Source organism: Capricornis sumatraensis, chromosome 3 (assembly GCF_032405125.1).
Source record: "Capricornis sumatraensis isolate serow.1 chromosome 3, serow.2, whole genome shotgun sequence".
Lineage (NCBI taxonomy): Eukaryota > Metazoa > Chordata > Mammalia > Artiodactyla > Bovidae > Capricornis > Capricornis sumatraensis.
In genome coordinates, this window is record NC_091071.1 from 150,062,324 (window position 1) to 150,134,412 (window position 72,089).

Consider the following 72,089-nt stretch of genomic DNA (forward strand, 5'->3'; position numbering starts at 1 on the left):
TTTCAATCCATACAGGGCTACTGGGGAAATCATAACTTTGACCAGATGGACCTTTGTCAACAAAGTGACATCTCTGCCTTTTAATGTGCTATCTAGGTTTGTCATAGCTTTCCTCCCAAGGAGCAAACATCTTTTGATTTCATGGCTGCAGTGAATTTTGGAGCCCATCCACAGCAATTTTGGAGCCCAAGAAAACAAGGTCTGTCACTGCTTCCACTTTTTCACCATCTATTCTCCATGCAGTGTTTGGATCGGATGCCGTGATCTTATTTTTTTGAACGTTGAATTTTAAGCCAGATTTTTCACTCTTCTGTTTCACCCTCATCAAGAATTTCTTTAGTTCTTCTTCACTTTATGCCATTAAAATGGTATCATCTGCATATCTGCAGTTGTTGATATTTTTCCCGGCAATCTTGATTCCAGCTTCAGATTCACCCAGCTGAGCATTTCGCCTGATGTACTCTGAATAGAAGTTAAATAAACAGGGTGACAATATACAGCCCTGACATACTCCTTTCTCCATTTTGAAACAGTCCATTGTTCCATGTCCAGTTCTAATTGCTGCTTGTTGACTCACATACAGATTTCTCAGGAGGCAGGTAAGGGGACCTGGTGTTGCCATCTGTTTAATAATTTTCCACAGTTTGTTGTGATCCACAAGTCAAAAGCTTCAGTGTAGTCAATGAAGCAGAAATAGATATTCTGGAATTCCCTTGCTTTCTCTATGATCCAGCAAATGTTGGCAATTTGGTCTCTGGTTCCTCTACCCTGTCTAAACCCAGTTTGTATATCTGGAAGTTCTCAGTTCACGTATTGCTGATGTCTCACTTGAAGGATCTTGAACATAACCTTACTAGCACATGAAATGAGCACAATTGTACAGTAGTATGAATATTATTTGGCATTGCCCTTCTTGGGGATTGGAATGAAAACTGACCTTTTCCAATCCTGTGGCCACTGCTGAGTTTTCCAAATTTGCAGACATATTGAGAGCAGCACTTTCACAGCATCATCTTTTAGGATTTCAAATAGCTTATCTGGAATTCCATCACCTCCACTAGCTTTGTTCCTAGCAATGCTCCTAAGAGCAACTTGACTTCACATTCCAGGATGTCTGGCTCTAAGTGAGTGAACACACCATTGTGGTTATCTGGGTCTTTAAGACCTTTTTTTGGATAGCTCTTCTGTGTCTTCTTGCCACTTCTTAATCTCTTCTGTTTTTGCTGGGTCCTTACTATTTCTGTCCTTTATCATGCCCATCCTTATATGAAATGTTCCCTTGATATCTCCAGTTTTTTTGAAGAAATCTTGTCCTTCCCGTTCTTTTGTTTTCCTCTATTTCTTTGCATTATTCATTTAAGAAGGTATGTTATTCTCTGGAACTCTCCATTCAGTTGGGTATATCTTTCCCTTTCTCACTTACCTTTCACTTCTCTTCTCTCCTCAGCTCTTTGTAAAGCCTCCTCGGACAATTACTTTGCTTTTTGCCTTTCTTTTTCCTTGAGGGTAGTTTTGATCTCTGACTCCTGTACAATGTAATGAACCTCCATCCACAGTTTTTCAGGCACCCTGTCTGCCAAATCTAATCCCTTGAATCTATTCATCACCTTCACTGTATAATTTTTAGGTCAGCTTTTAGTATTTAGTATTTCTACAGTTTCACTACAACAAATAGATGTGATTTCATTTCTACTTGTTCTGTTTGAACTTTATGTGAACTTTCAACCTGAGGATTCATGAGTTTATTTCTCAAAATTTATATCATTCTCTGTTCTCCCCCTGCCTTGGAACTTCTAATAAAACATATATTGTATGCTCTCAGTCCATTTCCTATGCCTCTTAACTGTCCATCATATGTTTATATATGTATACATAATTTCTTATTCTATCTGTATTTTGTTTATATCTCTGAGTTTTATTTTTCTACTGTATTAGTCAGTTTTCCAGAGAAACAAAATCAATAGTAAGTAGGTAGGTAGATAAATAGATAGATAGATAGATGGAGAGAGAGATTATAAGAAGTTGGTTCACACAATTATGGACACGGGTAAGTCCAAATCCGCAGTGTGGGCCAGCAGACTTGAGTCTCAGAATAGCCAGTGGTGCAGATAAAGTCCAAGGGACAGTCTGCTGGAGAATTCCTTCTTACTTGGGAGAAGGTTGAAATTTTTTTCTGTGCAAGCTTTCAACTAACTAGATAAGGCCCACCCTCAATATGGAGGAAATTTGTCTTCCTCTACTGATTAAAACATTAATTTAATTTAAATCACTCTCATGGAAACATACAAAGTAAGTACTTTTGACTGATTATGTGGACATCCCATGGCCCAGTCAAGTTAACACATAAAATTAATCATCATACCCATGATACTAAGAATGCAGCATTTATAATATTGAAAAAATTACTCAACAAATGGAAAAAACTGTAAGCTACATACTGTCAAGAAGAGAGCAATAATATAAAATGCCACATTTTTAGTATCATAGTTTACTATTGTTTAAATGTTCTCTTACATGCATCTATTTTTTGCTTCCTTTGTTTCATTATCCTTTTAGTATTTTTCTTATTGTTGCTATTATTCCTTTATCTCTTTGAAAATCCTAAACAGACTTACTTTTAAATTATTTCAGACTGCCCTATTATTTTAACTTAATTTTCATTCATTTTCATATTTTCTATTTTGTTAGATACCTATCTTATTAATATTATTCATGTATTTCAGAATTTTGGTTTACCAGTTCACTTTGTATGAGTCCATTTTAAAACCAGGTTGTGTATGGAAAGCTCGGAATTTCCATCTTTGTGTGAATTTAGGGTTATTACAGACTTAATCTTAAAGCCAGAAGGCATCTTGACCCAGGTCTTAGCTCAGTCCTGTCTTCTGCTTCCCTAGGCATATAGCTTTATATAAGCTACAGACTCAGGTTGTGCAATTTTCTCCAACCTCTTTATGACTTGATAACCAAGGCAGGGATAAGGTTCTCTGTTCTCATTATTACCATGAGAGGATTGACTCTGCAGCCGCCCCTGCCTGTTTTATGATCTGTGGCTTCACAGGGCTGGAGATTCAACCATATCTACATGTCTGGTATTTTATTGATTACTGTGATGTGTCGGAGCAGAGCAAATGCCTCAAATGTGAACCAACAATACCATTTTGACTAAAATTCCCCCATTTTTATTGCTTTTCAAGCTCTACTGTTTCAGTCTTTCTAATATACTTGCTCCATGTTCTTATCATTCTCTAGAGTCTTATAATGAAAATAAAGCCTTGAGTCACCTCCCCACCTTTTCCAGTTAGGTCCCCAACAAGAAACAGATGGAATACTAAAATAGGATAATTCAATAGAGTTTAACAAGGGTGTTGTCAAAGTTAAGAGAAATCAGACAGGGTTGGTGAAGCTCCCAAGAATAGCAACAGCAGGAACCCAATTCCACCTAGGCTTAAAGAAGCAGAGAGAAAAAAAATCTACTAACAGAACTAGTAGAAAGTTAGAGCTGTGGCTACAGGAGAGAGCTGCCCAGAGTGAGTTGTGAACTTTGATAGAGAATAATGGTCTATTGTCAACCCTTAGCCAGGCGAAGACAGGGGCAAGGAAGCAGTTACCCTTCCCTCCTTCACCTGTCTCTAATCTCCTTTTGGTGCTTCCCATTGGCCAGACCCAACTGGAAGCTGGATTACAAGAGGCCCCTTAACGTCACAAAAGTCAGCTGCTCACAGCAGAATGAAAAAAGGTAAAAAGGGGATCTGGATGTTGTAAATAGAGAATATCCAAAATACCACCTATCCCAAGACTACACATTTCTCAAGTCATATCCAGGTCCATCTGTGACATACAAAAAGAAGTCTTCCTTTTTCACATATCCCTATTTAGCTTCTGCCTTTTTGCCCTTTTTCTTTCCCAAATCATTTCTTGAAAGAGTTGTCTAAATGCAGTTGGTAATTTATTCTCATTCACTCTCCACCTTCTATAGTCCAGTGAATGACTTTTAAACCCTGAAATTTCTCCCAGAGAAAGTACTGATTTTCTGCTGAATTGTCAACTCAATCCAAACTTCTTAACGACTTCACTGAGGCACTTCTGAAGGCCCCTCCCTTCTTGGTTTCTGTGTGACCACTTTCTCCCAGTCCTTCTCTTATGGGACTGAAGTGGCAGCATGTAGGAGGAGCAGGTACCGGGGCTGAAGAAGCAGCACCTTTGTAGACCTGAAGGCTTCAAGACAGAGAGGACCGCCATGGCCAGAGGTGTGGCAAAGGGGTGAGGGTGGAGAGCACATCCCAGAAGGAGCAGCAGCGTGTGTAATGGCCATATGTCCTTGTTTGCCATCAGTGAGCGCTAAGTCGCTTCGGTCGTGTCCAACTCTTTGCCACCACCAGGCTCCTCTGTCCATGGGCTTCTCAAGGCAGAAATACTGGAGTGGGTTGCCATGACTTCCTCCAGGAGATCTTCCTAAGCCAGGAGATTGAACTGGTGTCTCTTGTATCCATCAGTGACCACAAAACTTTGCAGAGTCCTTCTTCAGGATGAGAAAAGCTGAACTGATCTGGAAGGAATGGAATTTTCTATAGCAAAGACATATAGTATCTGAGAGGTATTTGTTTTCAAACGTATGTAAACCCTAGCTTTCCATCAGCACTCTGTCTATCTGATAGGACTTCTTCACCCAGAATATCCCCTCTTCCTTTCAGTGCCTCTGAAGCAGTATGAGCTGACAGCACCCCGCCCTGCAGGGCATCAGGACTGCAGGGCCCTAAGCAAAGACAGGGCAGCCAGAAAGTCCTATCTCTAGTTGCCCCTCCATTCTTCTGACATATGAGAGAAGTGAGAAAAGTAGGGCACAAGAAAAAGAGCTGCTAAAGACTGAGCAGGCAGGTGGAATTCAAAGTGCTTTTACCCCCAAAAAATTAAAGAGACATTTTCTCTGCCAGGGCTTCTGGACCTTGGTACAGCAAGAAGTCAAAGAGAAGCATTCATCTCCTTGCAAATGGGACCCACCTCTCCACCTTGGAGCATGGACCAAATACAGCTGAGAGCTCCAATGGGAAAACCTGAGTATGGTTCTGCAGACACATACAGGCCTTTGCCTCTAGATCCCCTTGAGTTCACTCCCCAGGAGCATTCGACAAATATGCACAGCTACGAGGCTGTCCAAGGAATGCAGCCGTCTCAGTCATTCATTACCAAGGCTCAAAACCACTGGGCAGGAAGAGCAGACAGAGAGATCTGGGCAGGATCTGTCTCTGATGAGGTTTGGAAACGGGAGATGCCCCTGACTAGGCAGGCTGAATTGATGTGGTCTGGCCTAGGGGCAAGGGAATGGACAGAATGACCTTCATAGCTCTCGGCCCAGCCCGGTGGGTCTATGAAAAGAGACGTTTGATTCATTCTCAGGCTCTACCCAAGTGACTCTGAAATATTCCTAGACAGTTGCCAGGAGAGTCAATGGTGGGTGAAACAAAGATTCAGGAGCCAAGATTCCCAGTTTCCAGCCATTCCCTTCAGTCCTCTCCTGTGTTTTCCTTTATGTCTGTCTGCTGGCTTCCCTTCTCTGATAAACTGTAAGACCCCTGAGGGCAGAGGCTCTTTCTCTTTCTTCCCTCTCCTGCCAAGCTGTGCTGGGTTGCCTTAAGAAGACTTACTGTTTAACTCAAGGTCATTTCTCTGAGTGGCAACTTGTCAGCCACAGGACTATGGAGAGGATGAGCTGATCAGCAGTGGTGAGAATGACGAGGAGGAAGAGGCTGGAATCATGACGATTACTCATTTACAGTCTTCCTATTTATTTCCACTCTGATGTCCACTAAAGAGAAAAGGAATTAGTTTAAAAAAAAATGCAGACAAGTTACCATTCCAGACTCAGAAAATCAAACCTCTTACCCCGAAGAAAACTTCATCAAATGAGAAGGTTAAGTGGGGACCCAAAATCTGATCCTCTTCCACATCTGGCACATTTGTACCCTGTTGAGATAGCTCTGTGCAGCCAGATAGATAGGTTGCAGATATCACTGAGTTAGTCAAGGCAGGGAAAATCAAAGAGCAGGAATCAGGAAAGCACTCCCACAGGATGAATTTTTGAGTATGGATTTGTAGACAACAAGGAAGACATAAGGAGAGGCCAAGATGAAGCTCTAATACTTTGGTCACCTGATCCAAAGAGCCAACTCATTGGAAAAGACCCTGATGCTGGGAAAGATTGAGGGCAGGAGAAGAGGGCAACAGAGGATGAGACAGCTGGATGGCATCATCAACTCAATGAACATGAGTTTGAGCAAACTCTGGGAAATGGTGATGGATAGGGAAGTCTGGCGTGCTGCAATGCATGGGGTCACAAAGAGTCAGGCATGACTTAGTGACTGAACAACAGCAAGACAGTTCTCTGCAGGTCCTTGTGTTGGGCAGGGAATGGAATGCATGGGACTGAGGCATGCAGGCAAGGACCAGGAAGAGTTTTAGGAGAGCTGCAAATTGTGGGAGATGGGGACATGGTGAAACTGGGCTGGGGAAATGAGGGAGACGAACCTCTTAGAGCTCAAATTGAAGAGATCAGATTTAATAACAAGGGGACTTATGCAGCCAAATTGGAAATCCACCCAAACATCTGTGGAGGCATGCAAGAAGTTACAGTTTCTTAAGGAGAATCATGAGGAGTCTGCTGGTGCCTGAGGGTTTCCAATGCAGGCAGATCAAGGGGAGAGAAGTGCTTTCTCAAAAGAGCTCAATCAGGCAGAGGTGGGATTAGCAGCCAGCAAGTGAGAGCATGTACCTCTAATCAAGCTTTTGAAAGAGATCTTTCCTATCCTAGAAATGGAGCCAAAAAAAGAAAACAATCAGTCTTTGGGTGGGAATGGATATAAAAGGGCTTGCTTTAATATCTGTGAGTTACATCTGATATCTCAAGTATGCAGGAAAGAACACTGGGAAGGAGGCAGGTAGAGGGAATTCACTGCATAAGGTCCTTTACTTACTGACACCTAAGACTAAAAGTTAGTATGAGAATTAGCCATTTGCCGTCTGATGACCACCCTACACCCACAGCACAAACAACCCATAGTATGGAACAGACTCATTTCAAAAGTTTATTTTCTCCAGTTCTCTTTAGTTCTACAAGCAACTTATGGATGTCTATGTCAAAACAGACACAGTTTTGGGCACTGAAAAGCATCAAGATGGTACCCTAGAAGAGATCCTTGCATTCTAACAAGAGAAATGGCAACTAAGCTAGAAAACATATGAATAAGATGATTTCCACTGCTGCCAATTACTATGAAGGAAAGAAATTGTCTAGACTAATCAAGGAAAGAAGGGGGCCTTGCTAAAGAGTGGTAGGCAACATGCAGGTTGGGATGATGGGCAAAACCATGCCCACAGAGTTAGTGTTTATGCAGAGACTGGAATAGCACAAACTGAACAGCCAAAGGACCTAAGGACAGCCTTCCTGGAAGAAAGAGCAGGATCCTCAAAGCCTTAACCTGAGGCTGGGATTTATAAAAAGAAAATTAATAAGGCGGTAGTTATTGCTAAGTGTTCAATGTCCAGAGAGACGGCTGTGTCTAAGATATCACACATACAGATGGAAACAGAAGAGAGAAAAGTAAGACATTGAATGCTTCTATGGGACTTAACAGAAATCAAGATTAAGAGAGAGATAAAGAGAACTGGACAGCCGGCGAGCAGCATGTTTCCTGTGTGTGCTACTGTCCCAATTAATTAGCCTAAGCTCATGGAGCCTGTAAGAGGACCGTCACACAGCTCGCGCTTGAATGCCGCACTGGGGGACTGAATTCTAAGACTCAGCACCAGCTGAATCTGTCTCCAGGAAAGCAGTTTAGAGGAGCAGAGAAAAAAGCACAGTGAGCAAATGCCTGGGGCCTCCTCCTCTCCAGGGCGGTGATCATTGCCCATGCTTTTAAGGTCTATCTTTCCACAAGATGGTCAGAGCTTCGGGGCACATGGCTACACTCAGCGTATATCCACAATGTAGCCATTGTGGCCACAAGGAGGAGAGCAGGGATTCTCTTCACACCCTCAACATTTGTAATTATTTCAAATAAAGGAGATAGGAAGATGGCTGGCACTGACACTGAACTCATTTCTAAGATTTCTGGGCTCCTGGCTGGTCTGTCCCACCAACTCTCCATATTTCTTTCCCTCTGTGCATTTTGATTTACCATATATAAAGCTAGGAGTCTGTGTGTTAATTTCTAAGGGCTCTTCCAGCTCTGACAGTCTCATAAAATATGGAAGTTTTAAAATTAGAAGAGATATCTGGGAGCACATAGCAGCTACAATATAGCAACATCAAAAACCAAAAGGAGAAAGGAGATCAGATACATTGGTTAGGAAAGATTTGGCTGCAAGTAACAGATAATGTAACAATAGCTTAAGTTAAAGGGGGTTTATTTTTCTCTTATAACAATAAGCTAAATTGTTCTAACACAGGGTCTAGGCTTAGTAGGAAAAAAGTAAATTTGGACCAGAGGGGACTGGTGATTTACTAGCGTATTTGAGGGAGCAAAGAAAGGTAATGCCATCCAAGACTTTGCTCAAAGAGCAAGAGCAAAGGAAAACAAGTTGTAGTCAGAGAGGGGAGTGAGTGGTTTTAATGTCAGAAGAAGAGCTCTGGGAGACAAGAACACTCAGAATGTGGTCTTGAGAAAAGGTTGCTAAAGTGCAGCGAAAAGAGACAAGGCACTGATGATTGCTTTTCTGGGCCTTGATCCTTTCTCAGCACCCCCTAGAGATTCCATCTCCTGGCTGGCGGCAGCACACCCTCTTTGTGCCTTACCCAACAAATCACATCTACAACAATAAGAGAGAAGAGGTGGGAAGTGATGAGAACAAAGGAGAAAGACCATGGGTAACAGCTGGCCCGCAATGTAGGATAACCAAACAGCAGATGCCGAGCTGAGAAGGAAAGTAAGCTGGCAGAATTAAATGTTGATATCTCTCAGGAGGTAAGGGGTGGTAGGGAAATTGCAAATAGTCTAGAAGCAAGAGTGAGGAGCAGGGATAATCCTACCTTCTTCAAGAAAACAAATAAGCAAATCTAGATGCTTCCTGCCTGCAAAGGGCTTCACTGTGCTCCAAGGGCCACTTTCCTCCTGGCTTCAGCAAGCTCTTTGGTGCCTTGCTGTCATGACTTGTCATGTCATGATGGCTTCAGAGGTCATTCCTCCTGGTTTTCCCCCTTTGGAGATCTTAACTGCCACTGCCTCTGTCCCTGCAACTATTGAATGCCACAAGTATCTCAATTGTTTAGAGAGCTCCAAATGGGGAGTGCTTACTGTCAGCATTAGAGCACCCCTCAAATATGAGCACATAAAATATACACTCTGTGAATCTTCATGAAGCATTAGCCCACTGGAACGAAAGCATCATAAGGGGTCAGATTTTGTCATTTGCTCACTTGTGGATTCTCAAGGATAAGATCATGAGATCAAGTCCTGGCACATAGTAGGTATCTAGTTAATATTCTTTGAGTGCTGAATATGAGCAGCTGTGTCAGAGTACATTTGTGTGTCTGTCTAGTGTTACACCCCATAAAAACCCTGTCAGTGATCAATCATCCTGCCAAAGACCAGGTACCTTGACCCTTTTCTGCTTTAGATGGATTTTCTGTCCATTCAGACTGAGGGGAGCTCTCTTGCTTTTCATGGCCTGACACACAGGAACCTTACCATTTAAAGGACTTGTCCTGATTTTCCCCAGAACTACACAGTTCTCAGGGGTCCGTCATCCAGCATTCAAGTGCAGCACTTCCCTCTGGGTCCTGGGGGCAGGCACACTTGCCACCGGAGGTCAGAGCATCTTCAAAGCCTCCCAGAAGCCAGCACCTGGGTTTTCTCCAGCACTCTCCCCTCTGCCACTCACTTGTGCTTTGCACAGACACTTTGGCCACGTCTCATTTTGTGAGGCAGAAGGGGTCAAGGGAGGAGGGAGCCAAGGGTCCTAGGTCCACAGTGACTGGGCAACTCAGGAGGAAGCGAAGTCCAGGCAGAAAACCATCATCTCCTCCAGCACTCACACTCCCCCTCTTCCTCATGGAAACGAAGCAGATATGAGGTGAAACATCTGTTTTGCTTTCAGTAGACTTCATTTGTCTTTTCTCTCTCTCCTCAGCTTTAACCCTCCCTCTGCCTGGTGGCTCAGAGGTTAAAGTGTCTGCCTGGAATGCAGGAGACACGGGTTCGATCCCTGGGTTGGGAAGATCCCCTGGAGAAGAAATGACCACCCACTCCAGTACTCTTGCTTGGAGAATTCCTTGGAGGGAGGAGTCTGGTGGGCTACAGTCCATAGGGTTACAAAGAGTCAGACACGTCTGAGCGACTTCACTCACTCACTCACTCACTCACTGCCGTCGGGAAGCCTGTCTTGTCCTCCACACATAATCCACTTCCCACAAGGGCAACCAAGGTAGTCTCTTTGAAGAGTGTTGCCTTGTTTACAGACTACCTGAGATCAGTTTTCATTCCAATTCCAAAGAAAGGCAATGCCAAAGAATGCTCAAACTATCGCACAATTGTACTCATCTCACATGCTAGCAAAGTAATGCTCAAAATTCTCCAAGCCAGGCTTCAGCAATACGTGAACCGTGAACTTCCAGATGTTCAAGCTGGTTTGGGAAAAGGCAGAGGAACCAGAGATCAAATTGCCAACATCCGCTGGATCATGGAAAAAGCAAGAGAGTTCCAGAAAAACATCTATTTCTGCTTTATTGACTATGCCAAAGGCTTGGACTGTGCAGATCACAATAAACTGTTGAAAATTCTGAAAGAGATGGGAATCCCAGACCACCTGACCTGCCTCTTGAGAAATCTGTATGCAGGTCAGGAAGCAACAGTTAGAACTGGAGATGGAACAACAGACTGGTTCCAAATAGGAAAAGGAGTACATCAAGGCTGCATATTGTCACCCTGCTTATTTAACTTATATGCAGAGTACATCATGATAAATGCTGGGCTGGAAGAAGCACAAGCCAGAATCAAGATTGCTGGGAGAAATCTCAATAACCTCAGATATGCAGATGATACCACCCTTATGGCAGAAAGTGAAGAGGAACTCAAAAGCCTCTTGATGAAAGTGAAAGAGGAAAGTGAAAAAGTTGGCTTAAAGCTCAACACTCAGAAAACGAAGATCATGGCATCTGGTCTCATCACTTCATGGGAAATAGATGGGGAAACAGTGGAAACAGTGTCAGACTTTATTTTTTGGGGCTCCAAAATCACTGCAGATGGTGACTGCAGCCATGAAATTAAAAGATGCTTACTCCTTGGAAGAAAAGTTATGACCAACCTAGATAGTATATTCAAAAGCAGAGACATTACTTTGCCAACTAAGGTCTGTCTAGTCAAGGCCATGGTTTTTCCAGTAGTCATGTATAGATGTGAGAGTTGGACTGTGAAGAATGCTGAGCACCAAAGAATTGATGCTTTTGAACTGTGGTGTTGGAGAAGACTCTTGAGAGTCCCTTGGACTGCAAAGAGATCCAACCAGTCCATTCTGAAGGTGATCAGCCCTGGGATTTCTTTGGAAGGAATGATGCTAAAGCTGAAACTCCAGTACTTTGGCCACCTCATGCGAAGTGTTGACTCATTGGAAAAGACTCTGTTGCTGGGAGGGATTGGGGGCAGGAGGAGAAGGGGATGACTGAGGATGAGATGGCTGGATGGCATCATGGACTCGATGGACGTGAGTCTGAGTGAACTTTGGGAGTTGGTGATGGACAGGGAGGCCTGGTGTGCTGTGATTCATGGGGTCGCAAAGAGTCGGACACAACTGAGCAACTGAACTGAACTGAACTGAGACAATTTGTCTCTCTTCCTCTCTTTGGCTACTATGTGTCTGAACTGAGTTTAGAGAATTAAACAATGTCTGCCCACTTCATTCATTAAACAATTGTCAAAAGCTATACTTCCATAAAAACCAGAAAAAAAAATCAGCAAAGATTAGAGAATTTCCATTGGTCCTCAAAGACCCAAGAGATACATACAAGATGTCTTTGCACACTGAAATAAACCTGATATGCTCTGTACTATTTCAACAACCTAGAAAATAATAGATGTATGAGAAGTATATTTTGATGACATAAACAAATTATATATTTTACAGAGGGAAGAAAAAGAAAAACAATTGTCTACTGGGAGCAAAGTTCCTGCCCAGCATTATGCTAGCCACAGACCATGGTGACAAGCAGGACAGACATGGGGACAGGGAAGGGAGTCAGTCTGTAAATAAATGTCCATCCAACCTGTGATAAGTACTTAATTAGGCAATAACTGAAGTGCTGTGAAAGGAAATAATGGGGTCAGAGTCATGGGAGGTCAAAGAGGTCATGGGAGGTCAAAGAGGTCATGGGAGGTCAAAGAAGTCATGGAAGTCCAAGAAGGTCACATCAGGCTTTTTTGTAGAGAAGACATTTACACATATTGAGGATGACATGGAGATAGGGAAAAAAAATAGAAAGAAAGAAGTGAAGAGACTTGGAGAAGAAAACAGAGAAACAGCTCTGAAAGACAGAAAAGAGCTTGCAGTTTTCTAAGAATTGTAGAAAAGACAAAAATTATTTTGACATAAAACAGAGCCTCCAGTCCTTGCAGAATGAGGCAGAAGACAGTGATACAATGAGATGAGAAAGCAGGCAGCCTGGAAAGCTTAGATTTTATTCTAGGTGCACTGGGGAATCACTGAGCAAGGTTGTGTGTACCTTGAGAGAAATTCCTGTGTTGTTCTAGGGTGACTCTGAGACCCAATCCAGCACCAGCCCCCAAACACCATCCTCAATTCCCACTCCCATGCCCAGTTCCAGTGGCCAGAGGGAGCTGTGATCATGTTAAATTGTTTCACAGATTCTTTACTCCTCTGATAGAGGCAATAAAGAGATACGGTTCAAATCAGTCCATTTGGTGACCTCTGAGAAACTGGAAAGTTTGGTCAATGATCAACACTCAGCAAAAATGAGATTTTTGAATTATTGTTAGAAGCTTCAGTGATTCAGCCTCTCCCTGTCCCCCATGACTGTGAATAATCCCAACTCTGTTATAGGACAGTACAGGCCTACTTAGGCCAGAGGATGTTTGCCAGATATTTCTGCTCTGGGTGGTTACAGAAAACAACATCTAACAACAACTCAGACCTCTTGTGGTCAGAGACTCACACTACGCCCAGATGTGCTGAGCAAGGGTAGCTTTATGTCTCTGTAACTGATATGATCCTCCCCAGAGGCCCACGTGTGCTGAGAAAAGAAAAAAGTAAATGTAATCCAGTTGGGTCATTTCAGTCAAATACAATAAGCAATAATAATGCTTTTAGGTAAAATGCTCAGGTTCTCAGACTTTGACCTTTTCTTATTCAAATGTGGTTGATTTACCAACCTTATGGAAGAAAGGGAAGAAGAACTAAAGAGGCTCTTGATGAAAGTGAAAGAGGAGAGTGAAAAAGTTGGCTTAAAACTCAACATTCAGAAAATGAAGATCATGGCATCGGTCCCATCACTTCATGACAGATAGAGACAGAAACAATGGAAACAGTGTCAGACTTTATTTTCTTGGGCTCCAAAATCACTGCAGATGGTGACTGCAGCCATGAAATTAAAAGACGCTTGCTCCTTGGAAGAAAATTTATGACCAACCTAGATAGTATATTAAAAAGCAAAGACATTACTTTGCCAACAAAGGTCCATCTAGTCAAAGCTATCATTTTTCCAGTAGTCATGTATGGATGTGAGAGTTAGACTATAAAGAAGGCTGAACACTGAAGAATTGATGTTTTTGAAGTGTGGTGTTGGAGAAGACTCTTGAGAGTCTCTTGGACTGCAAGGAGATCCAACCAGTCCATCCTAAAGGAAATCGGTCCTGAATATTCATTGGAAGGACTGATGCTGAGGCTGAAACTCCAATACTTTGGTCACCTGATGGGAAGAAATGATTCATTGGAAAAGACCTTGATGCTGGGAAAGATTGAAGGTGGGAGGAGAAGGGGACAACAAAAGATGAGATAGTTAGAATGGCATCACAGACTCCATGGACATGAGTTTGAGTAAGCTCTGGGAGTTGGTGATGGACAGGGGAGGCCTGGTGTGCTACAGTCCATGGGGTAGCAAAGAGTCAGACAACTGAGTGACTGAAGTGAACTGAACTGAGTTGATTTACAATACTGTGTTAGTTTCAGGTATACAGCACAGTGATTTGGTTATAAATATATGTGTGTGTGGGCTTCCCTAGTGGCTTGGTGGTAAAGAATCCATGTGCAATGCAGGACACACCAGTTCAATCTCTGGGTCAGGAAAATCCCCTGGAGAAGGAAATGGCAACCCACTCCAGTATTCTTGGCTGGGAAATCCCACAGACAGAGGAGTCTGGTGGGCTACAGTGCATGGGGTCCCAAAAGAGTTGGACACAACTTAGCAACAAAACAACAATGATTTATTCTGCTTTTCCATTGTAGCTTATTACAAGATATTAAATATAGTTCACTGTGAAAGTGAAAGTGAAGTCGCTCAGTCGTGTCCGACTCTTTGCGACCCAATGGACTGTGTAGCCTATCAAACTCCTCCGTCCATGGGATTTTCCAGGCAAGAGTGCTGGAGTGGATTGCCATTTCCTTCTCCAGGAGATCTTCCCGACCCAGGGATCGAACCCGGGTCTCCCGCATTGCAGGCAGACGCTTTACCGACTGAGCCACCAGGAAGATCTAGCTCACTGGGCTATACAGTAAATCCTTGTTGTTTAATCTGTTTTATACATGGTAGTGGGCGTTTGTTAGTCCCATATTCCCAGTTTATCCCTCCACTCCCCTTCCTTTTTGGTAACATTTTTTTTCCTGTGTCTCTGGGTCTGTTTCTGTTTTATAAATAAGTTCATTTGTACTACATTTTTAGATTTCCCTGACTCGATGGACATGAGTCTGAGCAAGCTCCGGAAGTTGGTGATGGACAGGGAAGCCTGGCATGCTCCCGTCCATGGGGTTGCAACAAGTCGGACATGAGTGAGCAACTGAACTGAACTTAAATTCCACATAAAAGTGATATCTTACAAAAGTCGCCTTTCTCTGTCACACTCATTTCATTTAACATGCTAACCTCCAGGTCCATCTCAGACTTTGACTTTGTCTCCTGCCGTTTCCTTGCCCAATAAGGCTTATGAAGATGAATTGTTATGCCCCCAAATCAGTGAAGAGAGAACACTTTCTAGAATCCACATAGTGTTCCCTGAATCCATATTGACCTAAGAGGTAGAGAAGGACCTTTTAGGAAGGTTGTTCTATTGTGGGCAAACTGCTGGAATTGGCTATTCAGAGCATTAGCTGGTAGACCTCATGGTTTAGCCTCTTTCAGCCCAGAATCCCTGGCCTGGTCCTACTTGAGCTCCTAACTGTCTCTAATGATGTTGTTGAGGTCTAGCTGGAAACTCCTCTGATTTTTGAACCAGAATATGTTTTCAGATAATCTGTTCCAAGAGGTTCCCAAGTGGCTCTAGTGGTAAAGAACCTGCCTGGCAATGCAGCAGACGTAAGAGATGCAGGCTCAATCCCTGGGTCAGGAAGATCTCCTGGAGAAGGAAATGGCAACCCACTCCCATATTCTTGTCTGGAGAATCCCATGGACAGAGGAGCCTGGAGGGCTACAGTCTATGGGGTCATGGACATGGCTGAGGCAACTTAACATGCACGCACAGCAACCTATTCCACAGCTACAAGGCTCTTTAGCCCTGTTCCAGAAATCCACTCTCATGCCCTCAGTAAGCTCCTTTCCAGCTTCTCAGCCAACTTCTCATTCCCAATTACAAGCCCAGAATGTTCACCTCCTGTTCAAGTTACACAGGAATCCAGAGCATGTTGAGAGAACAAAATTCAGGCCTTCTCACTGTCAGGCATCATCAGTTTGATTTTACTGTGGCCACCTCCCGGTTGGTGCTTCTCAGGTGAGCCCCTCAGAAAGACAGGGAACAGATTTCCCTACCTTCAGCCTTTATTATGGTGCATGTGTGCTCAGTGGTATCTGACTCAATGAGACGTCATGGACTATAGCCCCACAGGGTCCTCTGTCCATGGGATTTCCCAAGCAAGAACACTGGAGTGGAGAACCATTTCCTCCTCCAGGAGATCTTCCTGACCCAGGGATCAAACCTGTGTCTCCTGCGTCTTCTGCACTGCAGGTGGATTTTTAGCACTGAGCCACTGGGGCAGCCCTTATATCTACATATTTGGGATGCCTAAGGCCTGCTCCGCCTACCACCCCATCTGCTCAGCATCTCGCTTCTCTTCTCTCTCTGCCCTCCCTTCTTTTGCCACAGTCCCTTGATGAGCAAACACTGTTGATCACTTTCCACTCTCTATTCCTTTGACCTCAGTTATCTATCTTAGAATCTTCCAGGATTCTTTGCTTGTTGTTCCTCCCTTTGTATCACAATGCGTGGCATAAATCTGCATAAGAGTAAGTCTAGAAACAGTATCTATTGTGTCTTGAGCCTTGAAGCATTTTCTTTTCAGTGACAGCAGACATCTTCTGCTCTTTCTCTGTAGGTCCAAATACACTACCAGTTCTGGAGGAAATAGTATTTTGCCGATCGGTTTATGGATTTTAATATTCCTATAAACATTGAAAAAAGTGTTTTTAAGTCTTATAGTTACAAAACAGCATGCAAATGCCACAAACCTACAAATCTTAAAAGGATGGTGTACTTGACAAATGCCCTGGAAAGATCCACAGACACACACACACACACACACACACACACACACACACACACACACACACACACACACACACACACATAACCCTTTGTATCCTTTTTTAAATCACAGAATGAATTTATTCTTCCCATTATTTATTTTCAGTTCAGTCGCTGAGTCGTGTCCAACTCTTTGTGACCCCATTGACTGCAGCACGCCAGGCCTCCCTGTCCATCACCAAAACCCAAAGTTTACTCAAAGTCATGTCCATTGAGTCGATGATGCCATCCAGCCATCTCATCCTCTGTCGTTCCCTTCTCCTCCTGCCTTCAATCTTTCCCATTTATCCTTTATTTATTATTCCTTTTAACATTGAGATAGCTTTAAAATGACCCACGGGTAACAGGCATGGAGAGAATGAGGGGGTGCTGGAAGAATTTGAGGACTTCAGACACCTTTAGAGGTTGAAAGGTCAGAAAAGGCCCCACAGAGGAGGCTAGTTTTATCTGGATTTGGCAAAAGTGTCCCTGATAAGAACATGACATTCAGCTGCTTGCTAAGGAAAGTCTCTAGTCTCAGGCTCAAAATCTGGCATTTGAGGGTTAGTAAATTCAGACCAATCTTCGCCTTCAGCAACAGTACTGTGAGGGGGAGACCCCAGATTCAAAACAGGACTGGAAGTGCCCAGTCAGCAGGCTTGACCTTCTGCCTGAGCAACCAAGGTATGAGGGAAAGGGTGTGGTTAGCAGCACATGCTCCGAACTAAACTCTTTATGAGGCAGTGTAATCAAATCCTACAGTTTTCAGAACTACCACTGCTGGTTTGGACTTTTATGAGTTCCAATCCTTTTCATTATTTTTCCAGCCTCTTTTTCATTCTTCTTTTGCTTTTGGTTTCACAACATACTTTGGCCTTCCCCCCATCTCTCTGAGCCAGTTCATTGTTTCTCAAGAGAAACTAAGAAGTGATTGCTCTCTGGACATGAATACTTCTCATGGAGTTTCCTTACTTGATTACAAGTTCTCTCCTGCTTCTTTACGAAGGGAGAAACCCTGCTCGGGTCCCCATTTTGAATGGGACCAGGAAGAGGTGCAGAACTCTGGAGCATTTCAGAGATCTACCCTGTCTCTGCATAGAGGCACATCATCCAACTCACAGGTCATTCCCAGAAGCAGTGGAGCATTAAACTTCCACACTCAGACAGGGAATATTTTGATTCACTTATCTCAAGGTACATGTAAAGGAGAGGGAAACCAGTGACTAAGCCAACTCCCAAATATCTAGAAGTAGTTAGATCAAGACTAAAGCCCTACATCGAGTACAGAACAGCCATCCCCCACGCCTACTGCAGAGTGTAAACCATGCTCCTGTTCCACTGGAGAAAAGCCCTGTAGGCAGCTGATACATGGCCAGTGAGTCATACAAAGAGAGGTAACATGATGTTTTGCCATCATCAGTCACTGGCAGGCTCACCCTTGATGGCAGATCCCATGCCATGGGAAAGGAGACACAAACTAAACTGGAAGAAGCCTTAGAGGTTATGTAGCTCAACCTCCTCATTTTACATTTGAAGAAACTGATTCCCAAGTCTACCATTGTCATTGCGAAGTTAATTACTGGTGGGAACCTGTAAATTGGCTTCCACATCAGGATGTGTTCCACAACATCAGTTCACGGAAGCCAGCCAGTTTAGGACTAGAACACTCAGGAATGAGGGTCTTATGACAGAGTCAGGAATTTCAGAAAAGATGAAGGTACTTTATCTGTTGGGAAGGATGAGGTAAAGGGATAGGTGTTTCAGTTACTGATGTATAAGACACCACTCCAAAACTTAGTGGCTTATAATAACACTTACTTTGCTCCAGGTCTAAAATATGGACAGATCTCTGTGATGACAGCTCATCTCTGCTCCATCACACTTCAAGTGGTGCAGCTGAAAGGTTGAGGCCATCTGAAGATTTGTTCATTCACTTGACTGTTGATGCTCACCATCAGCTGAGACATTGGATGGGGCTGTGGCCAGGACCCTAAATGTATCCGTTTCACATGGTTTACTCAGAGCATGGAGTCTGGGTTCCCAGGGAGAGAGAGACACAAACACAAAGCAAATCATGTTATATAGCCCAGACCTAGGAGTCACACAGCATAACGTATGCCATTATTCTGAAGTCACAAAGCTGGATCCATCTTTGAGAGGAGGGAATTGGGCTTCACCTTAGAGGAATAAGTTGGAATGAGGACCAAGTCAACATGTCAGTCATCAGATGTGAACCCTGAAGTTTGAAAATGGGGATGTGGGGAAGATGGAGAGAATACGTGAGAGAGAAACAGAGAGATAGCAGACAAGAAGTATTAATAGAAGAGAGAACTCAAAAAGAAAAAGAGGAGAGGGAGCCGAGAAAGGGAAAGAGTGTGTGTGTGTGCGCGTGCCTGCGTGCCTGCACACGCATGCGTGAGTGTGATGTGAATGTGTGTGTGTAGGTGGATGACACAAGGGGAGAGAGAGATGAAAACAAATAGGAGAGAGAGAGAGAACTAAGAGAGACTAGAAAGAGAGTACAGGTATTAATATGTGTGAATGTATAGGTGTGTGTGTGTGTAAAAGGATGACAAAGAGAGAAGATGGGAGGAAGAGAAAAGAAAGTTGACACTTGAAAAGCCTTTCCTTATGTTGAAGCCACAGTAAATCAGAAGATAATGAAATTCTGCACAGATTTATATGCCTGATAGAAAACTTGGAAGCAAATGAGGAGCTGTATCAGAAAACCTCAGTGTCATGTAAATCTCACTGAACAGGGAAATCAAAATGTTAACAACAATTACATTCTTCTTATAACAAAATTGGTTCTGAAAATGGAAAAAAGAAGAATGGAAACACTTCTGCAAATGATTAAAGGGAGAGTAAAGATCACGGGTTGGGGGAGAGCTGGGGAAGGGAGGGAGGGGAGTGCTGGCCGTGATAAATATAGAACCATAATTTAAGAGACAGTAGGAAACGCTTTGTGTGTGTTAATTGGAAATGCATCCTATACGATGCAGTTTGTTCACCATGAGTGTCGTGACCTTGGGCTCCTCGAGGGAATGTGGGCTCCACCCTGTCCCCATGGTGAAGGGAAGAAGCAAGAAACCATGTCATTCAACGGATGAAAGAGGTTCCAGTTTATATGGTGGAAAGACCCATTTTTTTTGTTTTGTTTTTGTTTTTCTGTTTCATTCTTTGGATTAAAGAGAGAAACACTGTGGGATTACAGCAAAGCTATCTTGTTTGCCAAGAAAGAGTCTCAGAGATGGGATAGTTTGAGAACAGCCTCACCCCATGTTAGAGTGACAAGATGGATTCTTTTTTCTGCTCTTTGTCGCCAAAGATCCTGGTTAATCAAATGAGCATTTGGCCCAAGGGAAATGAGATGTTGGGAACTGGCTTTGAGAAGAGAATTCCTCTTGCTTATCAGAGACAGTTCCTCTTTCTTCAGGGACCTGGCGTTGGCAGTGACAATGGTTCCTGGCTCTGTGTCTCAGAACAGAAAAGAATGGGTCAGATTGGCTCTGGTGAACAGTGAACTGCAGACTAGAGATCTGTTTTGCATTTGGGCTGAAAATCTTGGCTTTTGAATGAGCAAAGTGGTAAAGGATAATCCTTTGATAAATTTCTGCCAGCTAACTTGCACTTCATCACTTGTTTTTCAGATCACCCTCTACTTTCATCCCTTTTCACACATCTTGCAACACTGTAAGAGCATTTTAGAGCTTAGGCCTCTAAGATGAGCTGGGACTGTGATGCCCAAGCGGTAGTTATACCCCAGTTGCAAGTGAAGTGTGTGGAGAGCCAGGATAAACCTAAGAAAAACCGAGGCTCCCAAGTCTTCCCAGATTTACCTAATCAGCATCTCTGGGGGTGATGGGACCAGGAAATCTACATTTGTAACAAGCTTCCAAATAATTCTCATGTGCCCAGGCTGGCCCCCAGTCTCCAGACAAGAAATTGGAGGCCACTGAACACCAAATCCTTTATTATAACCATGTAAAGTGAGACTCAAGAGAGGGAGGTCACTGCCAAAGGCCACGTGCAACTGAGACTAGGACTCGAGTATGTCACCTCCCAGTCCAGAACCCTGACTGGGCCTAGACGTCCCTTTAAAGTCAGGCCTAAGTCTACCTTTAGGTATGCCACATTTGTGATGGTTATAATGATGGTGACAGTGATATGATGGAAGCAGTCATGATAGCTAATATTTACCCAACATTTACTAGGTGTATGACCCTATAGAATAATTTATTTAATACTCAGAACAATCCCATGAGGTCAACACTACAATCTGCCCATTTCATAGCTTGGAGAATTGAAGCATAGAAAGGTCAGGGAAGTTTTGCAAGGTCACACAGCGAGAAGAAGGTAGGACTGGAATTTAAGCTCAGGACTGGCAGAAGGCAGGAAGTGCCAAGATCCTCAGCATTTTCTCATGTGCAATTTAGTACTTCACCTTTGGGTCACAGAATACTTTCCCTTTGTAAATTACCTCTCTTGACCTCAAGTCTTCCCCTTACTGACCTCTGCACCTGCTTATAGGTGCTACAGAGAATGGCAGGATTATCCTGGAATGAAGGAGAAACATTCAACAAAAACTCTATGTCAGGAGGGCCTTTTAGGAGTGGGTCTGTGAGCCTGGCATACAGCCAATTATTGTCATACTTTCTTTCCCCCTCCCCCAGTTCCTTACAAAATTGAAAACAGGCCTCAGATGATGATCAAAGTAAGCAATAGCTTTGTTCCCTTGCCCTCAAATAGAGGGGTTCTGGTTTACTGTGTTGGAGGACGTGACTCAAATCTTCCTTGGTTCAAAAAGTTCTACAGGAAACATCCTTTCCACCGCCATCCCTACCCCTTATAATCCAGACACAAAGATCTATCTTGGGAAAAATAGAGAAGGCAGAGCAAATTTTGCACCAGTTACTATGAGAGAAGAGCCACCAAAAGCAGTGACCTTGGACATGATCTCACCAATCAGATGAGTCATTCTTCCTCCTTGCTTGTTGGAAATGGAAACAGGCAATAGGTAAGGGTTATGGGGGGTTGGGAAGAAGCCAGCAATGTTCCTCCAGCTCTATTCCCTCCTGCATGATGTAGCAGAAATCCCTTCTTCTCTACAGAAGTATAAGTCAAATAATAGGTGCTGTCTACTAATCCCAGGTCTTGTCTCTGATCTACTTCAGAACTGTCTATGTACTAATAATTCCACAAGTGCAGACTCTTTGAGCTTTATTTCCCTAGTGGAGCTTATTTGCCTTAAGTCATTCCTACTCTCTTTATTCCCTTCTTGTGACTAAGGGAACCTTGAATCATAGAATAAACTCAGGCCGATGACCTAGGCATACAAGCAATGCCTTTGAGCACATATAGGTCAGTTAACTCAATACTGTTCCATTGCCTCTGATCAAAATGGAGAGTTCAGCTCAAAGCATCAACCCAATATGACAAGACATGTGGTTTTCCTCACTTGCTCAAAGTAAGAGCAAGTGCCCTTGACTGGAGAGAGAAGTAGGACAGGGAAATGAGAGAATTCTCTTAGGGAACATTGAGAATCGTCACTACCGCTTGAGACTAGAGCTCAGTCCATGGAAAGCACTGCTTATCTCTAGGGATGCTACATCTGCCTTCCTGCAGCATCTCCAGCAGGAAGCTCTTAACTTATGATCCGCCTCCACAGCCCCCTGGGAAAGCTGGATCATGAGCATTTGGGATCATTTCATATTTCATAAATGGGCTTAACTCATACTCATGAGGTCAACTGGAAGGCCTAACTGGGTTTAATTATGCTGGAAAGCAAGGCAGCCAGAAACATCTCCCATGGAGCAAGAGAGAAGCAGCCGGGAGAGAGTGAACAAGCTAAAGGAGACTTGATGGCTGTGAGTCATGCTACTCAAAATGAGGGGCTAAAACCATGCAGCACCCTAGGGAAACAAAACAGCAATCCTTGAGCCAGACAGAATCCTAGGTGATCCTTGTCCCAACCCTTCCCCAGTAAGGCTTTGTGAAACTAGTTGGGTTTATACCACATTGATGAGTGCAAACTAAGCCATGTAAAATGGTGCATATTCCTACATCCATTTCCTAAAAAACAAATTGTGGTAAAGCTACAGAAGAGGTCAATACCACTTCATATCTTTCTCTTATGCTACTTGTTCTGAGTTCTTAGTCTACAGTAGGAGGCTCATAGATTTCATATAAAGTTGAGTCATGGAAGAATTTGGTGGGACAAAGAACAATAATTAATGTGAAAGCATGGTGAAGCACAACTGACAAAAAGTCACAGAGATCTAATGAATGAGGAAGTGTTGATCCTCAGTTCTCTGTGAAGATACAGATTTGTGGAACAATGGAAGGAATCGTGATTAAACCATCACTGGACAATAAGATAGGTAAGGATTGGGTTTTTATTAACTGCTGTGGCAAAGACTACTCATTGTTCTCCAATATCTCTTCTCACTTTCTTTTTTAATAAGATTTTTGGCTGAGAGTACTGGTAGTCATAATAAAGATAATTTTCCAGACTCTTTTGTAATGTGTGGCCGAAAGGCTAACTTCTTGCTTGTGGGATAGAAGCTCAAGTGTCATGCAGCAGCCCCTAGGATCTCCCTTAGGAGGCAGGTGTGCCCTCTTATTTACTTCTCTATCCTCCATTTCTCCATGTGTTACCTTTACTATAGATGGGACCATATTGGCCATGTTGACAATGGCCACATCCCAGGGACAGTGGAGTGATGAGCTCAGTGGAACCTTGGTCCTCAAGAATGTTATGGAGCAGAATTATCACACTGGTCCTAAAAATCTCACCTTCAAACCTTGTGTTTATTCTTAGAGCATGACAGCCTATACTCTGGAATGGATGACTGTATATTTAGGGCCAGTTCTAGCTGCAAGTGGCAAAAAAATCTAAACTAACTGTCATGTAAATATTTTATTTCTCTCTCACATTAACCAAAGTTCACCTCCTACATTTTAAATCCTTTTCTTGTTTCTCTAAAAATAAAGATCATTATCAGGTAACATAGTCAATCCTCTCTCCTCAGAAGTAAATGATCCCAAATTGACCAATCTTCTTCAACTGTAGGCTTCCTTTCACCCTTGTGTCTTGGCATTGTCCCTTAATACCTGCCTTCCCACTCCTTCCCATAGCCTTTATGAGTTGGGGAGTCTAGAAGATTCCAGTCAGAGGCTCAAAGTGCCTTAAATCAAAGCAAAACTCCAGGAACTCTATAGAATCAGCCAGATGACTTGACTGTGGGGCCAGCAAGCCAGCAGAGGGGCAGCCTGGCTTAAAATCAGCTCAATGCCCAGCTCCCTGGATATGACCCTAAAGGCAGGGCAGCCCCAAGGAAAGAAGAAAAGAAGAAGTGGGCTACCAACCCCGGGAAAACCCACATGCTTGAGCAACCCTGCAGGCCCAAGGCCAAGATGCCCACCACCCCAGCTGCCTCCCAACCCTGTATGACTTGGGATCCCCTGAACCCCCTGTGCTTTTTCATTACCCAACCCAAAGGCCTTGGAGGCAAATAAAGTTCTTCATGTAGGGTGAAGTTATTGAAGCGAAAAATAATAAACTTTCATGAGCGTGTTTCAATTTTCACTTGTGTTTATGGCCAAAGGTGTTTTTTATTTTAATAATCGCTGCTGGAACAAGGGCAGGCCACATGCTGCTAACTTGTTAAAGAGAAGGGGAGGGAGGAGAGAGAGAGTGAATGTGAGTGTTCGTGCTCAGCTGTAAATTTCCCAACAGCTCAGCTCGAATCCTCCCAGTTTTCAATCCCACCCTAAAAACCGTAATGATAGAAAAAGGGATAAAATATTATCTGGACCATGCTCTGTTGACAGCTTGCCCTGGCCTCATTTTAGTCATGACAAGCAATTTTAATGTGTATGTGTGGCGTGTGCGTGCGCACGCGCAAATCTACTTTACGAGAGAAATATCCGTGTTCTATGAGTCCTGTTTCATAATGGAGAGTGTGTAAAAGGGAAGGAATTTGGAGGAACCAGGCTCCTTCCAGTTGGACATCCACTTGACCGTTGTTTTCAGCTCACTTTTGTCTGGCAGAGTTTCTGTTTGCTTTTAAATGTCAGAAAAGGTTAAGAAGGCTTTGAAATCTGCAAGAGATTTCCTAGACTTCTGGGGAGGATGCCTACCCTATAACAGCAGAAATTGATTACCCCTCCCCACCTTTGAAATTGCTTTTTAGAAAGAACATATCTGAGGAACCAAATGAGAGACAAAAGGATTAAAATACATGTTCATTTGTGGGTCTGAGTATTTTACCGCACAATGACTGTAACTAGAACTATTCAGATGTTATATTTCTTTCTGTCTTTGTCATCTGTCCTGACTCACATTTTCCCAAATCATATAGATTCAAGGGGACATATCATAACTAGGAGAGTATTAATATTTTTTGTCCTAGGCCCTAACTCTGAAGTTTGCCGCAGCAAAAAGGGACTTAAGGCCCCAAGTAACCATGGAGCCCCCCTCTAAATCTAGAATGGGCTCAATTTGGCATAATAACTGCTTAACAAAGACAAATGAACTGATCAATTGGTCACCAGCTCTCTGTAGGCTTTCTTACACAGTGTGTGCCTACTTGCAGGCCACCATCAGTGTACACGGGAAATAGACCCATTTAAGGGGATAATAACAAAATTCATGTGCTTACACTCAGTCCTTTTAAGAATCTTGCACATTACCCAAGGCAGAGACTATGTTTAGAGGTTTACAGAGGACAAGGCCCATTCAGTGAAAGTGGAAGTCGCTTAGTCGTGTCCAGTTCTTTGGACCACATGGACTGTAGCCTGCCAGGTTCATCTGTCCATGGAATTCTCCAGGCCAGAATACTGGAGTGGGTAGCTATTCCCTTCTCCAGGGGATCTTCCAACCCACGGATAGAACCCAGGTCTCCTGTACTGCAGGCGGATTCTTTACCAGCTGAGCCACCAGGGGAGCCCCAAGGCCCATTTAGACCTCAGGCAATTGGTCCACATGAGTATCTGTATACATACTCATTGAGCACTTGGTCACCCACCAGTGGCCATCCATCCAAGCAGTTTTGTTGACGTATGTCCCATTCTGCTATCTCTGTGCCACACTGAGACTTAGAAAAATCAGGGAGACATCTTCTGCTGAGACTCACAGTGTAGACATTCCTAACCTGAGGTTCAGTCCTGGAAGCAAGGCCTCTCTTTCCTGTACAAGCAAAGGTAAGTCTCATCATTTTCCCATCCATTTTCTTCTCTGCTTCTGCCTGGAGTGGGGTTGATGGTGGTGTATTTTCTAGTAACGATTCTCACAAGCATTTGTTACTATGCTTTGAGTCTTCTCCATTTCCCTATGATTGTGGATTTTATAACTATGTACGGTGATGGATAACTAGACTTATCACGGAGATCATTTCTCAGTGTATACAAATGTCAAATCATCATGTGCACACCTGAAGCAAATATAAGGCTGCATGTCAATTATAGCTCAACTTGGGAAAAAAAAAAAACCTAGAGCTACAGATAGTTCATTTCTGTTCTCTGGCACCCCCTTGGCCTTACCTTGACCCAAAAACATTCCACTAGGTACAAAAAGTTGTGCGTATGTATGTGTGTGTGTGTGCATTCACATACACACACACACACACACACATGCAATAGATGGATTAAGCTATTGAAGGGGAAAAGTCAGTATCTTGAAACTTTTCTACTATGTTTATGCTGCTACTGCTAAGTCGCTTCAGTCCTGTCCAATTCTGTGCAACCCCGTGGACTGCAGCCTGCCAGGCTCCTCCATCCATGAGATTTTCCAGGCAAGAATACTGGAGTGGGTTGCCATTGCCTTCTCCTACTATGTTTATAAAGGTACCCAAAAGGTGATAAACTCTCAACACCTTTAGCATTGAGAAAATGACTATAGAAAATTGTCATTTTTCAGGTCTTAGAAAACAATTAGATAAACTGAGTGGTATAGATACTTTATTTCTCTGAAATTGTTCCAGCTGAGTTAAGACATATGCATGGATTCAGCAAACTGGCATAGAACTAGAATGGAAAGAACCCTTGACTTTCTCATGCAAGCTCCCAAGAAGGCACTGGAGACACTCATCCTGAAGCAACCTCAGGAGCACCACCCATAGGACTTCCCAGCCCTCTGCTCCAGAGGTCAGGCCACATCATTGTCCCAGGAGTATGTGGTGGTGTGCCGGGTTGGGTGGTCAACATAAAGAGCAGCAGAAGGGTGTGGTGGTGCTGTGACACTAAGGAGTCACCAGTGTTCCAAACACCAAGTCCTGCCCCAAAGCAATAGGGCTAATCTCGCAACTTGGCATCAGCAAAGGGAAAGGCACGAGTCAGAGTAGCCTCACAAAGCCATGAGGTGCCAATTTCCACCTCATCCCTCAGTCATAATCCTCCAGGCCTTGGATCACTCCAGCCAGCCACTCCTGCCAGCCCCAGGCCTCCTCCCAACCCCTTGGTCCCAGCACAATCCAAGACTCCTACTAGAACAAGCAGGATGACAGGCCAGGGCTGTGGGGTGGGAGCCGTAGCTGGTACCACGTAATTTCTATCTCTAAGCAGAGCAAGCCTTTGTAAAGTATTGAGTCCCTTTAAGTCTAAATGTCTCCAGCTCTATTCACCCATAATCCTTTCTTGGCATCCCACCTCCATATAAGATCAGAATATTCTGGCTCTCATCACTTCCAGAAGATAGCTGTGGGTAAGCAGAGGCTGAACTTGAAGTCTTAAGAATTGCATTGGATCCCAGACACTGTCTGTCAATAGCTAGATGATTCTGGGAAGCTTGGTAACTGGCACATGGGAGACTTCCAGTAAATAACTGAACAGCTGAATCCATCGAGGATCCCAGAAAGATTCTGTTATCAGTAATTTGCACCTCAAGCACCTACTTGTTCTAGAGCATGGCTCCCAACTTTTTCAAAGTATGAAGATTAATTTTTAAAGCCAAGAAATTTTATAAACCACTATCTTATGATTAATATCTATCAATTAAGAGAATACCTCAGAAGACAAAGCTGTATAAACTCAGCACTCCTCTGAATATGAGTTGTAATCATTAACCACAACAGCATCTACTGAATTAAAAGTCATAGTATACCTATGTGCAAAGTTTACCAGCCGTTCAGTCGATGTAATTTTTTCCTGGACCCAATTCCAGGAAATTCTAATTCAATGGTTTTGAAAGTAGAGTCCTGGAATCTGATTTTAACCCTCAGCATGCTTTTAAAATGGTGGTTGTTTCCTGACTGCTCTTGAGGGATACTGTCCTAAGGGGACTTACATTTGAATTGCCTGTTTACCAACTGTGGCAGCTCTTCATAATTTAACTCAACAGCTGTTGTCCAATTTGGGATTAGCTTTGCTTGTCATCCATCCTTAATGGCTTCTGAGGTCTATGAAGGTAACCATAGGAAATATTGACCTGATGGCTTGGTCATCAGGCTGGGGACTGGCTAAATGATTGAATTTAGTGCCTCATGAGTATCCGTTGAAGTACATCATTTCCAATTGTCTTTCACAGTAAAGATTCAAAGGCTCAATCTTGATTTCTAGCCCTGCAAAGAGAAATTGAAAGAGGTTTGTGTTACTTCTTATTGGCTCCATATCAATTTTACAAACTCAATTTTGGCCAGAGTTATTCCCTTAATTGTGTGTCTTCCAATTCATACAATCCAGAGATCCATAATTGGACAGCTAGTGTAGTACTGGAAATTTAGCTTCCCTTCTACAATAAACATGGGGATGACCATGGCGTCACTGTTCTTGGTCTGGGCATGGCATTTGGCTTATCCGTCCAAGAGTCCATAGTGAATATGGATAGTTTCAGAATCCATCTTGTCTTTCAATGCCCTGGAATTTCCAATCTGATTATTAACAGCTCTGATGAGTCCAGTTTAGGCTGGGTTTCTGGCTCTACATAACGCCCACATTCTTTGAGTTTGGGATTCCTCTAGAATTCATCAAATCTACGTCCCACACTGACTCCAATTTCTATGTTATATTGGAGATCTGAGGAGCACAGCAAGAATCTGATTTCCTAGCCCAAGTTTCCATTTAACTGAGAAAACAGAGCTCTTAATTTATATTTCCCTTGACAAACAATGGTTTAACTTACAGGGGAAAGGCGTCTCAGGAACTTGGACAAACTTAAGAGGAGAACTAAATTAGAGGTTAGATAAATCTTAGCCTTCCCACTTTAGCCAGGTTCTGCCATCTCCAGTTACTATAAACAATTGTGATTTTGAAAGTGCTGAAAAAATACATTGACAACTTCTCTCAAAGGAGAAAGGAATTATAAGAACATTTGGAGCCTCAGTGATGCTCAGTAGTGATATGGTTATACAGGGCAACCTGAGCCCTATACAAGCAAGGCTGCCTTAATACTGTTCCACTGAACCCTTGGAATGCAGCATAATAGTCCCAGCATAATTTGTCTGGTAAGTCTTATTATGAGATGCATAGTGAATTCATACCATAGTAGGCAAATTCTTCCGGAACTCTCTATCTTCTCTTCCCACCCCACACTCCCCACACATGGGAAAGGTAGGTTTTCAATCCATTTTGCAAGCATTTGAAAGTATCTACCTTGTGCTAAGAATTACATGGACAAACATTTTGAAGATAAGGCCTAGCCTTTTTCTTATATGATGTTTAATATAAGATCTGCTATAGAGCAATAGAAACCCAAGCACATCCTTTTTGTATGTTTCCTATGAAAGAGGAGACAACTATTCCTTTTTTTCCCAACATCTACAAACCAGAGAAAGCCCTGATTGGCATTCAGTGGCTGAGGTATAGCTCTACATTCTCTTCATTTCTGCAAAACAGCAGTGACCATCATTTATCCAAATTTTCCAACTTGAGGAAATTCCTTACTGCCCTGCGAAAGCCCCTATATAGAAACTTGGACAAAGGTGTGTGTGTGCATGCTAAGTTGCTTCAATCATGTCCTACTCTTTTCCACCCTATGGCTATAGCCCACCAGGCTCTGCTGTCCATGGGATTCTCCTAGCAAGAATACTGGAGTGGATTGCCCTGCCCTCCTCCAGGGGATCTTTCTGACCCAGGGATCAAACCCATGTCTCTTACATTTCCTGCACTGGCAGATTCTTTACCACCAGTGCCGCCTGGGAAGCCCAGGGAAAAGTGGGAGTGTGCTTTTCTCACCTATGACTTTGGTCAAATCTATTCCCCCTACCCTGGGTCCTTTGTTCCCCAACTGCACAGAGAAGAAGTCAAACCAGACCTCTAAAGCCCCTTCCAACTTGGGTGGTCCTCCAGTCTTCAGTCCCAGCCCTCATAGCTCCCCTCTCTAACTTGTGGTAAGACTCTGAGTCCTCCCTCCTGCTTCTTGGTTTCCCACCCAGGCCTCTACATTCTCAGAGGGAATGAACTAGAATAACTAATCTGCACTAAAAAATCAAAGCCTTGTTTTCATTTGGGTGATGTCTTCTGGTTGGGGAGTGTCATCATTTTTGCATTTTATGAAGTCCCCTTGGATTTCAACATCCATCCAGACTACTGAAGAAATGAAAGGAAAAGGCAAGTGTAGATTTCTCAGAGACCTTTAGCTCACATCTTAAGCTTCAATCCTTGGAAGAAAAGGTATGACCAACCTAGACAGCATATTAAAAAGCAGAGACATTACTTTTTCAACAAAGGTCCATCTAATCAAAGCTGTGGTTTTTCCAGTAGTCATGTATGGATGTGAGAGTTGGACAATAAAGAAAGCTGAGCGCTGAAGAACTGATACTTTTGAACTGTGGTGTTGGAGAAGACTGTTGAGAGTCCCTTGGATTGCAAGGAGATCCACCCAGCCAATCCTCAAGGAAATCAGTCCTTAATATTCATTGGAAGGACTGATGCTGAAGCTGAAGCTCCAATACTTTGGTCACTTGATGCGAAGTACTGATTCATTGGAAAAGACCCCGATGCCAGGTAAGATTGAAGACAGGAGGAGAAGTGGACGACAGAAGATGAGATGGTTGGATGGCATCACCAACTCAATGGACATGAGTCTAAGCAAGTTCTGGAAGTTGGTGATGACAGGGAGGCCTGGTGTGCTGCAGTCCATGGGGTTGCAAAGAGTCAGACATGAGTGAGCTACAGAACTGAACTAAGCTTCAATGTGCCATTTTTATGAACAAATGGCTCTGGACAGACTTGTTTCACAGTCTAGGGAAGGAGCCATAGTCTAGAATGTCAAGAGAGAAAAAAAGTGGGAAAAAAAAAGACTGGTGGGAATTACCACAAAAGGAAAGATTGGACAAAAAGACTACTGTTTAGGACATGCAGGGCAAAAAGAGCTGAGATGAACAGGGATGGCAAGCGTGTACACAGCAGGCTGCCAGCCCTGGAAGACTTGGCTAAATGATGAGAGCTCTCCCTGCTGTCTCAAATTGCTTCTCAATGCAGCTCTGGGAGCTGTCACCATTGATCTGTTGGTGGAGGATGTTGAGCTTTCTTGCCATCCATTAGGCTATACTTAGCAATTTGTATTTGAGACCCTGGCAGACAAAAGTTAGAAAGAAGCCGCAGAGCTCCTCTGACAACTTGAGGGTGACAAGAAAGAGCTACCCTGATGTCAGCTTAACAGAACCACTACCAGAGATAGAAATGCATGAGCCATGGTTACCTCAATTCTACGGAGTCAGAGCAGTGCAGTGCTTTTGCTGACAGTCCAGATGGAAGCCGCCTCTATAACCCACCAGGTTTCCATCTAGTCGCTCCTTGAGAACTTCCGGTAGCAAGCAGCTCATTCGTCTTGAAACTGCCTTACTGTTAGAGCACTCTATTATTAATTGAAAGGTTTCTTTGAGTTGAGAAAAAGTTACCTCTTTGTAACTCGTACCTACAGACACCAAGTCAGTCCTCTGGGGCCACACAGGAAGGATAGGTAACTCCCTTTCTTGTTCCAGTTTTTAAAGCTTGGTGTCATCTCTCATGTCTCCCTCCATCTTGCCTTCTGTAGACCAGGCATTCCTGGGTCCTTCAGCTGTCCTCCATCCAGCATGGTTTCCAATCTAACCTGGGACGATAAGCTTGTGACTGTGGAGAATTGCTTGTATTGTTTGAATCAGAGACAAAGGATAATTTCCCCCCATTTTGATTCTAAAAGATAAAACTTTAGCTATGTCACTAAGCCATGTGATCTTGGGCAGGATGTATTCTCTCTTTGAACTGGGAGGAGTTTGAACTTCATGGACCTGCTCACTTCTGCAAATCTAAGAAAGAAAGAACAGGCATCACTTGCTAAGCCCATACTCTTGAGGGATCTTCACCAATGAAATGTGAAGGGTGCTTCAGCCATTGCAGGAGAAGCATAGGGTCCTAGTTCTGGAAGTGTTAGTCTCTCCAATGCTCCCCTGTACAGAACTCTGTCCTTGCCCTTCCAGTCTTTATGTACATCCTCCGAGGGCTCCTCAGCAACTCCGTTCTCCTTTATGGCAGATTTCATTCTCTATATTTCACCTGTCTGTTTCAGAGAGAAACATGGGGAAGCATCTCAAGAAATAGGCTACAATGCAAGCATATGAGCTTTAATAGCTTGGAAACTGGGGTTGCTTCTCAGCCTTTCTTCTGACTACAGTGCAGGAGGCCCAGGTTCAGTTCCTAGGTCGGGAAGACCCCCTGAAGAAGGGAACACTACACACTCTGGTGTTCTTGCCTGAAGAATTCCATAGACTGGAGAACCTGGTGGGCTACAGTCCATGGGGTCACAAGGAGTCAGAAATGACTGAATGACTAACACACACTCAGCCTTTTAGCTAAGATCAATTGTATGATTTGTCCTTACCAGTTTAATACTGAGGAAATTTGGTAAAAGTCCTGGAGATAATGTTGAGTGATGGGAGTGCTGGGAGACACAGGTGCTCAGTTTACTAACTGACCTGGGGCTGCTTAAAGTTGTTGTTGAAGGTCAAGAAGGCAAGTCCCAAAACCTAGGATAGCCCTTGGATAGGGCAAAGCAGCCAGGATTGTGGGTATTATAAGATGCAATCCTGAGCATAGCCAAGGAGTTCTCAACAGCCAAGGATATCAAAAAGCAGGGGGAAAAGGTTACCTTTAGGGTCAGTGCTATTATCCTCATGGATGATTTTTCTGTCTCTTATTGCCTATTACAAGGCCTGTCCTGTATCAGGTGCTCAATAAATATGCGAAATGAATGAATCTTCATTAATAACCTTATTAATAGCTCTAGTTTTGTGTCTTTCAGTTACACATTATTCAGCAACTTTGGTATACTGTGTTAGACACAAGAAAGTTTATAAATAAATTTGACATGAGCTCAGAGCTCACATTCTGGCAGGGTAGGAAAGATTTTTACCCAAGTGGCAATAAATGCACTAAAAAGTGATCAAGATAAGACAGTTCAGCTCAGTTCAGTTCAGTCACTCAGTCGTGTCCAACTCTTTGCGACCCCATGAACCACAGCATGCCAGGCCTCCCTGTCCATCACCAACTCCCGGAGTCCACCCAAACTCATGTCCATTGAGTTGGTGATGCCATCCAACCATCTCATCCTCTGTCATCCCCTTCTCCTCCTGCTTTCAATCTTTCCCAGGATCAGGGTCTTTTCAAATGAGTCAGCTCTTCGCATCAGATGGCCAAAGTACTGGAGTTTAAGCTTCAACAGCAATCCTTCAAATGAACACCCAGGACTAATCTCCTTTAGGATGGACTGATTGGATCTCCTTGCAGTCCAAGGGACTCTCAAGAATCTTCTCCAACACCATAGTTCAAAAGCATCAATTCTTCGGCGCTCAGCTTTCTTTATAGTCCAATTCTCACATCCATAGATAACCACTGGAAAAACCATAGCCTTGACTGGATGGGCCTTTGTTGACAAAGTAATGTCTCTGCTTTTTAATATGCTGTCTACTTTCATTCCAAGGAGTAAGCATCTTTTAATTTCATGGCTGCAATCACCATCGGCAGTGATTTTGGAGCCCCCAAAAAATAAAGTCAGCCATACAGAGTGGACACTAAATCTGGGAAGATGTTATAAAGGTGGTTAACAAAGCACCTTCATGCAAAAGGACTCACTTCAACTTGTCTTACTTGTGTTAGGTGTGACGCTGGATATTCCCTCCTCAAATACAAGAATTCAGTCTTGTTATTCAAACTAATATTCTTAGACATGAATTTCCAGGCAGAGCAGGAGGGAGAACTTTTCCCATGGAGGATCCTTGTGGCTGGCTCACTCTCCACCTCCTGGCCAGGCATCACTTGTGACTCGCCCTATTGTAAACTTCTGCCTGGCAGCTCACTTTCTCCTTGGACTTACAATCAGGAATCTCATACCTGGCTGCAGCCAAAAGATTTCAGGAAATGGTGTTTTGGAAACACATCTTTAAAATGAAAACAGATAAAGTAGCTGGCAGTGGAGCCAAAGAAAACCCTTTCTGAGACGCCTGGAAACCTACCTGCCCTAAGCCAGCACCACATCTTTTAATAAATGCACTAGCACACAGAGACACGTGTACGTACAAACACTGAGCAACTGGACTGCAGAACACACCCTTGAAAACCTGAGAAGTGTTGTGGCTTTATTGTTCTTTGGAGGGCACCACGGCCTCTGGAGCCTGCAGCCCTTCAAGCCTCTAACCTACAATGCCTGAGTCACATGTTTCCCTCTGGAGAAACCTTTGTGGCTTCCTCCTTCACACTGTAGACAATGTAAACTAAGCTGAGTGGAATTTTTGTAGGCATTTCTACAAAAAAAAAAAAAAGCACCTTTTAACAGTCTTCAGTGATTAGCCCTGATGGTTTGTTTCCAATTTAGCAAAAGGAAAAATAAGTGAGTTGGGACCATTTCATCTCATAGGGCAGCATTGGTAAGCTGATCCTCCCATTTCCCTCCCTCCCTCTCCATCTCCTCCTCCCCTCCTCCTTTCCCTCCCTCCCCATCTTCCTCCCCCTCTCCCAGTGCTCACCACGCCTTCTGCAGACCCCTTAACACACTCTATCCACATTCTCTTACCATTGCCACCCTTCACTTCTTGATCCCTATGTCTGACTCTCTAGGAGGGCTCAGACTGGAGGTCTGAGCTGCATGGGAAGCACTGGCTAGCTCTAACATCACTTGACAAGCTGTAATGATAGACACAACAGGGGGCCACAATTCTGGGAGCATATCATCAGCAGGAATGCACCAGGGCATGGACATTGTTCTCCAACACATCATGAAGACCAGCCCCATCTACACTGAAAATGGAGGCTCACAAGGGAAGGAAGAAATCTTCTGACCTTTGCTGAGCTGATAAGATCCAAGAATTGTGGTCTCTGGCAATTCACAGGACAAAATGCTGACATTGTTCCCTTAAAGGAAGATGAGCAGAGAGCCAAGGGAAGAGAGTATTTTCTGAAAGGTCAGTATGGAGACATCCTCAAGAGAAGGTGAGCCTTACAAAGGTAAGAAAGGGATTAACCCCCAAAGTGTCCAAATGCTGGAGAACATTGAAGCTGCTTGGGAGAACTCAGTGGTCCTGACCTGCCCCTGCAACCTGCTCATGTGAAAACAGGGCAGAAAGCAGCAGCTTTTATTTCCTTAGGATTAGTCTGTGAATCCTGCATTGCCTGTCCCCTCTGCTTCCCATCCACATGGTCAGTTGCTTAAGCACAAGTTCTAAAACATCTTGGTAACCTCAGCCTCCAGTACAGTGTCTGAAGTCCTAGAAAATGATAAACAAAGAAACAAATGAAAGATAAGAACAAAAAGAATGTCCCTGGTCGTTTTCATTTACGAATGGGAAAGTTCCCATCTTCCTACAATATGTGACGGTCCCTGATTCTTGGAATCAAGTTTATGAAGCTATATCAGAATTGTCAGTGTCTTACAAAGAGTTTTTGTAACTTAACCACTCATCACTCTAGAATGGATTGGGGAGCCAGATTCTTTGGGCTTGTAGAGTGAGCTTGGAGGGCTTCCCTGGTGGCTCAGATGGTAAAGAATCTGCCTGCAACACGGGAGACCTGGGTTTGATCCCTGGGTTGGGAAGATCCCCGGGAGGAGGGCATGGCAACCCACTCCAGTATTCTTGCCTGGAGAATCTCCATGGCCAGAGGAGCCTGGTGGGCTACAGTCCATGGGGTCACAAAGAGTCAGACACAACTGAGTGACAAAGCACACACAGAGTGAGGTTGGACTGAGGACTCTAGGAAATCAGTGAGACTACCACTGAAGGTAGTGGTTGTCCCTTCAGGGATATTATTATTAGAAATATGACTAGTCACTAGGATGGTGATCTGTCTGTTATCAGATTCATTGCCAGGCCTGCTCTGTACTGTTCTGCATCATAGGAGCTGACCCCTGCCAGCTACATTCTCACCAATTCCTGTTCCAACTGGCTTCTGATTAAGTTCAGCCAATAGGAAGCCTCAGAAGAACACTGGAGAAAGGAAAAAGCCCAGGTACTCCCCTCAATCCATGTTTTAGGAGACATTCTAGCAGCAGCTTTGTCTCTTCTGGGACTCCACACCTGCTGGGAAACCTCTCCCTTAACGATTCTAATTCTGAAACTCTGGTAACACCAGCTCCTCTGTTTGTCACCAGCCCTAGAGGCAGAAGTGGCTTCCTGCTTATCTAGGACTCTCCTCACTCATTTGCCCTTTTAGTTCCATCAAACATAATATACAGCTATTTACATATTATTTGAATTGTATTGTTCAGTCGCGAAGTCTTGCCCAACTCTTTGCGACACCATAAACTGCAGCACACCAGGTTCCTCTGTCCTCCACTATCTCCATGAGTTTGCTAAAATTCATATCCATTAAGTCAGTGATGCTGTATAACCATCTCATCCTCTGCCACCCTCTTCTTTTCCCTTCAATCTTTCCCAGCATCAGAGGTTTTTTCTAATGAGTCAGTTCTTTGCATCTGGTGGCCAAAGTATTGGCGCTTCAGCTTCAGCATCAGTCCTTCCAACCAATAGTCAAGATGGATACCTTTAGGATTGACTCTGGTTTGATCTCCTTGCTGTCCAAGGGACTCTCAAGAGTCTTCTCCAGCACCACAGTTTGAAAGCATCAATTCCTTGGCACACAGCCTTCTTTATGGTGCAACTCTCTCATCCATGCATGACTGGAAAAATTTACATATTCACATTGTCCATATTAAGGTTCTTCATAGATTGGTTCTGTTTTTCTGACTGAATCTTGACCAATAAAGCTATCATTTTCTATGAAGCCTTTTCAGCCCCTACTCCTTGGTATACATTATAAGCAATTAAAAACTATGTATAAGTTTAATGATGAAGGATCTTTGAGTTCAACCAGCCTCCTAAATGGGATCTTCCCTGGTGGTTAAGACTTGACCACTTCCAGTGGTTAAGACTCTGAGCTTCCACTTTGCAGGGAGCATGGGTTTGATCCCTGATCAGGCAACTAAGATCCCTCATGACTTGGGGCATAGCCAAAAAAAAAACTGAAAGTTTCCATGGGTCCCTAAAACTATTGTGGGCCCTGAGTACCTCCTATTCCAGAAAGATAAGGAAAATGGCCTATACTTAGCTCACAGAAAGATGTGGCAGTATCTCTATTGTAGGTATACTGGCAATTCTGTTCTTCCTCTAGATTCATTCTCAGGCAAAAGGCTGACCACTAGAAATGGCATTTCCAGGGCTCCCTTGCCCTTTCAGTCTGGCCAGTAGAAAACAGCAGGAAAGTGGAAACTGACAAAAGATGGAGATGGAGCATTCTCCCAGCTCCCCTTGCCAGGCTTATGTTAGCAGTGATTGGCATCCCAGGTGATTCAGTGGTAAAGAATCTGCCTGCCAAGGCAGGAGATACAAGAAATGTTGGTTCTGTCCTGGGGTTGGGAAGATCCCTTGGAGTTCAGTTCAGTTCAGATGCTCAGTCATGTCTGACTCTTTCAACTCCATGGACTACAGCATGCCAGGCTTCTCTGTCCATCACCGACTCCTGGAGTTTGCTCAAACTCATGTCCATTGGGTCAGTGATGCCATCCAACTATCTCATCCTCTGTCATCTGCTTCTCTTTCTGCCTTCAATCTTTCCAAGCATCAGGGTCCTTTCCAATGAGTCAGTTCTTCAAATCAGGTGACCAAAGTATTAGAGCTTCAGCTTCAGCATCAGTCCTTCCAGTGAATATTCAGGACTGGTTTCCTTTAGGATTGACTGGTTGGATCTCCTTGCTGTCCAAGGGACTCTCAAGAGTCTTCTCCAACACCACAGTTCAAAAGCATCAATTCTTCAGCATTCAGCCTTCTTTATAATCCAACTCTCACACCCATACATGACTACTGGGAAGACCATAGCTCTGACTAGACAGACCTTTGTCGGCAAAGTAATGTCTCTGCTTTTCAATATGCTCTCTAGGTTGGTCATAGCTTTTCTTCCAAGAACCAAGTGTCTTTTAATTTCATGGCTGCAGTCACCCTCTGCAGTGATTTTGGAGCCCCTCAAAATAAAGTCTCTCACAGTTTCCACTGTTTCCCCATCTATTTGCCATGAAGTGATGGGACCAGATGCCATAATATTAGTTTTCTGAATATTCATAGCAACCCACTTCAGTACTCTTGCTTGGAAAATCCCATGGACAGAGGAGCCTGGAGATCTGTAGTCCATGGGGTTGCAAAGAATTGGCCACATCTGAGCACACAAGCATGAACTCAACCTCCTAAACTAGGTAATAACCCGGTTGGAGGAGCTTAGATGATGGTGTGCCAGTAATTGTATAACAATGGGTTCTCTGAGGGAGAAACTCTGATTTACAGCATTTGCCAGGTTCCCTGGTGAAAATACTTTACTATGGTGAATTTAACAGGTAGATAGCATACTCCTGGGAGCCTACACTTTCCTTGGACAATAGCCCACTCCCTACTCCACTGCAGGGGTAAGAACTGGGGCCCACGCCTTTCTCCTGAACTTTGACCCTCCCCTCTGTCACTTGCCTTGCAGTTTGATTTTCTGACATTGTGGGGGGAGACATTAAAGCTTACTTTTGCTTTCGTGTAGAGCAAGTCCATCATATTATGCTTCTTAGTCAATAATCCCATCATATTATTTTCAAATATTAACTGAAACCAGGTTTATATTCAGTTCCCATGACCCCTCCAGACCTTAACTTTAGACAAAGCAAACACCACCACTGCATCTCAGACAGACTTGCTACCAAAATTTGGATCTATTTCCTTTTCCTTTTCTCTAAAATGGATGCATTCAAGCCAACCTCTGTATGAACTTAGTGGTAAAGAAAAACAAATAGCCCACTTGTAAATGCTCTGAATTTCTTCCTGAGGCACCACTGGAGAGCCGAGTTCTATAATTCCATAGTTAACATTGTGATATCTTCTGTGAGAAATGTCTTTTTCCAGAAGGACAGAATTCTAGTCCGCTAATACTTTTGGCATATTGCTTGAGCTCCTTCAGACTCAGTTTCTCTCCTTTGCAAAATGGGGTAAATAATACTGTCTAGTCAATGGCACCATAGGAATAATTCCTAAAAAACTTTTGTTCACTTTGACATCAGGGACATCCACATTTTTGTAATTTTCTTTCAGATTAAATTACTTCAACTAGAGGCAGGAGTTTCCCTGGTAGCTCTGCTGGTAAAGAATCTGCCTGCAATGCAGGAGACTCCAGTTTGATTCCTGGGTCAAACTGAAGTCCCAGTTTGATTCCCTCCAGAGGAGGGCATGGCAACCCATGCCAGTATTCTGACCTAGAGAATCCCCATGGACAGGGGAGCTTGGTGAGCTACAGTCCATGGGGTCACAAAGAGTTGGACATAACTGAGCAACTAAGCACAAGGAGGCAGGAGCTTTAAAAAAAATCCCAGAGGAAAATCAACAAAGATGTGCACACAAATCACAGTGCTTCTTCTTGGAAAATGGTATCACTAAACATTGTGCTGCCAAAGATAAGTACTTTTCATCACTAGTTTTTAAATGTGCTGGGTCTTATTTTCCTGAGGCTCATGGATGTAAGAGGCTAAATAGATGGGAGCTGCTGGTGTCTCTTTATTTATTTATTTATTTATTGTTTATTTCCTTTTTCATGCTTCCCAACCCTAACTGGTGGCTCAGCCAGTAAAGGATCTGCCTGCAATCCAGAAGACCACCTGCAATACAGGAGACGTGGGTTTGATCCCTGGGCTGGAAAGATCCCCTGAAGAAGAAAATGACAACCCACTCCAGTATTCTTGCCTGGGAAATTCCAAGGACAGAGGAACCCAGTAGGCTCCTCTGGGATTGCAAGAGTTGGACATGACTTAGTGACTAAACCACCACCAACAACCCTACCCAAGGTCACTTTTCATTGAGATGAGACTTCATGGAGAGGCACTCAGGAGCAGAACTCTCTGAGAGTATGGAAGTTTTTCAGGATGTCAGGAACTGGAGAATGTGTATGACTGAAGAATGACACCCATCTGTATTAGAGAAGAAGGCTAAAGTTGCAAAATATGCCCTGGAAAAGAAGACAGCGGATGTTATACCTTCACTACTTCACTGTTTTGAAACCAGAAGACACCAATCCAGTCCCTCTGAGCATTCAGAATTCTACTCACAAATTCTCCTCCCTGATTACCCTCTCTGATTCAGTTAATCAAATGTTCTAGAAACTAGCCCTTCTCCCATCCCAATTCATCAGACTTACTGGTTTTCATGTGAAAGGTATTGATTCAGAAACTCCCAATGTCTCCCTGCTAAACCATTGATTTGCATTAATCATCCTGCCCCTTCATGCATTTGACAGATCCCAGAATTCTGTTCTCTTGTGTTCTTTTCCATTTTCTTCATTGTAAGGCCCTCCTCTCTCAAATAAAACCTAACTTGGGTTTAAGACCTTCCTGGAAGATGATTCTATAGCCTCCCCTTCAAGACCTTCCCAACCCTCCCTCTCATTCAAATGAAAAAAGCACTATAGGTCCCCTTGTCCTTGTCCCCCAGCAGACCCTCATAAATCCACAGGGAAGTTGTTGTTTTTTTTTTAATTAAAGCGTCTAAATAATTAATGATCAACTCCATTTGGGCCATTGAAAACCCAAATGTCACACGGTTGAAAAGACCCAACCAAATAATTCAGTGTACCCTATAAAGCCTTAAAAAAAAAAAAAGCAGAGAGCCCAAGAGGCCTGCATGACTGGTTTCTGTGCTGTCTGAAAAGCTTGGTTGGGTTTTGGGGCACTTGATTGGATTCCAGGAATAATGTGCCCTGAGCACAAAGGGCTCTTTTGATATGTCTGTGCCATAACTCCACCCCTTCCCTCCTCACTTTACCTGGGATACACATTCTCCTTGTCTCCCAAGTTGGAAAAAATAACCCATGGAAGAGAGGAAAAAACAGCAGAGGGAAAGTTGAGGGTGGGGGTGGGAGAAACTGCAGTCCCTAGTCTGAGTTTGGTTACTTAAGTCTAGTTATTCCAGAGGAATAGAAGAAATGAAGTTTATACAATGTCTGTGACCAGACACTGGAAAAATGTGATGAAAAGATGCCTTTTGCTTGAACTTGGTCCCTTGAGCTATGGGTAATGAGTGAGTCTCCTAGCAAGGCCATGCTACTTTCAGAGTCAGAAGAACTATAGATTACCAACCCTGGAAATCAATGTGGAATTACATGCTCAATTCAGGCAGAGAGTCTCATAGACAGTAAATTCAGCTTGATGGTTTTTCATGGGTACTAGAATACTCCAGGGGCTTCCCAGGTGGCGCTAGTGGTAAAGAACCTACCTGCCATTGCAGGAGACATAAGAGACCCCAGTTCAGTCCCTGGATGGAGAAGATCCTCTGGAGGAGGGCATGGCAACCCACTCCAATATTCTTGCATGGAGAATTCCATGGACAGAGAGCCTGGCAGTCTGCAGTCCATAGGGTTGGAGAGTCAGACATGACTGAAGTGATTTAGCAGGCACAGAATATTCAAGAAAGATGGACAGAAAGCAGGCAGAGTCTCCAGTGCTAGTATGCTCTGATAAAAATGACAGAGCCAGCTCTAAGTCAGTATGAGGCCTTGGCCCTGGGAGGAAAAGAGTGTGGTACTAGCCCCAACCATAAAGATGCCTAAATTGGCAGCAAAGGTCAGCAAGCTGATGGTAGAAGAGGTCTACTAGAGGTCTTTCTGGGTTAACTTGAATAAGCTGTTGGACCCTTCTAGTTTTATTTTCTTTGCTGCAAAAAGATGAACTTCAACTATATCAGCCCTGAGATTTTGTTTGAGGAATCTATCGCTATCCCCAAATTAATGAGGAGATAGCAATCTGCTATGTAACAATCTGCTTTTGTAGGAATTCTTTATTTCAATAATGTTTTATTTATATGTATATTTATATATACATATTGTATACATATAAATTTGTTCCATTTACTCCAACTATTTCATATTTTGATGCTATCAAATATGTTTTCAACTTTATTTTTAAATTATTTGTTGCTAGTATATAAAAAGATTTTTATATTAATATATATTTAAATAGTATATATAATATACTAATATATATTAATATATAAACATATTTTTATATAAAAGATTGATTTTTGTATGCTGAATTTGAACACAGTAACTCCACCTATCATTTCTTAATTTTAACAATTTACCTGTTCAATTTGTCTTCTCCTCACCATCAGCTATCAATTGGTAAGATCACAGAGGAAATACTTGATATATTTGTTAAGCTTCTTTGGGTTTCAAGCAGCAACAGTGACTCTGGAAAGTAGGATTTACTTACCTTAAGGCTACAGGATAGCTCTGTGAGTCACAAGAGAAAAATGAACTACCAGACCTCAGGAAAGAACAGGACCCAGAAACAGCATGCATGCTTAGTCGTTCAATTGTGTCTGACTGTGTGAACCCCTGGACTGTAGCCTGCCATGCTTCTCTGTCCATGGGATTTTCCAGGCAAGAATACTAGGGTGGGCAGCCATTCCCTTCTCCAGGGTATCTTCCCAACCCAAGGATCGAACCTATATCTCCTGTGTCTCCTGTTATTGGTAGGATTCTTTACCACTGAGCCATCTGAGAAGCCCTCAGCACAGCACTAGAGAACTAATCAACTCTTCCTTCAGGATGCTCCATCAGGATGAACTCTAGACTTCCTTTGTTTCACTCTTTTTAAGATTTAAATTCCTCATAATGCAAATCTTGTTGCCCCTACTGAGATCCAACCATCGACCTTACTGACTAAATTGACAGGCCCCTAATACTGCAGTTTTGGAGGAGTGGGACCCCAAAGGAAATTCACCATGGAGTTAAAAGAAGAGAGAATTGATACTGGAAAGGCAAGACAACACATGGCCATCATGCACAGTATCTAATTGAATCTTTCTGCCACTTAACCCATTTATCAGAGTATGCAGATTAGCACTTAAATTTTGATGATGACACTGGTAATGGAGGAGATTACTGTTATACAGCCCTGACTTGCTATCTAGCCATTAAAAGCACTTGGAACTGTCGATGACCCATGTTATTCATTTATACGTGAAAGTGGATCCTTTACCTAGCTTGCTTCCCTGGGTTTCAATCAACCTCCTATCTTTTAATATGCATTGTGCCATTGAAATAGGTTTGATTAATAACCAAATGTATGCATGTTCTATCCTGCCTTCTTGCCTCTATTTTCTGCCTCTTTCTATGGGTGGTGAAGTGTTTGTTTTGCTGTGGTTACATTAGAATAAGAGACCTAGTATTTATGCTGATACAGTCAGTATCTACACTGAAGTCTATCTGCTTGTTGAACTGCTGACTCTCAGCTTGAGCACACTTAGTGCATAAAAGGTGCTTCTGGGATTTGTAGGTGTTCTTAATCCATAAGAAAATGGATCGAGACCATCATAATCAATTTCCTTAAGGATAGAATTATAGTGAAAATGAAATGAGCTTAAAGGCTCTTATCTTTGCCATCATTCATCTCCACCTTTATGTATTTCTCTCTCCGGTTTTCATTAGCATGCTGACAACTGGAGCTCCAGTCATTTTCATCCACACTCCAAATACTGCCCTGATTTCAGTTCCAAGTTATGAAACCTAATCTGAACCTTAGAAGGGAAGTTACAAGCTATAACTTTAAATTTCAGTTTACAGAGTTCCCCAGGATGATTCCAGGAATTGAGCTGGGAGAGGTCCTGGGAATCAGAAACCAAACTACTGCCTCCTTCCTCCCCTAAAAGGACCTGAGGACATTAGAAACAAAACTCATAAAATACCGTTTTCACAACATCTCAACTAAGAATTGCAAGAGAGCATCTCATCCATCCCCCTCCCAGTAACTGCTCCTAACTAATCCCAGACAAAAGGAGGTGTCTCTTATTCTTCAAAATCACTTGAAGGACATTTCACAATGCCCCCTGGTCACCTGTTTCAAAATAAAAGAACTGGGTGCCAGGAAAATCTTCCTCATACTCAAACACTCATTTTTTTTTTTCTTCAATTCAGACCATTTGGATAATTAAAGTATAAAATTTCAGAACTGGAAGGTACTTTAAATACCATCTAGTCTAGAGGTTACAACTGGTGACCCAGGGATTGAGACATATTTTACTAGGGTCACAGAAAGTTTAATTTTTGAATTTTTGAATTAGTTGACCATGCTTAGATATTGAGATATTTCTTTTTTAAAAATCCATAGAGCTATATCTCTAGAAAAAAGATCAGAAGGTCTGGAAGCACCGTGATCTTCATTCCCATGGCAACATCCAGAATTGTGCATTCCTCTTTACACTGCGGTAGTAGAGAGAAAATTAATTCTAGTACATCACAAATCCAACCAGGCCTGTTTGTCTCATTTTCTCTAAAATACTAGCCCCTATAGGCATTTCAGTTTGTGATCCCTGATTTTTACTGACAGGAAAACTGAGAGTCAGAAACATGTATCAACTGAGTTCATCAGCTGAGTTCTTCATGTAACAAGAACTAGAACCCAGGACTCATCCCTCTTGGTCCAATGCTCCTCTCCTGTAGGTCACTTCTTTCAGGATGTAGCCATGTTGATCTGAAGCAGCGGAAGAAAAATAATTATAGAAAATGAGGAATGGACATAATAAAAGACAAAAACTACAATTTTCATCTTTCTTGTCACTATAGTCCTCGGATCAGCTCAGCAGTATGCTGATAGAGATGTGCCCTATGACCTCTAAGGAAGAGACCTGGCTGACACCCAGGGAATAGCAGAGGAAAGATTCAATGGGAAAACTCAGAAAAGCCAGGCTCATTTTTATGTTGAAGTGTGTGTGTGTGTGTGTGTTTCTAAGGGCTGGTTCTCAGTGCTTTTAATGCAGAAAAAAAAAAAAAAAAGAAAGAAAGAAAAAAAGAAAAGTAAAAGAACGGTGGTATGCCCATTTCCAGCTCAAACATAGTTTGGAAAAGACAAAGAGAGGACTTACAGAGATTGTAATATTGGGGGAGGGTTGTCTATCAAGGATATAAAAAATAATAATTCCAATCTAAGTGTATGTTTATAAGAGGCTGTTAAACTTGGAGGTCAATTCAGCAAATGTAGAAGTTGAATAATATATTGCTCAAGAGATTTCCTGAACTAGTTTTTTGGTACTAGTAGATACAACATACGGAGAAGGCAATGGCACCCCACTCCTGTACTCTTGCCTGGAAAATCCCATGGACAGAGGAGCCTGGTAGGCTGCAGTCCATGGGGTCGCTACAAGTCGGACACGACTGAGCGACTTCACTTTCACTTTTCACTTTCATGCATTGGAGGAGGAAATGGCACCCCACTCCAGTGTTCTTGCCTGGAGAATCCCAGGGATGGCAGAGCCTGGTGGGCTGCCTTCTATGGAGTCGCACAGAGTCGGACACAACTGAAGCGACTTAGCAGTAGCAGATACAACATAAAACAGTCTTTTAAGCCTTTGAAGAGAGAGTAATCACTGGGAAGAGTAAGAATTTTGTGTTAACACTCTCCTGAAACATGAAAGAAAAAACTAGGTTAAACATTAAGGCAACATAGAGAGCCCCAAAGTACCTGTTCATTACAGTCAGTTCAGGCGATGAATAGGTTAGTTATCACCTGGTCAAAACAGCTGAAGAATTAAGTGCATCATAACAGTCACCAGCTGGTTTAGTCAAGTATCAGTTTGTCCTTTGAAACAGTTTCTGGCTGTGAATGTGGCTCAACATGGAGAAACATGGCCAAAAGAGGCTTTCAGATTTTCTTGACATACCTCTTCAATCATAGCCAAGAAGTGCTGGAGCCCTTTATCCCAAGAGCAAAGACATGACTTTAGCTTGAGATATTTGCTTTTAGTTTAAGTTTGAAGTTATCTAAATCCACCTATTTCCACTGCAACATTCATAATTGGCATTCATGTGGAGAATAGCTTTTGCTAGTTGGGGAAAGACTAGCCAAAAGCTCTCTCTCAAGGTGAACTGATTTTTAATAAGCTTGATGTTCTTTGTGGGTTACAAAACTTATTAACATCCATTGCCTTCCAGAGCTCACCAACTAAAAAGACTGTATTTACCAGTTGACCAGGTCCTCTCCCTCCTTTAACTTCTTTCTTAAGAAAATAGGAAATAAAAGAGCATTCTGGAATGCCAATTCAGTGCCTGGTGGTCTTAATAAAATCATACACAGTTGACTTGTCCTGTCTTTTGGTATCAGTTGAATGCTAGACATGCTTCTTTCCTCTGATGATGAAGAAGATTTCTCTAATGAAACAAGAGGAAAGTCATATTAAGAAATACAATATAGGGAGAATTCAGAAGATGGCAGAGGAATAGGACAGGGAGACCACTTTCTCCCCCACAAATTCATCAAAAGAACATTTCAACACTGAGTAAATTCTACAAAACAACTTCTGAATACTGGCAGAGGACATCAGGCACCCAGAAAAGCAGATCATTGTCTTCAAAAACAGTGAAACTCTCTGGGTGTCCTTCAATGTGGAGAAAGTTTTCATCTTTAACCTAGATGTTTTATCATCAGTGCTGTATAGATGGAGAAGTCTTGAGGCTACTGTAAAAATAAAACTGAAAACCAGAAGCAGGCGGCTTAAGTCCAAATCCTGAGAACATCAGAGAACTCCTGAATCCAGGGAGCATTAATCGATGTTAAGGAGCTCATCAAACTCCTCCATACCTACACTGAAACCAAGCACCACCCAAGGGCCAACAAGTTCCAGAGCAAGACATACCATGCAAATTCTCCAGAAACACAGGAACACACCCCTGAGCTTCAATATACAGGCAGCTCAAGTTACTCCAAAACCATGGACATCTCATAACTCATTACTGGACACTTCATTGCACTCCAGAGAGAAGAAATCCAGCTCTACCCACCAGAACTCCGACACAAGCTTCCCTAACCAAGAAACCTTGACAAGCCACTGATACAACCCCATCCACAGTGAGGAAACTCCATCATAAAGAGAACTCCACAAATTCCCAGAATACAGAAAGGCCACCCCAAATGCAGCAATATAACCAAGATGAAGAGACAGAGGAATACCCAGCAGGTAAAGGAATAGGAGAAAAGCCCACCAAACCAAACAAAAGAGGAAGAGATAGGGAATCTACTTGAGAAAGAATTCCAAATAATGATAGTGAAAATGATCCAAAATCTTGAAATCAAAACAGAATCACAGATAAATAGCCTGGAGACAAGGACTGAGAAGATGCAAGAAAGGTTTAACAAGGACCTAGAAGAAATAAAAAAGAGTCAATATATAATGAATAATGCAATAAATGAGATCAGAAACACTCTGGAGGCAACAAATAGTAGAATATCCAAGGCAGAAGATAGGATTAGTGAAATAGAAGATAGAATGGTAGAAATAAATGAATCAGAGAGGAAAAAAGAAAAATGAATTAAAAGAAATGAGGACAATCTCAGAGACCTCCAGGACAATATGAAACGCTCCAACATTCGAATTATAGGAGTCCCAGAAGAAGAAGACAAAAATCATGAGAAAATACTTGAGGAGCTAATAGTTGAAAACTTCCCTAAAATGGGGAAGGAAATAATCACCCAAGTCCAAGAATCCCAGAGAGTTCCAAACAGGATAAACCCAAGGCGAAAAACCCCAAGACACATATTAATCAAATTAACAAAGATCAAACACAAAGAACAAATATTAAAAGCAGCAAGGGAAAAACAACAAATAACACACACGGGGATTCCCATAAGGATAACAGCTGATCTTTCAATAGAAACTCTTCAGGCCAGGAGGGAATGGCAAGACATACTTAAAGTGATGAAAGAAAATAACCTACAGCCCAGATTACTGTACCCAGCAAGGATCTCATTCAAATATGAAGGAGAAATCAAAAGCTTTATAGACAAGCAAAAGCTGAGAGAATTCAGTACCACCAAACCAGCTCTCCAACAAATGCTAAAGGATATTCTCTAGACAGGAAACACATAAAGGGCGTATAAACCTGAACCCAAAACAATAAAGTAAATGGCAATGGGATCATACTTATCAATAATTACCTTAAATGTAAATGGGTTGAATGCCCCAACCAAAAGGCAAAGACTGGCTGAATGGATACAAAAACAAGACCCCTATATATGCTGCCTACAAGAGACCCACCTCAAAACAAGGGACACATACAGACTGAAAGTTAAGGGCTGGAAAAAAGATATTCCACGCAAATAGAGACCAAAGAAAGCAGGAGTAGCAATACTCATATCCGATAAAATAGACTTTAAAACAAAGGCTGTGAAAAGAGACAAAGAAGGCCACTACATAATGATTAAAGGATCAATCCAAGAAGATATAACAATTATAAATATATATGCACCCAACATAGGAGCACCACACTATGTAAGACAAATGCTAACAAGTATGAAAGGGGAAATTAACAATAACACAATAATAGTGGGGGGCTTTAATACCCCACTCACATCTTTGGACAGATCAACTAAACAGAAAGTTAACAAAGAAACGCAAACTTTAAATGATACAATAGACCAGTTAGACCTAATTGAAATCTATAGGACATTTCACCCCAAAACAATGAATTTCACCTTTTTCTCAAGTGCTCACGGAACATTCTCCAGGACAAATCACATCCTGGGCCATAAATCTAACCTTGATGAATTCAAAAAAATTGAAATCATTCCAAGCATCTTTTCTGACCATAATGCATTAAGATTAGATCTCAATTACAGGAGAAAAACTATTAAAAATTCCAACAACACGCTTCTGAATAACCAACAAATCACAGAATAAATCAAAAAAGAAATCAAAATATGCACAAAAAGGAATGAAAATGAAAACACAACAACCCAAAACCTGTGAGACACTATAAAAGCAGTGCTAAGAGGAAAGTTCATAGCAATACAGGCATACCTCAAGAAACAAGAAATAAGTCAAATAAATAACCTAACTCTACACCTAAAGCAACTAGAAAAGGAAGAAATGGAGAACTCCAGAGTTAGTAGAAGGAAATAAATTTAAAAGTTAGGGCAGAAATAAATGCAAAAGAAACAAAAGAGACCATAGCAAAAATCAACAAAGCCAAAAGCTGGTTCTTTGAAAAGATAAATAAAACTGACAAGCCATTAGCCAGACTCATCAAGAAACAAAGGGAGAAAAGTCAAATCAATAAAATTAGAAATGAAAATGGAGAGTTAACAACAGACAACACAGAAATACAAAGGATCATAAGAGACTATTATCAGCAATTATATGCCAATAAAATGGACAACGTGGAAGAAACGGACAAATTCTTAGAAAAGTACAACTTTCCAAAACTGAACAAGGAAGAAATAGAAAATCTTAACAGACCCATCACAAGCACGGAAATTGAAACTGTAATCAGAAATCTTCCAGCAAACAAAAGCCCAGGTCCAGACGGCTTCACAGCTGAATTCTACCAAAAATTTAGAGAAGAGCTAACACCTATCCTACTCAAACTCTTCCAGAAAACTGCAGAGGAAGGTAAACTTCCAAACTCATTCTATGAGGCCACCATCACCCTAATACCAAACCCTGACAAAGATGCCACAAAAAAAGAAAACTACAGGCCAATATCACTGATGAACATAGATGCAAAAATCCTCAACAAAATTCTAGCAATCAGAATCCAACAACACATTAAAAAGATCATACACCATGACCAAGTGGGCTTTATCCCAGGGATGCAAGGATTCTTCAATATCCACAAATCAATCAATGTAATTCACCACATTAACAAATTGAAAAATAAAAGCCATATAATTATCTCAATAGATGCAGAGAAGGCCTTTGACAAAATTCAACATCCATTTATGACAAAAACCCTCCAGAAAGCAGGAATAGAAGGAACATACCTCAACATAATAAAGGCTATATATGACAAACCCACAGCAAACATCCTCAATGGTGAAAAATTGAAAGCATTTCCCCTAAAGTCAGGAACAAGACAAGGGTGCCCACTTTCACCGCTACTATTCAACATAGTTCTGGAAGTTTTGGCCACAGCAATCAGAGCAGAAAAAGAAAGAAAAGGAATCCAAATTGGAAAAGAAGAAGTAAAACTTTCACTGTTTGCAGATGACATGATCCTCTACATAGAAAACCCTAAAGACTCCACCAGAAAATTACTAGAGCTAATCAATGAATATAGTAAAGTTGCAGGATACAAAATCAACACACAGAAATCCCTTGCATTGCTGTACACTAATAATGAGAAAGTAGAAAAATAAATTAAGGAAACAATTCCATTCACCATAGCAATGAAAAGAACAAAATACTTAGGAATATACCTACCTAAAGAAACTAAAGACCTATATATAGAAAACTATAAAACACTGATGAAAGAAATCAAAGAGGACACTAATAGATGGAGAAATATACCATGTTCATGGATCGGAAGAATCAATATAGTGAAAATGAGTATACTACCCAAAGCAATCTACAAATTCAATGCAATCCCTATCAAGCTACCAGTGGTATTTTTCACAGAGCTAGAACAAATAATTTCACAATTTGTATGGAAATACAAAAAACCTCGAATAGCCAAAGCAATCTTGAGAAAGAAGAATGTAACTGGAGGAAACAACCTGCCTGACTTCAGGCTCTACTACAAAGCCACAGTCATCAAGACAGTATGGTACTGGCACAAAGACAGAAATATAGATCAATGGAACAAAATAGAAAGCCTAGAGATAAATCCACACACCTATGGACACCTTATCTTCGACAAAGGAGGCAAGAATATACAATGGATTAAAGACAATCTCTTTAACAAGTGGTGCTGGGAAAACTGGTCAACCACTTGTAAAAGAATGAAACTAGATCACTTTCTAACACCATACACAAAAATAAACTCAAAATGGATTAAAGATCTAAACATAAGACCAGAAACTATAAAACTCCTAGAGGAGAACATAGGCAAAACACCCTCTGACATAAATCACAGCAGGATCCTCTATGACCCACCTCCCAGAATATTAGAAATAAAAGCAAATGTAAACAAATGGGATCTAATTAAAATTAAAAGCTTCTGCACAACAAAGGAAACTGTAAGCAAGGTGAAAAGACAGCCTTCTGAATGGGAGAAAATAATAGCAAATAAAGCAATTGACAAACAACTAATCTCAAAAATATACAAGCAACTTATGCAGCTCAAGTCCAGAAAAATAAATGACCCAATCAAAAAATGAGCCAAAGAACTAGATAGACATTTCTCCAAAGAAGACATACAGATGGCTAACAAACAGATGAAAAGATGCTCAACATCACTCATTATCAGAGAAATGCAAATCAAAACCACAATGAGGTACCATTTCACACCAGTCAGAATGGCAGCGATCCAAAAGTCTACAAGCAATAAATGCTGGAGAGGGTGTGGAGAAAAGGTAGCCCTCTTACACTGTTGGTGGGAATGCAAACTAGTACAGCCACTTTGGAGAACAGTGTGGAGATTCCTTAAAAAATTGCAAATAAAACTGCCTTATGACCCAGCAATCCCACTGCTGGGCATACACACCGAGGAAACCAGAATTGAAAGAGACACGTGTACCCCAATGTTCCTCACAGCACTGTTTATAATAGCCAGGACATGGAAACAACCTAGATGTCCATCCGCAGATGAATGGATAAGAAAGCTGTGGTACATATACACAATAGAGCATTACTCAGCCATTAAAAAGAATACATTTGAATCAGTTCTGATGAGATGGATGAAACTGGAGCCGATTATACAGAGTGAAGTAAGCCAGAAAGAAAAACACCAATACAGTATACTAACACATATATATGGAATTTAGAAAGATGGTAATGATAACCCTCTATACGAGAGAGCAAGAGACACAGATGTATAGAATGGACTTTTTGACTCTGTGGGAGAGGGAGAGGATGGGATGATTTGGGAAAATGGCATTGAAACATGTATACTATCAGGTAAGAAACGAATCACCAGTCTATGTTTGATACAGGATACAGGATGCTTGGGGCTGGTGCACGGGGATGATCCAAAGAGATGATATGGGGTGGGAGGTGGGAGGGGGGGTTCAGGATTGGGAACTCATGTACACTCGTGGCTGATTCATGTCAATGTTTGGCAAAATCAATACAGTATTGTAAAGCAAAATAAAGTAAAAATAAAAATTAAAAAAAGAAATACAATATAAAATCAGTGGATAAAAGGTGCTGAGATAATTGGTTATTAGTATACAAAAAAAACTTTGAATCCATACAGCTCTCCTTAAAAAAAATTGCTTTTAATGTTGATTAAATATATAGACAAGAAAAACAAAAATTAAAGCCTTTTACAAGAAGGTATAGCATATTTAATATCAGTAATAGGAAAGAATTTTTAATCCATGATATACATTAAAAATATTTTTAAGCAACTACTTTAAAGAGGCTTGGTAAATTTACCTATATTAAAATTAATACAAAACATATATTTTAAATACACTAAAAGGTGAAAGAGTAGCAATGACTGGAAGAAGATGTTTGCAAACATATAACTAACAAAATATTAACATTCACATCATATTAAAAACTCCATAAATCAATCAGCAAAAGAAAAACAACCATCAAAAGGTCTAAAATCCATACTATTAGACTCTCTAAAGGAAAGGAGACAGGGATTAGGGCAAAAGAAATATTTGAAGAAATAATGACCAAAATATTCCCAAATTTGGTGAAAGAAAAAGAAAGCAGCTCAGCAAACACCAATCATAAATTTGGCAAATTCAAATAAAGTTCTACCCACACACATTATAATCAAACTGCTGAAAACTATGAATAAAGAACAAATCTTGAAAGTAGTTAGAGATAAATGACACATCACATCCAGGAGAATAATGATTCAAATGACAAGGGATTTCTTATAAAGAACCATGGATGTGAGAACACAGTAGAATAACATCCTTTAACGTGTTGAAAGGGGTTTAAAAAAAAGAGCTACACATCCAGAATTTTATATGCAACCAAATATTCTTTAGAAATGAAGGTAAAATAAATACATTTCCAAGTAAAGAAAATCTAAAAGAATCACTGCTAACAGTCCTGCACAACAAAAAATACTGAAGGAAGTTCCTCAGGCTGCAAGAACATGGTACCAGAGTAAAACTGCCTCTTCAGGAAAAGACAGAGCATCAAGAATGGTAAACGTAACTATCGGGTGTATAATTCATGGTTCAACCCTTTTATAGACAGAGAGATAGGGATGGACACGGACATGGAGATGGAGATAAACAAGGAGAGAAAGAGAGAGAGAGAGGAGGGAGGAAAGAGAGAAAGGATTACTGGAAAGAATTGGTTTATACAATTACAGGATCTGGCAAGGGCAGAAGATCAAGAAGGATAGAGAGTGAGTAAGTTAGAACCTTGCAGATTTGGAGTCTCTTCATTCAGGGAAAGCCTAAGCCCTGTTTTAAAGGTCTAACCCAGGATAATATTCCTTTTTAATTTAAGTCAACTGGTAATAACTGAGGACTTTAGTTATATCTACAAATTTCCTCCATAGAAGTAGCTATATCCATATTTGACTAAATAGCTGGAACTGTAGTTCAGCCTACCCAAGCTGACACACCAAAAAGCCACCACATATGGATAAATCAGTTCAGTTCAGTTGCTCAGTCATGTCCAACTCTTTGCAACCCCATGGACTACAGCACAACGCCAGGCTTTCCTATGCATCACAGACTCCTGGAGCTTGCTCAAACTCATGTTCATCAAGTCAGTAATACCATCCAACCATCATATTTTCTGTCATCCCTTTCTCCTCCCACCTTCAGTCTTTCCCAGCATCACGGTCTTTTCCAATTAGTCAGTTCTTCCCATCAGGTGGCCAAAGTATCGGAGTTTCAGCTTCAGCATCAGTCCTTCCAATGAATATTCAGGACTGATTTCCTTAAGGATTGACTGGTTTGATCTCCTAGATGTCCAAGGGACTCTCAAAAGTCTTCTTCAACACCATAATTCAAAAGCATCCATTCCTCGGCTCTCAGCTTTCTTCACAGTCCAATTCTCACATCCATACATGACCACTGGAAAAACCATAGCTTTGACTAGACGGACCATTGTCGGCAAAGTAATGTCTCTGCTTTTTAATATGCTACCTAGGTTGGTCATAGCTTTTCTTCCAAGGAGCAAGTGTCTTTTAAATTCATGGCTGCAGTCACCATCTGCAGTGATTTTGGAGCCCCAAAAAATAAAGTCTCTCACTCTTTCCATTGTTTCTCCATCTATTTGCCATGAAGTGATGGAACCAGATGCCGTGATCTGAATGGTGAGTTTTAAGTCAACTTTTTCACTCTCCACCTTCACTTTCATCAAGAGGCTCTTTAGTTTTTCCTTGCTTTCAGCCATAAGGGTGGTGTCATCTGTGTATCTGAGGTGAGCCACCAATATGTACTCTGTATTTATAAGAATAAAGAATAGATAAAATTAATTTCTTTTATCTTAAGCCCTTTAAAATATATATAATTGCTTAAACTACAAATTTTTTTATTTGTGGAATTTTCAATGTTTGTAAACATGTGACAACTGTATCACAAATCATAAAAGGGAACCATAAGATTGTCCCTTTATCCTTACAGATACAGAGTACACATTGGTGGCTACCAAACATAGAGGATGGGGTGGGCAAAATGAGTAAAGGAAATTAAAAAGTACAAATTTTCAGTTATAAAATAAATAAGTCATGGATACATACATAAAGGAAAAACAAAGCAGGAAAGGATAACAGAACGGCAAAAAACAAACAGCAATATAATGAAATAGTAGACCTAAATTCAACTATATCACTAATTACATTGTGTTAACGGTCTAAGCATTAAAAGGGGGAGATTGCCAGAATAGATTTTTTAAAAGATTAACATGTGCTGCTCCCAAGAAATGCACCTTAAATATAACGATACATGTAGTCTGAAAGTAAGTGGATGGAAAAGCTATAACCTGCAAATAGTAAGCATAAGAAGATGGGAGTGACTATATTAGCCTCAATTTAAAAAGTAGAGCTCAGGACAAAGAGTATAGACAGGGATAAATTTTAGAAGGGGCAATTCACCAGGAGGACAATAATTATAAATGTGTTTGCACCTAATAAGAGAAGCACATAAATCAATACTTGACAGAAATAAAGAGGAGAAAAAAGGACAATTTCACAATCAGAGTAAGTTTTAACACCTTTCTGTCATCCATTAAAGAACAACCAGAATATCTAAACATTACTACTAACCTTCCTGATCTAATAGATATTTTCTGAATTCTATCCAAATACACATTCTTTTTAAGCACACATAGAACATTCGCCAGTTTAGAGTACATACTGTGCTATAAAACAAATGTCAATAAGTTCCGAGAACTGAAATCATGTAGAGTGTGACCTATGATCACAGGAGAATTCATATCATGTCTCTAGAAAAATCCAGTTATTCAGAAATCAAATGACAGACTGTAAATAATTTATGGGTCAAAGACAAAAATCATAAAGGAAATTAGAAAATATTTTGAACCGAATGAAAAAGAAAATACAGAATGAAAATTTGTAAGATAGGACTAAAGTAGGGCTTAGAGGGAAACATAGCTTTAAATGCAAAAGAATAAAGGTATAAAAGCAATAGCCTAATTTACTTTAAAAAGTTCTAAAGAGTGAAGTAAGCCCATAGTTAGTAGAAATAATGAAATAAATATGAGAATAGAAATCAGTGAAATTGAAAATAGTTTATAGAGAAATCAACAAAGCTGAAAGCTGGTTCTTTAGGGAAAAAAATTACAAACTCCTAAACTCATCCCAAAAAATGGGAAGGGGAGGGAGTAGGGGAGAGAAGGAGAGAGGAAAATACAATGTCCCTGATGTTGGGAATAAAAAATGATTTATCGCCACAAATCCCACAGACTTTGAAAGGATAAGTGAATTTGGGAACACTTTTGTATCATCATACTTTACAACTTAGGTGAAAAATGAATTCTTGAAAAATAGAACATTAAAGTTGGTACAGAAACAGAAATGATGAATTGCCATATTTGAAATAAATTGATGAATTATCAAAAACACTCCAAAAGAAAAACAATCAAGTGGCAAAACACAGGAACAGACAATTCACGAAAGAAAAAATCTAAACTGTTCCTAATTCTATGAAAAGATGCTTGATCATAGGAAAATGTGAGTTAAAATAACATGAGGAAACATTCCAAATTTATCAAATAGCCAAAAGTTAAAATCCTAATGACAACAAATATTGGCAAGAATACAAGAAAAACAAGAAATTTTGATAAACTTCTGATGCATACACAAATTGGTACAAACACTTTAGAGGCAATTTGACAACATCTAGTAAAGCTGACAAAGCATATACCCAATAATCTGCCACCTCCACTTGTAAGTATACCTTTAGGGAAATGCACATGTGTTCACAGGAAATGTGTATAAGGATGTTCATGCAAGTTTCATTTGTAACAGAAAACACTGGGAAAGCAAGCTAAATGTCCATCAATAGGAGGATAAAAAATACATTTTGATATAGCCATGTATGGAAATTTAAACAGCAGTTAATGTGTAAGAACTAGAGATATATATCTGATGCAAATACGTATCAAAAAGTTATAGAAACCAAGCAGCGGAAGGATACACAAATGAGACCTTTTATTTAACATGTAATATATGAAAACAATGCTACATAACTTGAAGGATACAAAGTGGATATAAAAAGGCAGAGATGGGAACGATAAAAACCAAAATCTAATTTTTGTCTCAACTGAGAAAGGGGGATGGGATCAGAGATTCAAACATATTTGTAATGCTTCCTTTTCAGGTTGACTGGTGCAGATAAGGGTATTCACTCTAGTAGGCATTGCACCTTTTTGTATGTCTGAAATATAGTGTAATTTTAAACATCAGAAAGGAACTGGAGCCCCAAATATGGCTGCTTGGCAAAAGATGGAGTTTTCAGTTGTAATGGGGGAACAGACGCCCTTGCTGAATGCCCTCAACTGTTTTGACTTCTGGAGGGGCGGGTCGTGATTACAGCTGTGATTAGGTGACTCACCATAATTATGTTTTGTTGAAATTGAATTTATTGAAGCATGAATCATTCTGTCCAAGGCCTACCTAATTGCTCCAACCCTGGATGGGAAGGATGGCGGAGGAGTTTTCCGTGGAGGTCACCGCAGATGACTGTGCGCACGTGTGCGTGTGCATGTGGGGGCATGCCTGCACACACGCGTGCCATGCTTGCCCTGCACAGAGCCAGCTGCGTGGCTTCCTTCTCTGTAATGACGGGATGTTGGCAGGAAATGTTTACAGGTTAACTGTGGTTTATTCTGCCTTCCACCCCCTACTCAAATTTGTGAGCAGTTCACTACTTGGCTATTTGGCCCCCTGGGAGACAGGGTTCTCAGACTGGCTTCCCTCTGGGTGTTGTCTGGTTCCTCAAAGCTGCTGAGTGACAGATTTTATCCATGTTCTCCCAGCTCAGACCCCCCTCACTGCTCAGTGGTATCTGAGGGATGCCCTGGGAGCTGTGCAATGGCTGCAGAGCTGTAAGTTAAATCCACATGAGTGCTCTGAGGGGGTGAACAGCAAGCCCAGAGTGACAGAACCCCCAGAGCCTCTCTCTCTGTGGCACACTTACAGGGGACACTGGGGGATAGGGACTACTTGGGCTCTTGCACACTGTGAGTCACCCACAGGCTCATACCAGCGAAGGGCTAAGAGCCTTTCCCCCTGACTCCTCGAACTGTGAAGTCGGGAGACCTCAAGTCACCCAGTGGTTGTCCATCTTTGTGTCATGCCCATGGAACAAATGAAATGGAATTTGCCTATAGCAGACTGAGTGTAGGATAGACATGAGTGAGGACAGTCTGATGAGCACTTTTTCTGATTGCAGAGGCGATTGTGCATAACAAGGACAGTCCTGAGAGCAAACGCTTGTAGACCACTCAGTAGGAACCAGGCACTGTCCTAACCACATTTTGACTCATTTATTTTTGACAGCTCTGTGGCATGGATGTCTTTACCAGCACCACTTTGCCAAGGAGGAAACTGAGGCATGGGAAAGTAAACTAACCTGCTCACAGTCACTTAGCTAGTAAATGAGGGAGCCCAGACTAACTTAAACTGTCTAGCTCCAAACTTCCTTCTCATAACCACTCCTCTGCATGCCTTGAATATAAGCAGGCATTATGCTGGGTGCTTTACAAAGTCACCAGACTTACTCCTCAAAACAATTCGCAGTTGACCAATTTGAGGAAACTAAGGCTGAAAGAAACAAAGTACTTTGCAAAGATTATACAAATAATAAGTTATATAATTAAGATCTGAAGCTTTTGGTTCCAGCGACCTGCTCAGTGCTGAAGCAGAAGAGAAATACACAAAACAGGATGGTCATGAGCAACAGTTCATGGGCCAGAAAGCTGGATTCTATCCACCTGCCCATTTGCAGGTGCTGCAGGCATGCTTCTGGACTCCCTCCTCCTCCTCTGATTCAGATTTGGATGTGATCATGGCAGTCTCTTTCCAATTACTGCATCTTCTCCTGCAACCATCTCCTCTGTGCCATTATTAAACACTAAAAAAACTACTGCTGCTGCTGCTGCTGCTGCTAAGCCGCTTCAGTCCGACTTCAGTCTGACTTCAATCCACTTCAGTCCCATCCGACTCTGTCCAACCCCATAGAAGGCAGCCCACCAGGCCCCGCCATCCCTGGGATTCTCCAGGCAAGAACACTGGAGTGGGTTGCCATTTCCTTCTCCAACACATGAAAGGGAAAATGAAAGTGAAGTCGCTCAGTCGTGTCTGACTCTTTGCGACCCCATGGACTGCAGCCCACTAGGCTCCTCTGTCCATGGGATTTTCCAGGCAAGAGTACTGGAGTGTGTGGCCATTGCCTTCTCCTAGCATTTTAAAAATCCATTGGCTTATTTTTTTAATCTTTAGCTTCTACTTACTAGAATCAATTATTAAAGAGTAAGCACTCCAGGGAGAAAGTAATGTTTAAAACCCATGTTGACAAACTTTTGAGTGAATTGACTGATGGTCATTGGCAATCAGGAACCCTGGGTTTAAGCTCACAGTGAGCATTTGGAGAATCAAAGAGGCAGTAATATTAATTAATAGAGAAATGGAGAAAAGTGAATCAAAACTACAATGAGTTATCACTTTGTACCAGTCAGAATGGCCATCATCAAAAGATCTACAAATAATAAATGCTAGAGAGAGTATGGAGAAAAGAGAACCCTCCTATATTGTTGGCAGGAATTTAAATTAGTATGGCTTCTATGGGAACAATATGGAGGTTCCTTAAAAATCTAAAAATAGAGTTAAGATGTGATCCTGTCTTGTGCATTTCTCTTGTGCAAATCCCTTTCTTGAACATACACCTGGAAAAGATGAAAATTCTATTTGTAAAAATACATACACCTCAATGTCCATAGCAGCACTATATCCAATAGCCAAAACATGGAAACAATCTAAATTTCCATTGGCAGATGAATGGGTTAAGATGTGGTACAAATATACAATGGAATGTTCAGTTCAGTTCAGTTTAGTTGCTCAGTCTTGTCCTACTCTTTGCGACCCCATGAATCGCAGCATGCCAGGCCTCCCTGTTTGTCACCAACTCCCAGAGTTCACTCAAACTCACGTCAGTGATGCCATCCAGCCATCTCATCCTCTGTCATCCCCTTTTCCTCCTGCCTTCAATCTTTCCCAGCATCAGAGTCGTTTCCAGTGAGTCAACTCTTTGCATGAGGTGGCCAAAGTACTGCAGTTTCAGCTTTAGTATCATTCCTTCCAAAGAACACCCAGGACTGATCTCCTTTAGAATGGACTGGTTGGATCTCCCTGCAGTCCAAGGGACTCCCAAGAGTCTTCTCCAACACCACAGTTCAAAAGCATCAATTCTTCAGCACTCAGCTTTCTTCACAGTCCAACTTTCACATCAATACATGACTACTGGAAAAACCATAGCCTTGACTAGACGGACCTTTGTTGGCAAAGTAATGTCTCTGCTTTACAATATGCTATCTAGGTTGGTCATAACTTTTCTTCCAAGGAGTAAACGTCTTTTAATTTCATGGTTGCAGTCACCATCTGCAGTGATTTTGGAGCCCAAAAAAATAAAGTCTGACACTGTTTCCACTGTTTCCCCATCTATTTCCCATGAAGTGATGGGACCAGATGCCATGATCTTCATTGTCTGAATGTTGAGCTTTAAGCCAACTTTTTCACTCTCCACTTTCACTTTCATCAAGAGGCTTTTGAGTTCCTCTTCACTTTCTGCCATAAGGGTGGTGTCATCTGCATATCTGAGGTTATTGATATTTCTCCCGGCAATCTTGATTCCAGCTTGTGCTTCTTCCAGCCCAGCATTTCTCATGATGTACTCTGCATGTAAGTTAAATAAGCAGGGTAACAATATACAACCTTTACGTACTCCTTTTCCTATTTGGAACCAGTCCGTTGTTCCATGTCCAGCTCTAACTGGTGCTTCCTGACCTGCATATAGGTTTCTCAAGAGGCAGGTCAGGTGGTCTGGTATTCCCATCTCTTTCAGGATTTTCCAGTTTATTGTGATCCACACAGTCAAAGGCTTTGGCATAGTCAATAAAGTAGAAATAGATGGTTTTCTGGAACTCTCTCGCTTTTTCCATGATCCAGCAGATGTTGGCAATTTGATCTCTGGTTCCTCTGCCTTTTCTAAATGTTACTCGGCCATAAAAAGAGAATGAATTAATACCATTTGTAGCAATATGGAAGGAGATTATCATACTGAGTAAGTCAGAAAGAGACAAATATTATGTGGTATCATTTATGTATGGAATCTTAAAAATGATACAAACTAACTTATTTACAAAACCAAAATAGACTCACAGATATGGAAAATAAACTTATGGTTACCAAAGGGGAAAAGGAGGAGAAATAATTCGGGAATTTGGGATTAATAGATACATACTAATATATATAAAATAGAGAAACAGCAAGGTTCTACTGTTTAGCATAAGGAACTATAATACATACAACATCTTGTAATAACCTATAATGAAAAAGAATCTGAAAAAAATTATGCATATACATTTATATATAATAAAGATATATTTATATATAATCATATATGACCATATAGCCACTGAGGTGTGAGTTTTCCTGGTCTCCAAACTGAAAGAACCGAGTGGTATCTTGAGCCCTGGCCACTGTGACATTCATGTCTGCAAGAATCTTGTGAGTTGCTACTCATCCACCAGCTTTGAGTCTGAGGCAACAAACAAGAATGGAAAGGACAAGAGCACAGACTTTTCCCAGGATAACTAGGCAGTGAGTTGGGGAATCCCAACTCTGATCTCACCTCCATTCCTTGCTGCCTCTTTGAATTTTTTTAAAAATTTTTTTTATTTTCTTTTTTAAAGGTTTTTTTCATTTTTAAAAAAGAAGTATAATTGCTTTACAATGTTTCAGGTATACAGAAAAAATGATTTAATTGTATATATATATGTATATATATTCTTTTTCAGGTTGTTTTTCATTACAGGTTATTATAAGGTGGTTCAGACAGTAAAGAATCTGCCTGTAATGCAGGAGACCCGGGTTCATTTCCAGGGTTGGGAAGGTCCCCCACAGAAGAGAATGGTTACTCACTCCATTATTCATGCCTGGAGAATTCTGTGGACAGAGGAGCCTGGCTGGCTATAGTCCATGAAGTTACAAAGAGTCAGACATGACTGAGCAACTAACACACACACACTGGACAGTATCAGAACAAGTAATAAAACTCAGAAATAACGTCCCAAGAGAATCAATAGCCCTAAACAGCTAAGGAAGGGGCAGACAACCTCTGACTTCTCTGTCCTTTAAAGGCCCATTCTTCTTCAGTAGCACCATGGAAATGTCCTTCTCATGAAACAGTGGAAGAGATGTGTGGTAGAGAAAGAGTAAATGTGCAGTCATAAACTCTACATTCCAAGGCACGTCTATTCAAACCTCAGCTTCCTCAACTGTCAATTGAAAAAAAAAATCATCAAAATTTTTTCACTGACTTTCAAATGCTACCTTTGAAAGTATGGGGCATAGCCTCTGGTCCTATCCTAGCACATGTTCTCCAAGCTTTGCAGCCTCGTGAATGCTTTGTCACTGTACTTGACTGGAGGAGAACTTAGGGTCTGTAAGCAACTTAGTTTGCTTTCCCACCCAGTGGATCATCAAGTCCTTGCCTTTTTTCTTAATTCACAACACTTTACAATTGTGTCTCTCTTCCTGTTACCTTTGCTTTTTTCCAGCCTCTTAGTTTGGTATCATTCTCAGATGTAACAAATTTATTATCATGTTTACCATCCAGAATGCAGGGATGGTTTAACAATCACTTTCCATTTCTGAGTTTTCTGGAAGCTCACTTATCACACCCCGTCTTTGACCTCTCCCAAGTAGACCCCTGTTGTGCAGCCATTCATACACCTACCTAAGACCAGAGTTCTCACTTTCTCATACTATTTATTGGTCAAAATGCCTGCTGTCCTGATGATCACTTGAAAGTTATTTCATCCTAACCTTCCTTATTACTCTTTCCTATTTTTCTTCTCCTTTCTTTGATAGTCTTCAATTTCTCCAGTTTCTCTTCTTAAATTAACTTCACCTATTAATCACAGCATCACTCAGGTTCAGTACATTTCTGTAACCATTTCCATAACCACAACAGTGGTAACCTCACTCATTTTTCCTTATTTGGAGAGATATTTGAAAATAAAGTGCCATCTCATCAAGGAACTCAATCAGGTCTTATTTGAGTAGTCATTTTAAAGTGATTACTAAGTCTTAGCCTGGAGAATCCCAGGGACAGCGGAGCCTGGTGGGCTGCAGTCTATGGGGTCACACAGAGTCGGACACAACTGAAGCGACTTAGCAGCAGCAGCAGCAGCCCTGAATATGCATACAGAAGTATTATCACTCTGTATAAGTAGGAGATTTATACCAGATAACCTGACTTGCCTCCTGAGAAATCTGTATGCAGCACAAGAACATACAGTTAGAACTGGACATGGAACAACAGACTGGTTCCAAATTGGGAAAGGAGTACATCAAGACTGTATATTGTCACCCTGCTTATTTAACTTATATGCAGAGTACATCATGAGGAATGCTGGACTGGATGAAGCACAAGCTGGGATCAAGATTGCTGGGAGAATTATCAATAACCTCAGATATGCAGATGGCACAACACTTATGGCAGAAAGCGAAGAAGAACTAAAGAGCCTCTTGATGAAAGTGAAAGAGAAGGGTGAAAAAGTTGGCTTAAAATTCAACATTCAGAAAACTAAGATCATGCCATCTGGTCCCATAACTTCATGGCAAATATATGGGAAAATAGTGGAAACAGTGACAGACTTATTTGGGGGTCTCTAAAATCACTGCAGAGTACATCATGAGAAACGCTGGGCTGGAAGAAGCACAAGCTGGAATCAGATTGCCAGGAGAAATATCAGTAACCTCAGATATGCAGATGACACCACCCTTATGGCAGAAAGTGAAGAGGAACTAAAAAGCCTCTTGATGAAACTGAAAGAGGAGCGTGAAAAAGTTGGCTTAAAGCTCATCATTCAGAAAACGAAGATTATGGCATCTGGTCCCATCACTCCATGGGAAATAGATGGAGAAACAGTGTCAGACTTTATTTGGGGGGGGCTCCAAAATGGTTGCAGATGGTGGTTGCAGCCATGAAATTAAAAGACACATACTCCTTGGAAGAAAAGTTATGACCAACCTAGATAGCATATTCAAAAGCAGAGACCTTAATTTGCTGACTAAGGTCCGTCTAGTCAAGGCCATGGTTTTTCCAGTAGTCATGTATGGATGTGAGAGTTGGACTGTGAAGAAGGCTGAGCACCGATGAATTGATGCTTTTGAACTGTGGTGTTGGAAAAGACTCTTGAGAGTCCCTTGGACAGCAAGGAGATCCAAACAGTCCATCCTAAAGGAAATCAGTCCTGAATATTCACTGGAAGGACCGATGCTGAAGCTGAAACTCCAATACTTTGGCCACTTGATATGAAGAACTGACTCATTGGAAAAGACCCTGATGCTGGGAAAGATTGAAGGTGGGAGGAGAAGGAGATGACAGAGGATGAGATGGTTGGATGGCATCACTGACACAATGAACATGAGTTTGAGTAAACTGGAGTTGGTGATGGACAAGGAAGCCTGGCATGCTGCAGTCCATGGGGTCTCAAAGAGTTGGACACAACTGAGTGACTGAACTGAACTGAACTGATGGATTTGGTGGAGGGGAGCAGTGAAGGCCTAATATGAATATTTTATCATTGTTATTAAAATTAAAGAAAGAAGCAAAGTTCCATGTTTTGGTGAGTGGATAAAAATATAGGGTATCAAAAGGAACAGAGAGGAATAAGAATCCAGGGATGTAAGATGTTAGGAATGAAAGTGACCATAGAATTTTAACTTGCTAGGATTTTCGCTGTACTATCCTAGCCATAACAAGGAAGTTGCACTTTTCTTAGAAAGTAGCATAGGGATTTAGGACTACATCATCTATTTATATGATTTAAATTCCAACAGTTTTTTAAACTAGCACCAGAGTGCAGACAACTCCAAAATAAATATTCACTGCCGATATTGTCTTCAAGGCACCATTTTGGTCTATCATCACCTCATCTCCTTTCTTCATCTCCAGCAAGGACACCTCAATCCACCCGACAGCAGACTTATAACTTGGAAACATCTCTCTCCTTCACCTCCCACCCCATTTGCACTTTATATCTAAACTGTGGCAACTCCACAGTGGGTGGCCAGGCATGACCACAGTAGATTCAGACGTGATCATTCTGATGTTGCAATATACCAAGTTTAACCTAGGAAAACCCAATCCACCTGTGAAAAGGAACAATAAATTCCCATCCTTATTTTTCATCATGTAAATTAGCCAAAACAGATTGGTGGAACCGTTTGTTCCAATCTGGTTGCCACAGGATATGTAGAGTTAGCATCATCCCCCAGGTCATCTTCTCTCTTCTCTCCATGTCTTTACCACCAGATGCCTGGATTAGCCTCCAACTTATATCCATGTATCTCCCTCTTGTTCTAACCACTATAATTAAACTGATGTAGATTTACAGCCAGAGGAATTGAGCCACGTTTTCACCATTTGTTGGTCTTACCAGATCAACAAATAATGTTTAGTATGCTTATCACATGTAAAAAGGAGACAAAGGAAGTGGTTTTGATCTAAATATTTGAGACATGGGTTTTTGTAATTATGAACTCTCTTCACCTTATGACAGCATACATTTGAAGAAACACTGAAAGGAGGGAGATGGATTGGGGAAGTTTTGTATCATATTTTGGGAAAAGAGTGTCAAAATTCTACCAACTAGGCCATCTGGAAATTTAGAGTTATCTGTACCAGAGACTAGAAGACCTATTAATAAAATTCACATTCCAGAAGATGGGCGGTGCTTTCTGTGTACCTATCAGCATGTGTCTATATAGAGAATCACTGAGACAGAGGAGGGTTGGGCAGCTGGCTGGATTTACTGAGACATCTTGAACTATTTTTTGAATGTTTGGGGCTTGACAAATAAATGCATCAAGCCCTCAAGTACCTTTTCCCTTCATTTAAAACCCATGTGTATTGAAGAGGAAATTTAATCCTTATGCTCCTGATTCACTTACACTTAACCCATTAAAATCCAGCTTGATGGGAACCATTGGATGCCTTCTGGAGCTGCCTTTTCTTTGAGTCTCAGAAACCACAATGAGGAACTATTTTTGGTGGCTTTAGTTGCAGGAGCAAAATAGGATTTCGATTTTGCCCTCAGATTTCACCACAGCCAGCAAATTTTAACTTTGGTCAGACACATTGCCATGCCTTACATTTATTTAATTTTTGCCAATAATCTGAGATCCAGGGACCACCATTTTTGAAAAGTCAACAAATATGGACTGAGATCCTATTCTAACTGTGTGCTGAGCACTGTGTGGGTCTCTGGGGTTGGGTCCCAGTGGCCTCCCCAGTGGCTACCCTCTCCCTACTCTGGGTCTCTGAGTGGCTCTCTTTCCCTCTGCTATAGTCTAAATATATAGAAGACACTGTTAATTTGTAAAGAGTAGTGGAGAATGATGAAAAAGAGAATAATATCAGGAAATACAATCCTATAGAGGTAAACAGAACATAATAACCTATACACTAATGACAAAAATTATGAAAAATTTGCAAATATAACCAAATTTCATATAATCCATATGCTCACCCAGAGTTTTACCTTTAGACTACTTTAAGCTGAATGTGATCACTTTCAGCCAGCTCAATTATCTACATCGGCTAGTAGTAGATGAAAGAAGAATCATAACTAGTATCCAAGCAATTATTATCCAACTTTGGCTTTTGATTTCTCTGTAACAAACTCAGGTAAATACAAACACACAGTCCCTTCTTTGCCTGGGCCTGAATCTCACCAACATGTGAGACACAGAGAACCATTTATTTCTAGCCCACCTGTCCCTGTTTTCTTGCCAACTGGATGCATGGTAGGAGAAGAAGCTAGGTGGTCTTGAGCTGTTCATGGATACCCTGTTCACAAGTAGTCAGCAGTTAGCTGTCCTCACTGTACCACAAGCCAGGCATTAGTATTTCCTTCCTCATGCCTACCACATTCCCAACCTGGTGTTTCATTAAGATCAGAGTGCTCGTAAACATCATTCCTGAAGCTCATGTTTCCCTCACATCCCTCAAGGCACACCATGTCTTTCCCTTGAGTCCCACAACTCACAACATATGGAGGAGAAAAGATGGGCAGGAAGGTGTTTTTTCGCCTTTCCACTGAGACCACTTTATTATTTATGTCCCTATTTCATCCAGAACCCTACTCTGGGCTACCTAGCTATTAAACCTCACTAATTTCAAGACTCATGAATGTACAATTTCCAGTAGAACAGCACTTTTTATTGTTTCTCCTTGGTCTCCGAGTAACTTACACGCTCAAAAGAGAATGGGCTGAGGTTTCTCTTGTTAATTCAGTCCCAAAATGAAAAAAATAATAAAAATTTGAAATCTGGAAAGATAAATAAAAATTAAAGAAAGAAGTTCCTGAGTTGGAAGAGGCTACCCATTTGACTAGAATGAAAATGAAATGCAATGACACCTAGTGCATGGATTCCCACCATATTGACACCACATGAGTTGTTCCGTCTGAATTCATCCAGAGGAGCCATCATAGGAGGGGTAATAAAGGCTTTGAAATCAGATTGATGTGGGTCCAAATCACATCTCTGCCTTTTACTAACTATGTCATTCATCTTTATGAGCAACAATGCTTATCACCTGCAAACTAGGGTTAATAATAACTTTCTCAGGATTATCACGAAGATTGAATGTTCCATGTATTTAGAATGTCTAGTGTAGAGTTGGCACAGAGTGGAAGGTAGAATAGTGGCTATAAAATATATACCTCACACACCTTGCTGTTTTTCTGGGAATTTTTATTATTTGCTCTTTCAAGTTAAAAATCGAAAGTTATTGTTAAAAATCAAACAGGTTACCTAGAAGAAATAATGACAATTTCTTTTAGTGACCACCACCTTAACATATGTTAGTATGTCACCCAAGCTTTTGGATGCTACAGGGACTTGAGATTGGTAGATTTTAATGCCTAGAAGAAAAGGGAAAATTTTAAGAACATGGTTATGCTAGTGGTAAAAGATAAACTGAAGTATGTTACATTTTTAAAAGTTTATTTGAGCAAAAACTGATTTGATTTGGGCAACCCAAATTGATTAGAAATGCTCCTACAGCAGGAGCTGTTTTCCTTAGGCAATAGTAAGGGTATTGGATTAAACAGTAGGTCTGAAGTCTATAAGAAGATGTTGAAACTAGGGCCATATTGTTCTCCCAAAGTCTCAAAAGTATTCTTGGCCAAAAATACTTTGGTTTGACTTATGTGTATCAAAAAAGAAACCTTGATTTCTTCTATTGAGCCCTGGGTAGTTTCCCAGTGACTACTTTGATACAAGGTACTGTACTGAAGCCTGATCACTTGTAGGATGGGCTAATTTTTGATCACTCACCCCTTCTCCATTCTATGTTGTGCCATCTATGCCCTGACCTGATCTCTGGCTGTCTGATCCCCACAGATTTCTTGATCTAGACTCCCTTGGCAGCCGACTTCAGATGTTTTGGGTTTGGTCAATGGAAGACACTGACAGATTATCTAAAAGTAGGAGTGAGAGATGATGTCAGCAAAATGGTAGAGTAAGAATTTCCAAAAAATTTCCCCTCACAAAGAAGCACCTCCCAGGACTGCTGCTGCCAGTGCCCCCATCCCCACAGTGAGCCACTGCTGACCCACGCCTCTATGAGAGACCCTCCAACACTAGCAAGTAGTTGTAATTTTGGTGTTCTCACAGGAGAAAATGAGTGCAGATCCTTCTACTCCTCCATCTTGAATCAGTCTCTGCTCCATGGATTTTAAAAAGCAATTCTGTTCTAAAATTCTTCCTTGGAAACTAGAAACTACTAAGCTTGTGAAGCACAATTAGAGAGTCCGTACACTGCAATGAAACATACTGCATGACAACAAAGATCCTGAATGCCACAACTAAGACCTGAAACAGCCAAACACATAGACAAATCAACAGTATTTTTTAAATTCTTCCTAAAAAAAATTTCCATTCCATAAAAGCAACCCATAAAAAGTCACCAAACCTGCCAAAATAAATTTTTTCAGAATTGTAGAAATTAAGCAAAGACTTGTAGTAATCCAGTAGCTTTCACTCAAGAAAAAATAGCTGAATCTCAGTAATAGCAGCATCTTTTACTCTGGTTTTATCCTCATTCACTTAGCTTAGAGATAGCCTTGAAAAATAACATCATGCATTCCTGGCATTTTGAGGAGCAAATGAAGCTAGAACACTTTCAAAGATTTATTCCCAAAGAGCAATAATCATATGACCTATCTTATACTTCTCTGGTAGAACCAGTCAAAAAGCTTCATTTCACTCAAAAGTCTTTATTTCAAAAGACTGTTCTATACATCTGTGTCTCTTTTGCTGTCTCGCATATAGGGTTATCATTACCATCTTTCTAAATTCCATATATACACCCATGGTGGATTCATGTTGATGTATGGCAAAACCAATACAATATTGTAAAGTAAAAAATAAATAAATAAATAATTTAAAGAAGTCTTTATTTCACCTGTCTCAGAACTTGCATAGTACTGCAAGCCCTAGGGGGAAGGAGTGTTGGTTGAAATCTTGTATCTGGTAGTATTTTAATATAGATTCTGCCTGAAGCAATGTAGGGAAAACAACAGACAACCAAAAACTTAAAAGCCAAACAATGAGTTGTCTACCAGAGCTTGGAAACACTTCAGCTTACTCCTAAAGACCCATAAAGCCAAGCCTAAGCCCAGGGTTATCTGCATGATCATGAAAGACCTAAAAAGGCCCTGGCTGACCTCGAGGCTCTGTTCTAGCAGGAAATCGGTGAAAATAAGCCAAATACCCACCAGCTGATGAATCAATAAATAAATGCGGTATATCCATACAATGGAATGTTATTCATTCTTAAGAAGGAATAAAGTAGTGATGAAAGTGACAGTCGCTCGGTCCTGTCTGACTCTTTGTGACCCCATGGACTATACAGTCCATGGAATTCTCCAGACCAGAATACTGGAGTGGGTAGCCTTTCCCTTCTCCAGGGGATCTTCCCAATCCAGGGATGGAACCCAGGTCTCCTGCACTGCAGGTGGATTCTTTACCAGCTGAACCACCAGAGGAGCCCATCCTGAATGCCACAACTATTAAAGCAGTGATACATACTATAATATGGATGAACTTAAAAACATTAGGCTGAGTGAAAGAAGAAAGACACAAAAGGCCACATACTTCTATTTCTTTGAAGAAGTGTCTAGCATAGACAAATCCATAGAGACAGAAAATAAATTAGTACCTGCTCAAGTTAGGAGAAAGAAGACAATGGGCAGTGACTGCTTATTGATATGGGATTTCTTTGGGGGGTGATGGAAATGTTCTGGAATTGGATAATTGTTACGTTGCACAAGCTTGTGACTAAACTAAAACCACTGAATTGTATGCTATAAAATGGTGAATTTTGTGTTATGTGAAATTTTATGTGAATTATATCACAATTTTTTTTTTAATGTGGAGGTAGGGGAGCTTGGGATATTTCTTCTCCCCTCTCTTACTTTTCAGTTACGCCTGTCTGGAAGTAGGCATGTTCTTCTACATTTCCCACTAAGCTGTCCCTTCTTTAGAGCGTCAACCCACACTAGACTCCAGGAACAATTTTTTTTTCCTTCTCTTTGCCCCTCGGTCTAGAAGTGGTAATGGTGTCCCACTCTTGCTGTTTTCTGGGTCCCTCAACTTCTTTGTTTCCTTAAGCTTTCTGACACCACTGGAAGCAGTCCTTCCATTAAAGGCACAGGCCATCCTACCAGACTTCTTTTTCCTAGTGGGAGCTGACTGATACACAGACGGCCCCAACTTACCATGAAGAAATGTTCTTTGAAGATCTGATTCCCTGGAATAGGTTCCCATGGAGAATGGATAGGACAATAGGATTCTCAAGGAATGCTGATGCTTTCCACTATCCTGTTTCTCCATTGTTATCCCATTCGCTACTCCCTTAAGAAATTTCATTGCCCACAGTGACTCCAGCTATCACCTCTGAACCAATAACTAATCAGTTTGGGATTTCTGTCTCTAACTAGATTCCTGACTTTAAAAAAAAATGTTCTAATGGTACAATCAAAGTTTCCCCATGCATGTCTTATAGATATCTCAACTCAGTATGCACACTTTGCAATTTTAGTGAATGGCACCACTATCCATCCACTCACTCAAATTAGAACTTCAACTCTATCTTCAAATCTACTCTCTCTATCACTGTCCAATTGGATCTCAAATTCCACTTATAGTTTAGAAATACTTCAGAGGAATAGGTCTTCAATTCCCCTGATTTCATCATCTTATGTTCCTACTTCTAAATAGCCTTTCTACTACCAGTTTCCTCTTTGAGACATTTTCCCACATATCTAAAATACCATGATCAATCTCAAGAAGTTTAACACTGATGCCATATTATCTAAATATATTTAGCAGTCAGTTTTCCAAATTATTCTAATAATATATTCAATGATTAATTTTTCCAACCAAAGGTCAAATCTAGAGTTATGGTTTGCAGTTGTTTGCCATGTCTGTTTATTCTTCATCAAAAATTCCTTTGCTTTTTTTTTTGCTTTTTTTTTTTTTGTCTTTTATAACAGTGAGATATTTGCAACACCCTAGCAAGTTCTCCTGTAGCTAGTTCCATAAATATGGGTTTTTCTAATTGTTGACTCATGTTTAAATTCCAATTAGACATATTTGGCAAGAATATAACATAAATGGTGTTGGGTCTTTCTCAGTGCATCACATCAGGAAGCATATAATGTCAGATTATTCCATTATGGGTAATGAAGTTCCATTACTGGTTAAGATAATGTCCAACAGATTTTTTCCAAAGTAGAAATAGCTTTTGCTCTTTTGCAATTAGTAAATAACTTGTGAGGCTAAACTTTAAGACTGTACAAATATCTTGTTACTCAAGAGACTTTACCCAAATTTTTAGTTTCTATTGTTGGTACTTGTTTGAATCAGCCATTACATCAATGGTGACAAAGTGGTTATTTTCTAATTCTATTATTCCTTCTACACTCCACTAGCATTTCGCTATTAAAAAAAGAAGAAGAAGAAGAACTTTTCTTTACCCTTCTACCTCATTTTGCTTTGTTTGCTTGTTTTTGAATATCATTATTTTTAATTCAACTTAAAAGGTATTATTATCGCTTTTATTTTAATACTTAATTTTCCTCTAATCAGGCCAGTGGGGACATCTTTAAGCTATCTCTTGTGTTCATTTGATACGTTCCAATTTTCTTGCTTTCTGAGACAATAAAATACTCCAGATTCAATTTGAATCTGGAATTCTCTGAATTCTCTCCTCATACCTCCTTGAAC